This window comes from Mytilus californianus, unplaced genomic scaffold, assembly GCF_021869535.1.
Source record: "Mytilus californianus isolate M0D057914Y unplaced genomic scaffold, xbMytCali1.0.p SCAF_4, whole genome shotgun sequence".
NCBI classification, from domain to species: domain Eukaryota; kingdom Metazoa; phylum Mollusca; class Bivalvia; order Mytilida; family Mytilidae; genus Mytilus; species Mytilus californianus.
In genome coordinates, this window is record NW_026262690.1 from 49,428,951 (window position 1) to 49,500,468 (window position 71,518).

The 71,518-nt window shown below is 32.7% G+C and overlaps 1 protein-coding gene across 1 annotated transcript; it reads left to right on the plus strand.

The window, feature by feature from the left end:
* The first annotated feature begins 434 nt into the window (after positions 1-434).
* On the plus strand, positions 435-56,823 carry LOC127738198 (cytoglobin-1-like). The gene is made up of 3 exons (XM_052249353.1): positions 435-1,097; positions 44,513-44,744; positions 55,880-56,823. Exons 1-3 carry the CDS (start codon positions 901-903, stop codon positions 56,096-56,098), a joined length of 648 nt encoding a protein of 215 aa, XP_052105313.1. The 5' UTR covers positions 435-900; the 3' UTR covers positions 56,099-56,823.
* The last annotated feature ends 14,695 nt before the right edge of the window (positions 56,824-71,518 follow it).

Genomic DNA, 71,518 nt, shown 5'->3' on the forward strand with positions numbered 1-71,518 from the left:
GACTGTTTATTAACCCACATCTGTTACAACTGTGGTTCAATTTGATTACAAAACTAAGATAATAATAACAAAGTTCTTCTATCTTATTAGAATCTGGCAGTTTAATAATTTTGCGCTGTACAGTTCAACATTTGTAGAACATCAATTGGATGACCATGCTTTAACGGTTTCATCAGCTGAATTATATGTTATAAATGCAAATATTATTTAGCCTAATTTGATAACACATTATAATGTTATTAGAGCGATCGGTATACGAACTTTTTCTAAAGTTGAATTATTGTTCTGGACAATAAAATATTGATTGATTATATTGCTAATGTGACTTCAAAGATACAATTTATTGCAGAAACTAAACTTTGAATGCTAAAAATTCTTTGATTGTTTTACTGACAAACGAACAAAGTTTGTACGTTAATTGATCTGGTTATTTTATTAGTTAAATAAATATCTACTAACGCACTCGGCATAAAATAATTTGTTGATTTATCTGCCGAAATAGTTTAACTACGGGAACAAAAGCAATTTCCAGCCACCGAATCACACACACACACTTGGTTATCATTCATTTATATTGATCGGCAGATTACATTCACCAGCAAGGTTGTGGAGTTTAGTGTGACAAAAACGGTTTAGCTGTAAGAAGCATTTTCATAACGTTTATAGTGTTTATAGATTATTTCTGAAATTAATTGGACATTTCATTAAATGACACATATCGTCTCGAGGAATTTGTGTTAAATTATATTTACATAAAACTCTTTGAAAAAGGAAAGAAAAAAATTTAAAAATCCATAATAATATCAAATATTATATGCTGTGGAATATTGGGTTTTTTTCTGAAAAGTTTGTTGAGTTTGAAATGATTAGGAATATCTACATGTTTTAGTAAAAAATAAAATGGGTTGTCGTCAAACGAAACCGGACAGTAGTGAACAAGGATCGCCAGTTCATTTGGATTTGCTGAACGAAGGCAATGGGGTCCCTCATGTTGACCCCCGTTTACCCTTAAATGCAAGACAAGTGTTTAAATTAAAGCAGTCATGGAAAGGAATAAAGCGAAACATAGAAGAAACAGGGGTGGAAATGTTTATCAGGTAAGGTTCATGCTTTTATAAATAGTTCTATTATTTACTTGGTCTATTTGTTTCTTCTACTTGTTCAGTATATTGGTCTTGTAAAACAATAGAGTAAATGTCTTGGATGACAAACGGATCTAAATGGTACTGCTCGTAAGAGAGATGTTACCGAGTTTAAGTTTGTTGGTAATTCTATGTTTCAGTGTAATTTTAATCGATATAATGTTTTATACTACGTGATTTGAATAAAAAAACATGACCTTTACATTATCTCTATAAATAGAAAAGGGTAAATGAGATTGATGAAACATTTCCAAACGAAAACTATTAGGTATTCTTTTGAAGATTGCCCTGAAACCTTAAATGTTTTCACATTCCAGAAGAAAGCGTTATAGCATTATCAATATATTTAGCTTAATTGCTATATAATTAGCTTTACAACTATAATGATTATACCGCAAGATCCCTCGACCTCCTATCGATGGTGAAACAGAATTACATCTTGCAAAGTTTTGGGTCAACCTTGATAGAGGTTTATACGAAAGATTTCATTCATAAATAGAATTGCGTTAAAACCTGCATGTAGATGAATCGCATATTTACACAGATATTTACTCTCGCACTTGAGTCGATCATCAGCAAAAAAGTAGTAATTACTGCCATTCAATTGCACGTTTCGTTCATAATTACAATGTAGCAGGTATACAGGTTTTTTGCAATTGATGAAAATGGCCAATAGTTGCTATGTGGATGATTGCTTGATAACTATCCAAGGTCCTCCTATAGTCTTAAATAACCCCGATCAATACGATCTTGCTTTGCATCCCATAAACGTACCATTGTGACTATATTACACTTCAGTTTTGTTTGATTATGAAAATGAACAAGTGACAGCATATTGCTTTTATTAGTATTACGTCACATGTATACATTTGAATAAAACGGAATATGGAGCCTTTATTGTTCACATATTGGTCTGTTTTGTTTATGGGAAGTTGTTTGTTGACCACATCTCCTGATTTCACATGTTTGTCATTTTGTTTATGGGAAGTTGTTTGATGGACACCATCTCCTGATTTTTATACTAAGTACCATTTCTTTTACTGCCACTTTCTTAATATGAATAAAATGATATGTGACACAGCAACAAACAACAAAAGGCCATATTGAGGGCAACATACATGCAGTCTCCAACAATAGACAGTAATATATCAAGCTCTAAATCATTCAAAATCTATAATTTTTTGGAATACATTTAAAAGAAACAATCAAAGATCTGCCATTTAATTAATAATCTCAATTCTTCATACGACATAAGACAAATACTGACAAGGTACCTGATTTGGTACCTCCACGTGAAAATGATTCTGTTAATTTTGGTTATAGATTGACCAATATTAGGCCATTTATACATTGCATATAGATTTCAGAAGACGTTAGCATTGTTACGCGGGCAGCGTACAGTCACGAAAAGGACACACTTTGTGTTAGATGTCACATATTGAAGAGTTAAACCATTTAGGACTAAGCTGGTATACTAAGAATGAAACATGAAGAAGACTTATTCGACCTATAAAAAGCCTCCTTATACAGTGAAAACGATATTTTACATATAGTTTTATCTATGATATGAAATTAAAAAGATCTAGAATAAATGTCATTATACGATTGCACATGCTTGTCTGTTTATTTATTTTTTTGTTTATATCGTGTCATATTACAGTAAATACCATCGGTAGTCTTCGTATGTCATCTCAATGATTATTTAGATGGTGTAAAGACTAGTCTAAAATACGCATGTAATGCTGATACATTATAACGAGTCCAGACATAGCTGACTATTTCTTTGGACTTTTTGTAACTTGGATACGCGTTTTAGTATATTATAAATCAAATACTAGTATGGGACATTTAGTCAACTCGGTGAACTACATTTGACAGCTAATGCCCCTAATAGATAACTCTTAGACAAGGGAAATTTACCGTCGTGTTATATTGAAAATACGATGATAATTTAACATAATAGCAAAATTATCAATTTTGTTATCTGCAATTAAACGCAATTTAGACACCAATTACTTTATTATCTACCGAAAAAAAAAATGTACAGGACGTTTCATGTTAGCTAGTAAACTGTAACAGCAAACGTATGTGGTGCAGAAACTGTACAATCTACTCTTTTCTATATCATTTTCAAATTAAGTGATCGTGTAATTTTTTATTGATTGTGTTTTTCCCTTTACTTTCGTTTGTTTTGTTTTGTTTTGTTTTGCCCTGTTTATCCCTTTTCTCGATTAACGGCATGTCTCAATCTCTTCAATTTTTCTTATCAGTGTATTTTCATAAGGTTACTAAGTTAGCATTTATAAAGCTACTGAACTTGAAGTAATCAAAAATCGTGTAAGTGTAGTGAACTGATAACATAATTTGTTTATGATATTCCTCATCATTGCCTCATTAAAGTATAAAAAACGTAACTGTTCAATTCACGTATCTGTAGATAAAACACGAAATGTATCAATCGATAAGAAATCTTAAAGCAGAAAATGAATATTCGTTCACATGAAGAATCTGTGAATACATTTAAAATATTATTTTCTTTTCGATATAAAAGTCAAGAAATAATTTGCCTCATCTCTCTCTCTCTCTCTCTCTCTCTCTCTATATATATATATATATTAATAATTAATAGTTAAGATCCATTTTGTTACATCTGGTGATCCGTTTATTTGGCAATCGCTAATGGCAGTCAGCAGGGTTTAAGAACATCCGTTGTTCGACCTGCTAGTCAAATGCGTTTTGTTAAAATAAATATACTTTTTCACTTTTTTGGTCTTTTGGAAACTGTTGTTTGTTCTGTATTTAGACCCCTCTACCAAGAAATTTGTTTTTTGTATTTAGACCCCTCTACCAAGAAATTTGTTTTGCATGCACACGTATAAAAATTTCGGTTTTTATCCAACGCAATCATAGGTTTGAACGTTGTTTTCAATTTAGAATTGTATATATATAATATATATTTGATAAGTACTTCTAAACAAATGACAACTCTACGACAGATCCATGAAGGTGGTACACGGCTGATAACACATATTATATTCATAATTACTCTAAATATCAGCACAACAATGTTAAATCTGCAAATTTGCGGAAGCAAATTTTTGTATGTTGCTTTATTTTCCTATTTCATCTCCATTGACTTGAACACACAATTTATCGGAGAATGAAGGAAATTAACCGGTATCAACTCTGTAAACAATCTATACAAAAACAAAATTAGACAGCTGCAGGTGCCACAGCCACTAAACGATTTGACTTCTGCTACCTGTATGCAACAATGCAAAGAGGAGAGGGATAACATCCGCCACAAATTGAATATGCAAGGGGAAAAAAGCGATAATGATTTTAATCTATTTTATCTAATCATTTTAATTAGAAGCACAATATATATAATGGTAATTTGGAATTACACGAGGGATCACAATCAATTATTCAATCTCATAGTTTAAAGACATCTAAACATATTCATGGGATGTTTAGTACCTTCTGGTCATTAAACTAATTGAAAAAAATCGGATAACTGTACAGGGTAAAGAAATATGTTTTCAAAAGTGAAATTCAAAAAAATTGATATCAAAATTATTCACAAAGCCATTGATTGTTTTGAATTAAACTTGGCCAGCCGATTATTTTATCAGTAAACACACACATTATGTTTTTCTAATATCTCGATATCGATTGATATTCTTACATTTGTATCTCATATCCCTATGGTCTAAACAGTTGACCTGAAGTCACCAGTTTAAAAAATACAATGAGGGGCAAGAGTATATTCATTTTTAGCTCACCTGGCCCTTTTCTCATCACTTGGCGTCCGTCGTCCGTCGTCCGTCGTCGTCGTCCGTCGTCCGTCGTCGTCGTCCGTCGTCGTTAACTTTTACAAAAATCTTCTCCTCTGAAACTTGTGAGACAAATTTTACCAAACTTGGCCACAATCATCATTAGGGTATCCAGTTTAAAAAATGTGTCCGATGACCCCGCCTGCCTACCAACATGGCCGACATGGCTAAAAATAAAACATAGGGGTAAAATGCAGTTTTTGGCTTTTATCTCTGAAACTAAAGCATTTAAAGCAAACCTTACATGTGGTTGAAAATGTTCATCAGATTAAGTTCTATCTGCACTGAAATTTTCGACGAATCAGACAACCCGTTGTTGGGTTGCTGCCCCCCGAATTGGTAATTTTAAGGAAATTTTGCAGTTTTTGGTTATTATTTTGAATATTATTATAGATAGAGATAAACTGTAAACAGCAATAATGTTCAACAAAGTAAGATCTACAAATAAGTCAACATGACTAAAATTGTCAATTGACCCCTTAAGGAGTTATTGCCCTTTAAAGTCAATTTTTCGTAAAGTTTTGTATCTTTTACAAAAATATTCTCCTCTGAAACTACTGAGACAAATTTTACTTAACTTGGCCACAATCATAGGGTATCTAGTTTAAATAATGTGTCCGATGACCCCGCAACATGGCCGATATGGCTAAAAATAGAACATAGGGGTAAATACAGTTTTTTGCTTATATCTCTGAAACTAAAGCATTAAGAGCAATCTGACTTGGGGTTAAAATGTTCATCAAGGTTAGATCTATCTGCCAATTAAACTTTCAGACAAATCATACAATTCGTTGTTGGGTTGCTGTCCTGGTTATTTTAAGGAAATTTTGCAGTTTTTGGTTATTTTGAATATTATTTTAGATAGAGATAAACTGTAAACAGCAATAATGTTCAGCAAAGTAAGATCTACAAATAAGTCAACATGACCAAAATCGTCAATTGACATCTTATTGGAGTCATTTTCTGCAATTTTTTGGTAATTTTTGTAAACTTTTTTCAATAATCTTCTGCTTTAACTACTGGGTCAAATTAAATCAAACTTTGCCTCAATCATTATGAGGGTATCTAATACTAATTATTTTGATTTTAACCTTATCAAACATGATTTCTAAAACGACAGTAGATACAGGTGAGCGACACAGGCTCTTGAGAGCCTCTGGTTTTCCATTTTTATGAATATGAATATATGCATGTATGTGTTATTTTGTTTGTTTTAATTAGCTCAGCAGCTATTGCCATCACTTGGTGTCCGTCGTCGTCATACATTTTATTTGAAACTACTGCGCCAAATGTTACCAAACTTTCCCTGAATGTTTATTAGGGTATCTAGACTGAGTATAAAATTTGTATCCATCAACAAACATGGCAACTGTTGCTTTAAATAGAACATAGGGTTAAGCCTTCAGTTTTTGGCCTATATCTAAAAAAAAAAAAAAAAAAAAAAAAAAAAAACAGTTATATAGCAAAAGTGACAAGGGTTAAAATTCAAAGTCCATCTCCTATGGAATTGTCAGCAAAATCTAGTTTTAGAGTTATTCCCCCTGATATGTCCATTTTCAGCAAATTTTGCAGTGTTTTGTTTACTTACTATCTTAAAAACTGCTTGATAGAGAGCAACTTTTAAATGTAACCTTTCTTTCTGAAACTATAGCAGATAGAGAGAATCTTTTTAAAATGGTAAAGATGATCAACAAAATAAGATCTGCAAATAGGTTAAGATAGCCGAAATCGTCAACTCAGTAGTCGAGTATAGTATAATATTTCTCTGCATTCATGAATTTGTATTCGTTTTATATAAGAACTGGTGATTTAACGGCAAGTCTCATTGTCTTATTATTCGAATATACATATATTTATAATTATACGTGTATGCTATTATATTTATTAATATTGAGTTAAATTGGCAGCATCTTGCGCGTACGTAAAATATTGGGAAATATGAATTTGACTACAGTAAAAACAAATTGAAAAGAGAAAGTAGCATTCATAGATTTTAATCAAATGCATTTGTTATTCATTAAACGAAAAAACCTGGTGATAAATATTTAAGGTACAAATGACAAATCGCAATGTCGAAAGTGTTTTAGACTGTATACAATCATCTAAATTATTGATTCAAGGCTACAGAGTTTAATTATATCAATATTTACTTTAACATCAGATTGAAGATCCTCCTAGTATATTAAGCAATGAATTCGATTATATTGGTAATGGCTCACAAAAGTGGCATTATCTAAACGATTTCTTATATTAAATTGCAGAATGGTCAGTTAAGCACTGAAGGTCTTCCCAATAAAATTATTCAGTGACCGTTGTTTCATTCCTTTATATATAATATAAGAATGAAATCGATATCTAAATTGCGTGATTATCCGTTCATATCGCTAGACTGTTGCGTTCCAGTAACCAGCCAAAATACTGCAAGATTCAAGACAAAGTTTACTCCTGGATTAAATTCCTCTTGTACAGAATATCTTGGAGAATTTCCGTCTATTACAGTGCACATTATAAACGAATCCCAGTTCTAAATAATTGAATACAAGTGCTTAATTTTCGAAAGAAAAGAGCAATTTCTTTGTCAGCTTAACAGTGTATATTGTACGATGTAATAAGTTCATCCTAAATATTACATTTATCTTTAAATTAGAGAAGATAATCTTCACATCGGAAATTGATTTCGCGTTAATTAGAAAGTGAAACAATATTTGAGAATATAACCTTTTCCAGACATGATGTTATTTTGTAGTAAAATTGTTAGGAAATAGATCGGAAAGAGCTTTTATTTGATGTCTGTAAAAAATATTAATTGATCAGAGAATCAATATCAACAACCCAAAACGTCTTTACAAAAGCATTTTAAAAAGTGTTGGTAAAGAAATGAGACGTATGTAGATAAAACAAAACTTCAAGGAAGTACTAAAGCAAATTCAGTTAGCATATCAAAGAAACGCTTTTATTGTTGAACCTGATTTTGACAGTTATTTACTGAACCTTGTACAACGATGATTGTGAAATAAAGGACTACTTAAAACTCACAAAAATAAACATTGGGCTTTCGATGGGGAAAATATAGCCCCAAACTAAACCATATATGGTTTGCCTTCGTCGATCAAAAGAGAGAAAAGACTAACACCATACAAAAAAAAATGAAAAGAGACAAAAAGACAAACAGCCCACATAGAAAACACTTCCTACTGCATGGGAAACACGAACCCCTAAAACCCGGTTAGAACTAAAGAATCTTCTCTCTTCTATTTGTTTAATTAAATCTTCTTTACTGCAGTAAAAGATCTTGCTCTTACTCAAAATTTTGGATCAAAGACTACCATTTTACGATTTAAAAAAAAAATGTTTATGATTTATATTTACGGGTAAAGGGTGAGAATGCAAGGGTACAAATGTAACATGTAGTTCAATTTACAAACAATTTTGGAACGAACAACTGACAACCGTTGTAGAAACTGATTATAACCTTTTCATATTATAATGACGCCCTTCAGATGTCCATAAGACCTCAATTTTGTTATTTTTTCTTGCATATGTGCAGAAAAGCTTTAACTGCAAAAACTGCCAATATAGCTTTATTGGAAGACCATGCCATCAATATTTAGATATCGTCAAGGCTGTAACAAAAAGATATTTGGATAAAAATTGCTTTATTCAAAGATATTTTGTGCTAATGCGGCGTAAAGCAATCATAAATCAATCAATCAATCAATGAAAGATGCCAATGTGGGTAAAAATGTCTTTGTGTATGAACGGCGTATGTGCCTGTTGTCGTTTGTTGCTGTGTATCATATTTGTTTTTCGTTTGTTGTTTTGTTCATAAACCAGGCCGTTGGTTTACTCGTTTGATGTCATGTCGAGGCCTTTTATGGCTTGCTATGCAGTATGGGTTTTGATTATTGATGAAAGTTGTAGGGTGATCTATATATATAGTTGTTAACATCCCGTCATTTGATCTATCATGGTTGATAGTTGTCGCATTGCCAATCATACCACATCTTCTTATTTTATTTTATATCTAATTAGCCTTCATGTAGTACATTGTATATGTAAAATGGTAATTTTGTGTCAGATAAAGCACTTCGACATATTTATGACATCGCAATGGCATCAAAAGTGAACTTTCTGCACTAAAGTATATAGATTATACCATTCTTTTCATTTATCAAAAAATGTACAGAATTTTGATAAGCTCGAAGAATTACTATTTTTGCAATAACTGGGACCAACTAATGGCTTTAAATATACCTCTTCCTTCATTCGAAGATTGGTCAGAAATTTTTACAGTGCTTACATATATGACAAGGAAATCAAATTTGGTAAATTTATTTTTTTCATTTCCCAACAAAAAAAATATATGTTCTTCTAAAAGTTGAAAATTTTGAAAATTAAAGCTTACTGGAGGTCTTCAAGGAAAAGGAAAAAGAAAGAATGTTAAAAAAAATCCATAATGACTTGTTTCTTTCCTGAACCGTGACTTTAAAGAAAATGTTAATTTTTGACATTAGATTTTAGACTGTTTTTAGTGGAATTTCAAACCTCTGACTAAAAGACCAGTTATCTTCATTATGTTTAGATTACCTTTTAGAAAATCATTTTTAATATAAATAATTTGAAATGAACGGAAACTGGGCCTGCAAAGAGGTGGTGTTTCTTGTGTTACTATGTATATCAAAAAGCTAACTACTAAAGTTAAAAGGATAACCTTTACAAGAAAAACACAACATGATAATTTGTACAAACTGTTTATGTCGGGAAAAAAATTGCAGGGAAAAAGTTAATCAAAGAAAGATACATAGCAGGTGATACTACATCGTAGCACATCAGAAACGTTATTTAATTATTGTGTGAAGTGACAAGTCTATAAGTTTTAGATCCATTTACCAACCGAAACATATGTATGGCATTATACATAATCACCAAGTACGAAACAAGACGTCTTTAGATACGAAAGAAAAAGTTGAAATGTTCATCCATTTTCTTTGAATTCATCAAATAAACATTAGTGGAAGTGTATAATTCGAATGAATCCATCTCTACGTCGACACAAATATGTAATTTTAGTAATTTTTTCAGCAATATGTAAATCATAGTGCCATTCGATAGAATGTATCATTTCCATAACACACAGAAAATAATACTTGTAAGGTTGCCCTTTATTGTCATATATTTAAACCTTGAATTAATAAGTATGTAAGTTATATTTATTTAAGTCGGATAATAATACATGCATATATTAATATAGAATATGAGCTCTTTAGAGCTCTTAAAACCGACGAATAAAAGAACACAAAACGTAGTTTTACTACGGACGGAAAAAATGTATGTGTGGTTAGATTAAACCACCTCAATATAAAATTAAGGAAATGTGGTACTACAGGTGCCTTGCTTCGGACATGCAGATAAAGAGTGTGACATCATTCCTTCTAAACTGAACAATGGAAACTATAACACAAACTATACAATCAGTTGAAAAGATATAATCATATCGGTACTAAGGACAGACAAAACCAAAAGACACCAAGTATCGATCTTAGAGTACTCGCAGCTACTGTAAGCTAGTGTACATATCAAATAAGGAGATAAAATCCACTTTTAAATAATAAATAAACCATATGTGCTGTAAACAATTTTGGAAATCATTTGAATTAAGGAATATATCTCTATCTCATGCATAGCTCTGATTCCTTACCCAGTTTTAGGCTATACGTTTTGTCTTTATTTTATTTCAAAGCTCATCACATGTTTAATAAGTTTTTGATTTTCAATATATTTGGCATTGAGCATCACTGAAGATGCGCATCTGGTGCGGTAAAATTGGTTCCGTTAATGTTATTCTTCCATTCAAAAATATTAGTTTCATAATAAAAATAAACCATGTCCCCCAGTCTAAAACATCAGTGTAGTAATCACGTTTCTTGTGATTAGTACAAAATTACAAGAATCAAAAGTCTATATTTGTCAGATAAAATGTTAGCACCGTCAAATTTCTTTGGTTGTTACTATCGCCGATATCTGAAACCATAGAAGCATTGTCTAGATAATACTTCCATATTGAAAATAACTTGGACTGATATTTGATTCAAACTATGTCGACAATTTTCTCTGGTTTCACTGACAAAGCGGTAATGACATCAACAGTACCAATATTGAAACTGAAATCACGAAACTTCAATTCATTTGTATGGCATCTAATCTATTTTCTTCTAGTTATCACAAATGTAACTATTCAAATTGTTTTCTAAAAGTCCTGGTTAATTCGTTGAGCAACGTTTGAAATATGCTATAATATGTGTATCTTTTTAAATAATCTTTATAGAATCGACAAGACGTATATATTATTGTCCTTGGGATAGATATTTTACCATCTGTTTGCTATATATTTGATTGCTACGTAATTATTGACGAACATTTGAATAAGACAACAACGGGTTGATTATATTAACACAATCTGGTGGGATACTGTAGTCATATGTTCCGTCTGGTTTTATTTCGTCATAGCCAAGCATTATCAGATATTTGTTGTAGTTTTTTGTTAGATTATATCGTGCAAGATGGCGTTTAAATGTAACTACCACAGCAGCTCGCCTAATTTAAATATAACAGAATCAAAGGAAATGTGGATTAAAGCAATGAAACATCAACCAACTTCAAAATAAACCAAAATACATTAAATATGCATGGTGTACTCTATAAATGTCAAAAATGAGGAGATACAACTTTAAGACAACATCTGACGATGTCCTGACGAGAGATCGCCATATTGGTTGAAACAAGTTTTTGTGATTGTTAACTCCATCCCCTAAAATTTTGATCAGTCGAATAACAAAGGTTGTAGAGTTGAGCGTAGAATAAAATCAGTTCAGAAAAAAGTTGATAAACTCTATTTTATCGATAACCAAGACGACAAATACACAAGAGTAAAACAGTACTGAATAATGCCGCGTCATAGAACGCTTACAGTTACTTAAGGCAAACCGTGATTGTAGTGTGTTGCTATATATCATATTTGTTTTTGGTTTATTGTTTTGTACATAAATCAGTTAGTTTTCTCGTTTTGATTGTTTTACATTTGTCATTGCGGGGCCTTATATAACTTACTTTGCAGTATGGGGTTTGCTCATCATTGTACGGTGACATATAGTTGTTAAAATCTATGTCATTTGGTCTCTGGTAGAAAGTAACAGTGTTGTCCCATTGGCAATCATACCATGTCTTCTTATTTTTTTAGGAACTAGGTATACATCAATGAGGAAGCAAATAGCCAAAAAAATATGGAAAAAAACATACAGAGTCAACAACAGGGTTTTTTTCATTGTTGAAAGCCATACGGTTGCCTATAAGTGCCTACATCCACTTCATTTGAACATTGGTGGATAGTTGTCACATTGGCAATCATACCACATCTCCTTATTTTTATACTGTGTTAACATATTTCAAGCTCTAAATCATCAAGAGTTAAAACAAAATTTAAAGTAAATTTAAACGGAGACTTTCAAGGATTTGTCATTAACACCGAATTCCCTAAATTACAAAAACATTGAGACATACATAAAGACAATCACTGAAAAGGTTCCAGGCTTGATTCAGGCATGTGAATATTTGGAGGGGTGAAATAGAATTTTTATATCCAACTATTTTTTGTTTCTGTCGAATAACAAAATATACATAAAGAACATACAATAAAAGTCAGTAAAGAAATAAGCACTTTTACTGACAGACACTGCTTTGTCTCAATATTTAATGATATTTAATAGCAGGTTCCTGAACGATTGAAAGAGCACTTGTCAAAAAAAAAACAAATATTTTTACTTTAATATTTATTGGATGCAGAATATAAGATGCATATTCGAGAGTATTTTAATAGTTGTTCAAATTTTCCATATTGTTTCAGTAAACCGATTTTGCATAAAGTTACTATAAAATGTTTTATACAATAATTGGTGATCTTATTGGTTTGTGCTATAAGTTCAATGAACTGGGAATGTTCATAAAATGAAATTACGTAGAAAGCTTGACAGTGAATAATTTATCAATGCTCTAAATCTCATTTAATTCATTTTCCAATGTGAAATTCCGGTCCAGTAGAAGGTCAACTTTGTTTCCATTAATAAATAAGAATGTGATGCTGTGTCTAATATATCGTTTACTTCCTTGTTTTACAGATAGGACATAATATATACAATATTTGTACATTGTAGGAAAATAAAAAAAAATCATTTAACGAGCTTTAAAAACCGGAAAAAAACGATTGTGTTATCCTAAACTCTAAAATGTACGCTTAAATGTATAGTGTGTTTTTTTAATAGAATCGATATGGCTAAAACGCGGACCGCGAAGTGGTCCCAAAGATGAACAGTGATGTAAAGTGTTCTTTAACGTGTAGAAGGTGTGGCAACCTCCACACATACAAGACCTCGGATTTAACGTCACCATTTCACAAGGACGCTACTGCGTACTAGAATTTGTACATTTGAGTACAAAGAAAGAAATACAAAAAGCTATCGAGAAGCATCTACTAACGAAAACATGTAGACGAGAAATGAAAGCATTAGGTGCAAACACTATCATAAAATGTGTAGTATATAAAGCGCTCCAGGAAAGTATATTAATCAACTTCTAGTTTTAATTTGCTTTAATGGAATTAGTTGTAGTATATGGCAGATTTATACACATATCTCATCTCGTTAACCTCATAGCTCACTCACTTATAATAACTAGTACATGAAAATTATATTTTTCTTTATTCCAGTATCTGAATGTTCTTAACAATCAGTTAAGGCAAAATCGACTACTCTTTTTAAAAATGGAATTGAATAAAACTTGATTTCGCTTTATACCATGTTTATTTCATATTGGTTTACTTTAACTTCCCAATAACACACAAAATACATTTTTATTTCTCCATGTGAGAAGATTTAAATCGTGAAGTTTTATACTGTTCATATTGACTTGTAAACACAATCTGCCCGAATCCTTTTATACATGTGAATTCAACTTGGATATTTTATTACATGAATTTTTCATAATTTCCAATAACAAACAAGACTTAATTATTTATACATATGAGAACAGTTTGCCAACGCGAAATCTCCTTCAGCTTTCATTGTGATAGAATGAATACTTTCGAAATCGCTCCACACAATATTATTCTTTGTAGGTTTTTTTTCGTCTGTTATGAAAACGTGTTAACACAATATATACATGTATATTCTTCTGAGAAGAATTGTTTGCTTCATGTATGCAAACTTTTAAAGAGTGAAAGCGGGACACACCGGGCTGTGCTTGGTTCGTGACTCGTTTAAGGGCATGATACTATTCCCACCGAAAAACAATACTCAGAGGTACTTACGACTATCTTAGAGTTATTTTTTATTGTATTAAATAAAAAGACTTGTCCACATTATTTGCGTGTGTCAGTTTGATTGAAAAATACAGGAAATAACACTGATGTAAATGTTATACAGGTTGTATTTTCATTTCAATTCTTTTTCCTTTTTTTTTTTGCATTCAAACACAAATTATATGTAACATAAGGATAAATACAAATCATACAGAAAAGACAGGAAACTAATAACAATAGTATAAAGATTACAAAACTGTTCAGGTATCTATCCAGATGGGTATTGACAGTTTCTTGATAATTATAGATAAGTTATGTTACAACTGACAGTGAAATAATGGCAGCAGTTTTTCCATTTATAGTACAGATTGGTTTGTAATATAATATTTCGGAATGTATTTCTTTCTCGGTTAAGTAATACTTATGTTATAACAAATAATAAATATGAATTTATGATATTCATCATCAACACATTACACAATATACATGCATGATCAGTTCTAGGGATTATGTGCCATCGACACAAGTTTTTATAGAAATTTTATGTTTGCATGTTGTTCTCAGATTCGAAATCCAGAATCTTTGTCCTCTGAAAGACAAAGTTGATTATTCTCAAGGCCAAATAGAGCTTTACACAACTTATAATATTGCAAAAAAAAAGCGTTTTCAATATTACTAAACTGCTTTTGAGTAATTTTTCTAGTATTCAATTAATTCAATTTTGGGTTTTTCTTGATTTTTTTTCTTCCATTAAACCTGAAAAAAATAGGAATCTCCTTTATGAAGTCTAAATGAAACATTTGTGTCTTTAGTTTTTATGTTAGATGTTTTCATTGTGTTCCGTATACCGATCTGTAGAAGCTAAGACATTTAGAGGTGACTTTTACAGTTTTTTTCTAATGTTGTACTGGTACATGTACACCACTGACCCAGATTAAGGGAGGGTTGGGCGCTTTAAATCATGTTTAACCACGCCACATTCTTTATGTAACTGTCCCAAGATTGGAGCCTGTAATTTAGTGGTTGTTGTTCAACTTCGTTCATGTCTGTCATATTTGTTTTTCGTAAATTGTATTGTATAAATCAGGTCCGTACGTGACCTTTAATTGCTTATATCTTGGTCATTTGGACTCTGGTAGATTGCTGTCTCATTGTCAGTCATACCCCATCTCCTTACTTTTAGTTTGTATCTCTTTCTAGACTGATATGAATCAGTCTCTCTTCTGAATGCCTTAAATACAATGTTTTTTAAATATAATTCCTCACTAAATCTCACTTAATCTAACTTTGTTAATGCACAAAAAAAAACATGATCTAGAATAAAAACAAAACGTTGTAATTTAAAGTAAAAGAGAATAATACTCTAATGTTCCACTGGAACAAAATGTTTTGTGATCCCTCCCGTTTGTACACATAATTTGTAACTATTTTTGCCAGTTTAATTTGTTATTTAACTATTTTACCATAAAATAAACTGAGTGGTATCCCATATACGTAGATTTTTGCTAACCATACTGAATCCCTGTGAATCAATAACTAGTATGTAGAATACGCGTGCAGTTATTGTTCCTAAAGTAATTTTTCGAAGAGATGTTCAAATCCGCGCTAACGGCTTGCCGTTTTTTTTTTAAATTCTTCACTAAAATTCAGTTGAATGCTATCTCGATTAAATGTTGAATTTTTTAACGATAAAATTACTCTTCATAAGTATGAAAAATAATTAACTTTATATTTAAGACTGACAGAAATATTCAAATATTATTAAAATGTTTGCATTCAAAACAATATGAGCACTCAAAGAATAAACCTATTACGACACGAAGTAATTATAACTCAATAAGTTAAAGAAGAGGAATATATTTTACCATGGATGTGTTTAAAATCAATTCATTAGTCATTAGTGTTTGCAGCTGTTACGTAGATCTTTTTAAAGTCTGTTTGATTAAACACAATCAAAATTGATAGCTTCACGTGTCATTTTCACTTATATATACAGTTTTTATACTGTACGTATTTTTTTCTTTTTACGTAAAGGTGTAAAAACCCTGGTCGATCACTTAATGTCACTACATAAATGCGCAAAACTATTGTCCAAATTCAGTATATCTTAAAAGCGTGATTTTACAGAAATTATTCTATATTGAATTCCGTTACTACGGCGTCCTGAAACACGAATTTAAAGCACATTTAAGCATGTTAATTTGTATGACGCATTCCCCGTTTCCATTCTCAATCTTATTTGACATAGATAGCAAATAGATAATATAAACACAATTTATAAGATACATTTAATACAAGGAAAAGACACAGGAGATAGGAAACTAATTCCAATTGCAGCATTTCTAGTTTGTAATTGTATTTGTTTGTTTGATCATTACATCCTTTGTAGTACGGGAATGTGCACAAACTGTACGTCTTATTGAAGCTTAATCTAGATAAAAAAATGTTACTTAGAACTTCAAAGAAAGAAAAACATGCTAAAATGCATTAATAAGACACGATTAACTAAAATGTAAAAATATAAAGCTGAAAAAACATGAATTAGTCCCTTTCTTGGTAAATCGACAACAACCGTACCGATAAAAGTTCGCTCCTTAAAGTTTATACTTCCACAAATTTACTAACAACTGTAATGTAAAACAAATTTACAACAGAACTGCAAGATTTGAGAACATTACTTTTTTGGTATCTGTTGAGCTACAAAATATTGATTAAATCATTAGTGACGGTAAACTGACGTTTAGTTTGACTGCAGAGCAAGCTGTATAAATTTTACAAAGAACGGCACGATTGATAATTTGTGTACATTGTATGAAATAATTATTACTCATAGAGACTTCAAGATACGTTTATGATTTTATTTGCAAAAGTTTCGTTCTCAGTGCAAGAAGCAAATGAAGTTATAAATAATTTTCAAGTTTGATCCAATAAATAAATACGATTGTTTTAGTTGCACGAGGTACAGTCACTATACCCACTGTTGGAGTTGTCCGCCTTTCTGCACAGTAGAAATATTCTTTAAAGTACAAATTACCTCAAGCAAAATCAATTTACCAAATCACGCGTACTAATTTTCAATTTTTCATCAAAAGAATAGTTTCTTTGTGAAAATTACTAGAATTATTATTTACTTTTAGAAGCTAAACTGTTTTTAACCCGATTTAAATAACGCTAAAAATACATTTTATTATATTTCCTAATAGAATGTCACTTATGAATAAGAAAAAAAAAGAAAAAGAAAATGATAGAATATCAGAGATATCAAGTCAACATCAATTTCCCCAAAACTAATAGCAAAACAACAAAACGTAAGCATGTGACAACAGAAAACTTATGACAAAGTTTTATCCTGACTTTAGGACAGGCAAATACATGTAAATCACAGGCACTTGTCTCTGAAAAAAAACCTAATAATACCTTAATATAACACAAGATACTTAACTCGCATTTTAGAAATAAAAATATCACCCGGTCGCGAACTTCCGTTATATTTCGATTTCTCGGATGTCAACCCCACTAAAACTTGTTATGCCGTAAATCTAAATTGATCTATCCACACAATGGTGTATAACACGCTTACCTCTGTTGTCGGAATCATTCGTAGCAGGCCTCCCCAAGTATGTCAACCGTAATTATTTCGTCTACCCACAGCCGATTGGAAATATAAGACTCGTAGTAAATGATTAATTATATATGATGTAAACGCGTGGAGGTGTTAAACTTGTTTTTTTTTTCTATAATTCAAATTCTGACTGGGAAAAATGAAACAACACATTATAAATGTCGTTGGACCGAAGAATTTTTCTGAATTTACCTTCATCAGGAACGCTTAAAGCCGAATATTTGAAAGCCATTGATGTATAAGAACCGAAACAATTATACTATATAGATAAACAAATAGTGAAAAATTGAAATAAAAAAGTTTATCATACATTTTTTCGCGTCAGAGGCTCTTTTCTGATTTCCTTCATCAAGATCTCTCGTACTACAAAAAATTGAAGGCCATTAATGTATTAGAACCTTAACACGTGAAGAGCTACGTGACCAAAGGGGACATCAAGGAATGACCAAATCCATCTTACTAGTAGGTCAAATTTGCCTGATGGTTTTTAATAATTTATTAATTTATCAACGGTGAACTTTGACAACTGTATGCTTTAAAAAAAATGTCAGTACCGAAGCACTGAATCGATGATACCCTCGGAGACTCATAGTTTACCAGCAGCGTTATCGACAGTGCTAGAAAAATAGGAGAAAAAAAAATCTGTTTCGTTCGAAGAGCTTTTTTGGATTAACCTTCATCAGGAACTCTCATATCCAAAATATTGAAATCCAATGATGTATAAGTACCCAAACAGGTGCAAACATATATCACCAAAAGTAATCGTGTAATTTTATAAAAAAAACATTTTTTTATTTATCTTTTCATGGTGCATTTTTTATATGTATACACGTTCCTCATTTTTTTTTTCAAATTTGCATGATTGCTTCACAGAGAACGTGTCACTTTCATAACAGGAGACATTTGATATTTTGAGTTCCAAGTTGACGTGGCTGCGTATTTATACAGTCAAACGGACAACCCTTTTTAGTCGGTAACTTACTGCCAGATGGAAAAAGCTCAGTTATTACCCATTCAACCATTGAGATCAAATTACAAACAACTGATTTCGCTTTGATGATGACAGGAATCCACTTACCCCACTTTATATGATGTGTACCCTGTGTTAGTATATATAACAAAGATACGTATATATAGGCTTTGTCTAAATGAATTATTAATATTTCATTCAAAAAGGCTTCATATTGTTTCGAGCAGGTGATATTTTACAATTTAAATAGGCAGACTACCAGATAATCGATTTATCGGGTTGTATTTGCGTATTTTGCATGTTTTTCTTTGTTTCACCAGCAAACCGGAAGATGACTTGATAAGTTCGGGTCAAACTTATCAACGTCGATTCATTCATTATGACGTCGATGATATGTTTGGGTCAAATGATTTGAGACGTATTTGACGTCACAAAGCCGTGATATGCAATTTCATTAAAAGCTGAGCGTACTACATATCTATGATTATAAATAACAGGATATTATTCATGTTTATGTTGGAATGAATTATTGGTTCCTGTTTAATACAAATCTTAGCACATAAAGTAACATGTACATATTTGAACGAATAAGGAAACATAGTTGTAGCAAATTGTTGTACATTTGCATTTCTCGAGTTCTGATCTGCCGTTGTTAATCTAACAAATGCTCAATGTTTAAGAATGTTAGCAAAACTTATCGGTGTGCAGAAACCGCATTATTTCTTATATCGAGAGCATTTAAAATCGACCTTTAGTTTTATGCGTGTTTTAAAAGACTTACCAATGAGTAAGTATTTTGTGTAATGAAATATCAATTAATATACTTCTTTTTAATAAAAATAATTACGTTTTATAGGTTTGATAAGAGTGTTTTGAAAGGACCATACTTTGTATTTGAAATTATGCGTAGGTCAACACTGGGTGGTAACGGAAGGTTTTATCGTTTTTGTCCGACATTTAACACAAAACGGAGAAGCTGCTTCTCTTCAAGTGTGAACCAATTGAAAACTATAAGAAAGCTTCATTAATCTTCTCATTCTTATTTATTTATTATAGCAATAAAGTGGAGTGGACTTGAAACATCATAAAAATAATTTGTGTACGCACTTTCCCAGTAAAACAAATAAAATAAACTCCTGTTGAAAAGTGGACTTAAGTACATTGTTCCTTTTTAAATTTTCAATTTGTAAACATGAAATTATTATAGCATTTATTTGCATACGAACTATTTTAGAAGTGATATATATGTAGGGAAATGACAACGTATACATCAATAGAAAAAACGAACTTGAAAATTCAAATATAAACAAATTCAAACCCTGCTAAAGACTCCCCCCCCCCCCCCCCCCCCCCCCCCCCCCAAAAAAAAAATCCTTCTCACAAGTTTTTTTTTTATAAGAAATAGATTTATCATGCATTTATGTAAATATCTACACGTTTGCAATTCATAGCGAGGCCATGTTAGATTTTTTATATACCGAAAATACCGAACTCCAAGGAAAATTCAAAACGGAAAGTCCCTTATCAAATGGCAAAATCAAAAGCTCAAACACATCAAACGAATGGAAAACAACTGTTGCTTTCCTGAGTTGGTACAGACATTTCCTTATGCAGAAAATGGTGGATTAAACTACCGACTACTGTATGACGAAACAGAATCAGCCTATCCGGTATTGATTTGTATGTAAGTGTTAGTTTTTTTCCACATCACGTAGCATTGGGTAAATTAGTCCTTTTTTACAACAATTTAAAATCTTCAAATTGCTTTCAAATTGACAAAATATCTAAACATTACTTTTGACTATATTGATGCAGCATATAAAGAAATATATTCCGAATCATTATATAGTGCTTTTTTTTATTTGTTAATATACTGATATGAAAAAGCAATTGATAAGTACTCCATACAGTCAAATGTGAAAATACATGTATTTATCCTGCAATCTGACAACTATTGTACAAATATATTTTGTAACAGGTACACAGATAAATTTTGCTTTACTTGTACATATAAAGTCTTATGTTACTCCGCTTCCATGTTGAGCAAGCGATTAATTGAATATTTCTTTTTTCGTAACAGTTAATTTTGAGGTACTCTTCGCGGTCCAAGTTTAAAATACGTCGATTTCTTTCGGAGACGACTATTTGGATTTTAACAACTAAAGTTTCAATTGCCGGATATAGATCTAAATTGCAGGATAAAAACAATATATTATTTACATTGTCGGAAATATAAAATGAATGTGTACTCGCTACAAAAGAGGAGAAAAGCTCGGCGAGCCTCGCTTATCGTCCTGTTTCTAAAGCTCGTACAAATAAATTTCATATTTTCCGACATGTACATAATATATGGTATATTGAAATATCATGCATGTTGCTTTGTCAGTTAAAATCATATAGTTCAGCTGTTCCAACTTTTATATCCTACAAATCGTATTGCATAACTTACTTATAATTAGTTAATGGAATGTTATTAAGACTTAATGTTACCCAACTGTCTTGCAGAAAAAAGGAACATTTGCCACCTGTTTCGTAGCATTTTGTAATCTTCGAGTTTTCTTTGGTGTTCAAATTCTTCCCATTGCACTTCGAAAAATGTACATATGTACTATTGAATTTTATTTTGGAATAATTTTGTGGCTGGAAATGGACATTGAATGATGATGCCTTTTACATGGACACTCTCCTAGAATTACCGTTTTTATATGATTGACCCTTGAAGCTTGTACCTCTCCGTTTTTATATAAATTTCAAATGTGTAAATTTTGTCTGAAACTTACTGTTAAAAGGGATTATTCGAAATAATAAGCGAAGACATTTACTGACAACGTCATGGCAAAAACGAAAACCGACGAAAATACAAACAACGTTCTAAAAAACACAAGATATAAAAGTGAAGACTGAGCACCGCGAACCCATAAAAAACTTGGGGTGATTTCAGGTGACATTTGAAAAAAGCTTCAAGCTGTTAGTTCGTATTTTAAGGCAAATCAGATAATTCCGTAACAGTTGATCTTTGACATTTTGCTGGAACATGAAAAGCAGACGCATTTCGCGATAACTTTATCACTTACTTTGTGGTAATGTAATTAAAAAAAGTAATAAGATACCAATGAATCGATTAAACTCATAAGTTGAATAAAGACAGACAGCATTCATGACAAAACGAAAAAAAGACGAAAAGACAAACAACAATTCTTAAAACATTCCATAGAAAATTCAAGATAAAGCAACATTCATCTCATTTAAAGCCGGAGCTGAACTCGATTATGTGCTAACAGGGGTAAGCAGTTGCTGCTCAACTAGTCGTGGTGTTGCTCAGAGGGTTAGACAGTTGCTTCTCCGCTAGTCGTGGTGTTGCTCAGAGTGTTAGGCAGTTGCTGCTCCAATAGTCGAGGTGTTGCTCAGAGGGGTAGGCAGTTGCTGCTCAATTAGTCGTGGTGTTTCTCAGAGGGGTAGGCGGTTGCTGCTCCACTAGTCGTGGTGTTGCTCAGAGTGTTAGGCAGTTGCTGCTCCAATAGTCGTGGTGTTGCTCAGAGGGGTAGGCAGTTGCTGCTCAACTAGTCGTAGTGTTGCTCAGAGGGGTAGGCGGTTGCTGCTCCACTAGTCGTAGTGTTTCTCAGAGGGGTAGGCGGTTGCTGCTCCACTAGTCGTAGTGTTTCTCAGAGGGGTAGGCGGTTGCTGCTCCACTAGTCGTAGTGTTTCTCAGAGGGGTAGGCGGTTGCTGCTCCAATAGTCGTAGTGTTTCTCAGAGGGGTAGGCGGTTGCTGCTCCACTAGTCGTGGTGTTTCTCAGAGGGGTAGGCGGTTGCTGCTCCAATAGTCGTAGTGTTTCTCAGAGGGGTAGGCGGTTGCTGCTCCAATAGTTGAGGTGTTGCTCAGAGGGGTAGGCAGTTGCTACTCCACTAGTCGTGGTGTTGCTCAGAGGGGTAGGCGGTTGCTGCTCCAATAGTCGTAGTGTTTCTCAGAGGGGTAGGCGGTTGCTGCTCCACTAGTCGTGGTGTTTCTCAGAGGGGTAGGCGGTTGCTGCTCCAATAGTCGTAGTGTTTCTCAGAGGGGTAGGCGGTTGCTGCTCCAATAGTTGAGGTGTTGCTCAGAGGGGTAGGCAGTTGCTACTCCACTAGTCGTGGTGTTGCTCAGAGGGGTAGGCGGTTGCTGCTCCAATAGTCGTAGTGTTTCTCAGAGGGGTAGGCGGTTGCTGCTCCACTAGTCGTGGTGTTGCTCAGATGGGTAGGCAGTTGCTGCTTCACTGGTCGTGGTGTTGCTCAGAAGGGTAGGCGGTTGCTGCTCCAATAGTCGCGGTGTTGCTCAGAGGGGTAGGCAGTTGTTGCTCCAATAGTTGAGGTGTTGCTCAGAGGGGTAGGCGGTTGCTGCTCCACTAGTCGTGGTGTTGCTCAGAGGGGTAGGCGGTTGCTGCTCCAATAGTCGGGGTGTTGCTAAGAGAGGTAAGTAGTTGTTGCTCCACTAGTGATGTTGTTCAGAGGGGTAGACAGTTGCTGCTTCACTGGTCGTGGTGTTGCTCAGAGGGGTAGGCAGTTGCTGCTCTACTAGTCGTGGTGTTGCTAATGACGTCTAAATATCTGTAACAAGTCTCATCCGATAAAGTAAAAAACGAGATAATGAAGCCGTAATCGTGTCGACGACAAATTGAGCATATACGTTGTCTTGTTAAATAAAAAAGACAAAATTAGCAATTGTTGTAGGCCTCACTGTGACTCATAGTTGCTTAAATATGTAGGACTCTAAACCGCGATGGTACTCGGTACCGCGATGGTCAAGCTGATGTGCAATGGTTTGACGCATAGGTGAGTTTTTGATCACGCTGAAGTGCGATGGTGGCATTGTGGCGCTATCTTGTTGAGAGCTACGCCGAAGTGTGATGGTGGTAACGCTGAAGTGCGATGGACTACATGAACTATATTTTCAATGCTTTTCATGTCGATTTAGAAGTCAATTTGTTTGTTAGAAGCAGTTTTTCTGGTTTTCAAATTAATAAGGGGCTTATACACTTTAATACATAATACTACGAAAAACGGGGCGTGATTAATGGAGAGGGGAAACTTGCACCTTGTAGCGTTTTTTTTTTAAACTACAAACAGTTCTTTTTTACGTATACGATGGAGCGAGGCATTCTCTTGATACTACGGGTCCGCAGACATACTCTCCGTATTATTCCTCACTCATTAAAGAAACTAAGTAAACTTTTAATATAAAATGTTTACGCAGAATTATGTTCACATGCAGAAAATCAAAGAGGATGATCTCTCATTTAGTATCCAAATGTAACTAAGGGCATACATAGACAATAATGAATGCTTTATATAATAACTATAAAAACAAATACTTCTTCGTAATAAGTGCACAACTGTAGATTTTAAACAAGCCATCACGTGTCATATAGACCATTGCACATCAGCGAACGGACCATCGCACTTCGTCGCAAAACATCGCACTTCAGCGTGACCATCGCACTTCGACGTCCCCACCGCACATCCGAGTCCTACAGATATGCATCATTTTCTTATTGATTCGAGTGGATAGTTATTTCATTGGCAATCATATGATATATCTTACTATTTTAATAGCAGTAAAAATTTTTAAGAGATCATTTCAGTTTTTCTATTCAGAACCCTTGATTTGATAGCTTCCTTGCAAGCAGCAACCAGCTATAGAGAAAACAAAAGCATAATCTTATCGTATTAACTTGGAGATCATGCGCTACTGGGATGCTGCTATACATTCAAAAGAAAATTTACGGCGGGAATAACGTGTTCTTTTGTAGTAAGTTTATTAACTTTCAACTGAGACGCACTGGTAATTTCCGGTTGTCTTTCAAGTTATGAAATAAATATCCCTCAATCTACTGTATCTTTCGTTCTAAGATAATTCCAATGAGATATATGAAGATCAATGTAGTCACCAAACTTTTCAAATATTCAGTACGAAAACATCATCCATCCAGTTGACTGATAACTTAACAGGCTTCTTGTCACTATTCTTGATAAGACCCTATCCGCACCATATTAAAGAACAAGTCAACTGCAATAGGGACACAGTTGCTTCATACATAACTAATGTTTTGTCAGTATAAACCAAACGACTTGATCTTTTTTTTTACAAAATATGATTTGTCCTTTTCCTATAACAATATTTATATCCATGTTGGCCATTTTTATATGTAACAAATTTTGACTTATTCTGTCAATCTGTCTATATGTTACAAATGGTTCAGTTCTTCTGACAGCATTCCATGACAGATAAAGTCACGTATTTAATGAACACAAATTAAGAGTAATTGAGAGAATATATTGATTTGAAGTATAATAACGTGGTGATTGACAATTACAACCAGCAATCCCGCTGATCAGGACATAGACGATCACCAACAAAATGATCAGCCTCTTTCCCACATATGATACAAGGTATCTGAATACTGAGTTAAGTAAGAAAATAGAAGAAAAAAAATCTTAATTACGAAATTGAAATTTTCTTAAATTTTATAATCAACTGGGAAATTGTAATAATGAATCGGTCGATACATATATAAATGTCGGTAAAATACCTAAAAGCTTTATCCTTCGTGATAAGATTGGAAAACAACAATTTGATTATATGGCGCTAGGTTATCATGTTACTAGTTTAAGAAGTCGATATCTAACATCGAGATAACCTGTGAATCTGAGAAGAACCATTTTTACAGAATAAAAGAAATTAAAATTTTCGTCGAATTACGGAGTTTGCATTGACCAGAGGAACAAAGACACATTAGTTCCTTCATACCTTGATACAAACAAAATTCGCCTTTCTACAATATTGTTAATACTTGCGATTGATTTGCCATGTCGCGAAAGAAATTGGATTGTTCATTTATTGATTTTTCAATTGAATTACTTGGGATAGGCACAATCTATTTCTTAATAGTTTGATTTCTTTATATGTCATGTAGTTTTATAAGTTCTTCCATTATACATCTAAGTGTGTATACCATTTGGAGTAATTTGGACTATTATCAGATTATCCATTCATTCTGCATAAGCATTTTTCAGAAAGATAAGGTTTGCTAGCTACATTTTGTAATTTGTTGAAGTCATTGTGGGGTTCATAGTAATAACAAATTAAGGTCCGTCTTAGCTTCTGCTCATCCAGACAATTTCAATGAATCATTCTGTCAAAACGATTTCCAGGAAATAAGCTACACGAAAACAACGAAAAAAATATCGTAAATTGATAAAGGGAAAACACCATATAACCAAACGATTGAATCTTATGCATACTTAAGATTTCTGTAATTGCCACATATTTTCCAAATGGATTTTAGAGAATATAACTAGTTTGTTTATTTTTATTGTAAATTTTGATTCGTTTAAGAACAGTAAAAAATGCAACAACACTTCAGACTAGTTTTATAAGCTTCATTCATTTCACACAAAATATCGGTCAATGAAAGATAAATTTGAAAGTGATCCGCAATTATCTTGATAGTTGAACATACAGCTAGTTACAATATTTCCCGCGGCAAATAAGGACTCAGGTCTATGAACTTTTAATACAAAGGTATCATAATCAGACGTAGTGATCAACATTTTCAGTTTTTTTAAAAGACGTTCTTAAAAGAGAAATTGAAACCTTAAAAAGACTAAACTATTGTTAGCATGAAACTAAAAATAAATAACAGGAAACTAAAATTCAAATCCTTCAATGTGATCTATATTCGAGGGAGGCAAACTTCAGATTTAAGATAGATTAGTGAATAATGAACAAATTTGCTTTCTTATTAGACAATGGAAAAATGGGAAACTCGGAAAAAGTATAAGCACATGGAGCGTTCTGTCGAAAAATGTAACTTTAGTACTTAAATCATATTTGAATGTAAATTCATATGCGACATTTCCATCTTTGCATTTACAGTTGTATGAAGAAAATAGCATTTAAGCAAGCCGTTAGTGGTAATAACCAGTCTAGGGGTAGCTGGGGGTGCAAAACTACAGATACCTCCACTTTTCCGTTCAACAATTAAACGCTAGACTTATTAGGGACGGTTGATTAAGCGCTGATCAAAAGTATAAATTATATATAAGTAGTAAAAACAAGTACATTATATGTATGTCTTTAACAATCATTGGCAATCGTCCTGTATCGGTCATCCGTGATGATATCAAACCCCTTAGCTGTATTTACAGATACATATTGCTATCAATTGCATGTCAGTCTTTATATTGGAAATTCGGATAACCAATGGTATGATACTAAACCCCTAACGGGAGGGATTGTGCTTGATTTTCATATGATGAAGACATAATCTTTTAATCAGTTTAATTGAGGTCTGGAGCTGGCATGTCAGTAACTGCTAGTAGTCCTTTGTTAATTTATGTATCATTGTCATTTTGCTTAGTTTCTTTTGTTACCTATTCTGACATCGGACTCTGACTTCTTTTAAATTGAGTTTTACTGTGCGTATTGCTGTGTGTTTGTTTTTTCCTACATTGGCTAGAGGTAATGGGGAGGGTAGAGATCTCACAAAACATGTTTAGCCCCGCCGCATTTTTGTGCCTGTCCCAAGTCAGGAGCTTCTGGCCTTTGTTAGTCTTTAAAGATTTTTAATTTTAGTTCATTTGTATGTTTTGGAGTTTAGTATGACGTCCATTATCACTGAACTAGTACACATTTTTGTTTAGGGGCCAGCTGAAGCACGTCTCCGGGTGCCAGATTTTCTCGCTGTGTTGAAGACCCATTGGTAGCCTTCGGCTGTATTCTGCTCTTTGGTCGGGGTTGTTGTGTCTTTGACACATTTCCCATTTCCATTCTTAATTTTATTATAATTCCCAAATAGTTTTTTGAGTCTCAGAAACTATCTGTGTAAATATGGTCAAAAAGCAGTTCACAAAAAAGATATAATCAGCATGGGGACAGGGGGGAGGGTGTAGGTTATAAACTGTGAAGTACTAGATAGTTTGCAGATAACTTTATAGAAGATAATTAAATGTGAGTTGTTCGATTAGACATATAAGTAGTATCTTAAAAATCTTCAGGTACTGACCATTAAAAATGTTATTCCATTTTCTTTTCGTGTATGATGTGTGCATTTTTTTTTTATGGTTAAGACAATGTCGGGCCTATTTTTATCATCAAATTCGAGAGGTGGTTTATATTCGTCTTTTAAGCGTACATTCGTGTTCTGATTGATAACAATAGAATACGTTTGTTTTAAGTTTAGGGTAATACTCAGTTTAGAAACGTTTGTAATTTTCTGATAGATGTTTAACACGAACAAGTTAACTAAAACTCAACATATCCAGATTACACAGATGTCTTTGATATTGTTTCCATCATGGGAACATATTTGTTACGTTTTGAGACAATTGATCTGCATTCCTATTGGAGCCAAATGTGCTCCTTTTCTTGCCATTCCATCATTCATATCAGGAAACGTCATACAGGTTAGATGATATGGGTAATTTATTACAGCAACAGTCGGTATTCCAATGTGTACTCATTGTGCACCACTACTAGCCAACTTTTTTCTGTACTCATAAGAGTTTATACAGAACCTTCACAGAGACTAAAAGAAAAAGCATCTTCTTAAATTCACTTTCAAATTTATTGATGATGTTCATAACCCACATTTAAATAAGTGCTTACATCTCATATATTCTTGTGAACCTGAGATTAATGATGCTACCGAAAGTAGAAAGTCTGCTTCATATCTTGATCTTGTTCTCGATACTCTGATGAACGACTAAAAATATGATGATTTTTACTTTCCAATTGTCAACTTCCCATTTATCAGCAGTAACATACCCTCTGTTAATCTTATGGCATTTACATATCTCAGTTAATACGTTATACTCGTCAAATTCACACGATAAGGACTTAATTAACAGGGGTGTGCTCCACAAAAACTGCCAAACCAGAGTTATGAGAAAGAACAACTAAAATCGACACTACATAAGTTTTACGATTGATTGCCACAATTTTGACATCACCAAATCCAACTTTAGAATGGGTTATGTTACACATACCAAAGCGAAAAGTATCCGTAAACTTGACTCTACAAGTCACTGAAAAGTTTTTTTTACCGAAAGAGCTAGACCAAATGAAATTTCAACATTTTCAACATTGTTCTGATTGCATAAATAAATATAAAAATTGCTTGTTACCCTTATAAAAATGTAATAAACAATTATTGAAAAAATGGCTGTTGGACTGAAAAAGATAAATTTTGTAAATCGATTTTTAAAGTAAAGTCTACGAATTGTGGGCGATTGACAGATAAACCTTTTTCAAGCAAAGATATTCAAAAGGAGAGGTTTAGAGATTAATCGTTATGACTCAATATTGCAGTAAATTATGCACATTTGTCAATTGTTCAAGCATCAGTAGATAAGTGTTATGATGCATTTTATTGGATTTATTATAGATTCTATTTGAAAATAATGCCCCAAAAAATGAGAAAAGCAAACATATCAAATTACTGAATCAGTGTCTAGGTTTTTAAAGGTATATGGATTTTTAGACTAAATAATATATGAAGGAAACGATCTCTTCGAACAACTTCAGATTCATTATCCTGTTTTAAAAACTAGCGTAGATCAATTAATGATAAAAATATTTATCAGGACTTTGAATATTTCTTCCACATATATATACATAAAAAGGATACTGTTATTAATACATACATATGTTTTTTAATTGATGAAACGCACCGCGTCAAACTGTATGTCAAAGTCTAATTCATCTGGAAACTAAGTTGTAAATCAATTTAAAAGGGAATACCAAAGATATCCGACATCAATACCGAATTCCCAAATGAACAAAAATTCAAAGAAATAGCGACAACCGTGGTGATGCTCGACACGCAATTTAACATGTTGTTGGGCAATTTTGAGAGTATTCCAACTATTATTTTGATCAGCGAAAGATTGAATCTCGCTATCATTCATATTTCATTTTAGATATTTAATATTTAAATTATATCAATAAGATTGTCTCATATTGCGCAAGCTTTTACCTCAGTCGAAACTTCAATCATTAGCTACAACCAGTAATTAATCAACAAACTAGTATGCCGAAAAAGTTCATCGTGTTGGAAAGTGATTGTAAAATCCATGAATACGTGTCTACCAAGACGAAGACATCATAAAAAATAAAAAACGAAAGACATCAAATTGAATCACTGAATTTCTCTAAAGATGAGTTTTCAGTTATTCTTGATCATCTGAACACTGCTGTCTCTAGCTAAATTTAACAAGTATGAATAAAATAAGGTGTGTGGTAAAAGTCAATTACTGAACACTTTATTATAACCAATTATAGATAAATAGAATTCACCAATCTGCTTCCAAAGGATGACAACTATCAAAAACCATGATACATCAACACTCAATTACAGTAACAAACACCGTGGGTTTAATGACCAAACCATTTCATCACACCTCCATTCCCTCATCACCATTACCTCACCCCTCCCCAAGTTTATCGAAACATATTTCGAAAACGACATAATTTGAGCACTGCATTGTAGTTGTAACTTGTACATGCTCATAAAAACTGAATTTTCATTATTTTCAAGTTTTTATATGGAATATATCAATATACAATTTGTATTTTAGGAGTATTTTAAAATATATCAAAACGAATATCATTGAACTATCATCCCATATATAATAAATCCAACCAATTTGTTCGCATTAAACTTTATATTTAAATCAAGACAAATATTCCTCTCCCAATCTAAAACAAAAATAAAATATCAAAATCATAGAAATTTGTCTATTTTATTTTCAATAATTCACAAACGTGTATATACGCATTCAGATGATCGAGAATATATAAATAAAAAATTCGTGCGAATAAAACGGTATAAAAAAACTCATTATATACCAGGCTTGTAATTTTGTACGCCAGAAGGGTCTTTGATAAGTTTTTTTTTTTAAGGTACATGTATGTTAGATCCATTATTCATCGTGCGTGCGGATGGAGCTGAATTAATTCACGTCTATTACATCATCGATCTATCAAGTATCACTTAGGGTATTAAACATACATGTTACTGACTTGTAACGTTAAAGAGGTATTGATTGTCAAGTTCATGTACACCGATTTGACCCCAATTCTCATATTTGATTTATAACATACTAAAACGACATCCAAATTATAAAAAGTCTAAAATAAACAATTTACGATGCATGGACTCGATAATATGTATCATAATTTCGTGAGTACGTGTATTTTAGTCTAGATGCCATCTAATTAACCATCGAGGTGACCTCCGAAGACTGCCGACCGTCATAAAACCCTATATAAACATAAACATAGATATAAAAAGAAATCGAACACGTGCAATTGGATTTCATATTATAGGTTGGAAAATTTGTTAATCATCGTTTTTACCTGTATCAGATGACTTTTTGTGGATCGAATCAGTTAATCAAATGTTTACCCTTGTTTCACCTTCATTGTTGACATTCTTTTCCTTTTAATAGCTGAATACATGCGTAACCCATTTCCAGCTAAGGGGTTAAATTAAAGGTCACATGTATACGGATTCATTGAGTCGAATTATTCACTTGCAAGGGAATATTTCATTAGCGATGTTTTCTAGCTTATTTTGACCAATTTGAACCAAATTAGCTGTTAAAAGCGAATTATTATTTCACTATTTCACTTTCATAAATGATTGAACAAAACAAATCATATTTTAATTTTTGTTTATAGCCCCTTTGATATAATATTCGTTCATCTACATGGTGACAGCTATACCCTAATGATTGTACAAGATTAGTATCTATTTATAAGCGAATGATATTCTCAATGAAAAGCTTACATAGTATTCATTTTATCAAATAGAAGTGTTTGATGACAATAAAAAAAAAAGTTAATTTTAAGTAGACGCATATAACAGCAAATAGTTTGGCCCTTTTTTTTTGTGTAAAAAGCTTGTAAGGAAGTAGATAACCCGTACTTGTTTACTATGCATAGTATATACATTCATCCTTATATACATGTTCATGTCTTTATTGATGGTTTCAGGAAACCGATTCATTTTATCATTGAAGTGAAATTTTACGTCAAATTCAATACAAATCATTTTAAGATTGCTTATGGAAAATTTAATTGAGAGGCTAAATGAAAGAAGTAGAACCAATTTCCCCTGTATTAAATCCTACATTGATACTGAATATTAAAGAGAGTAAGCAGAGTCTTTATCATATATTTAGTCTAAAAATATTTTCAAACAATTTTACGTACATTTATTTCCATAAAACCAAAATGCAATTCAACTCTATATGTTGCAGCCGAAGACATTTTGATACAAAAGTGCAAAATTGCAATTCGGCTCTACATGTTGGTGTTGAAGGTATTTTAGTATAAAATTGCAAATACTTTTTTGTAGAATTCTGCATCGAAGGACGTCACCTACAAATATAAAATAATGTGTTTTAGAAATACAATGCATATCTTTACCTTAAACAGCTATTTGCTTTTGGTTTCTCTGAGAATGTCCTACTTATACATTTTGGGGTAAATATTTAAAAAAAAAAATCGAATTCTGTCACACTTGCGGTTTTGTGCTACTTCAGGCATTTATAATTTGGGTCTGGTGATCTATTTAGCAAAAGCCATATCATTAAAAATACCTAAAAGTACTCTCATGCTCTTATGGAGCTCTGATAATGTGTAAAGATTTAAAGATTTTTTTTAAATTGCCGCTGTTGTGAAATAAATTGATAAACTGTGAAATATGCTATCGTCCTAAATTTGATTCAAATATTTGATATTGGACGCAAGAGATTAACTGCAAGTTACGTCTACCAGTCTATAAGGAGGTTGAATTCTGTGTGATTTATTTGCAAGCTTTTAGATCTTAGTGTCTTCCAAATTAACAGTATATCAGTGCTTTGATTTGTATTGTAGTGTTCCATCCCTAGAAAAAAAGGTGCTTTATTTATTTAAGGTGCTTGTTCATTCTTAAACGCATTGAGCAAAAAATTTTCTTCAAGTCCACAAACTAGAGTCCTAAATAAATTTCTATATCTCAGTCAAATATTGCCCTTTAAACCTGACGAGTTACTCGTGAAAGAGAATTTATTATTTATTTATATAGATTATAATGTAGATAATAATTGACTGACCTCAATATAAATTAACATTTCTTAATCTATTTACACTGCTTTGAGTCAGTGAAATACTGTTAAGTTCCTTTGAAACAAAGATCAGTTCGTTTGAAAAAGTTTTTTTATTTTCAAATATTTTGGCTTCCAGCATCAGGAAGACATAGGAATTGTCGAAATGCACCTCTGGTGCAGTACAATTGTTACCGTTAATGATAATATAATGATAACGCAGGTAGAATTTGGGCATCATTTTATTTGAATACAAAAATTGATGTATCCGAACACTTTCGGTATTATAGGGATATAAAATAAAAGGCAAAATGTCAGAATTATTTTTCTCCTAAATATACAAGTATTTTGGTAAATCTATTTGAAATGAAGCGTAACTGCTGACGGTTTTTCCATAAAAAAGACAGTGTCATTGGCACTGAAATACTTATCGTGCGATTATTTTGCTCCTGGCAGACACTCATTAAAGATACCAGGCTTATTAATTGGTTCGCCAGACGCAAACGTTTCGTAAACAGGAGACCCGTGCTAAATTATTGTGTAGTTTTTTTATATTTAAAATATTCGGTAGTTATTTATATACATTATTTTCATTTTGAACACATAAAAGTTCATCGCTTTTATGGATAAATAACAAAATTTACATTGTAACAAAGTAAAGGAATAAAATATATATTTGTAACTGTAAAAATCAGTTGGAATGGGCTCACCTCATAAGATTGGCACGAAGCACAGCCAAAGAAAACAACTAGCATAAAGAAAAAAGAGTAACTGGAAGAGTTATACACCAATGAATAAATTATATTCTTTTATTAAACCGTTGATAAGTATCTTATGATCAAACGTCTGGTGTGCTTCTTCTCAGTTCTTTTTTTGGATGAATTTCAAAGATACACTTGTTGATGATTTTATCCTTGTGTTAGTTGTGTTCATCAAGCTGGCTGTGGTATTTTGTGCTTTCCATTGTTGATGATTTTGCCCTTGTGATATTTGTGTTCATCAAGCTGGCTGTGGTATTTTGTACTTTCCATTGTTGATGATTTTATCCTTGTGTTAGTTGTGTTCATCAAGCTGGCTGTGGTATTTTGTACTTTCCATTGTTGATGATTTTGCCCTTATGATATTTGTGTTCATCAAGATGGCTGTGGTATTTTGTACTTTCCATTGTTGATGATTTTGCCCTTGTGATATTTGTGTTCATCAAGCTGGCTGTGGTATTTTGTACTTTCCATTGTTGATGATTTTATCCCTGTGATAGTTGTTTTCATCAAGATGGCTGTGATATTTTGTACTTTCCATTGTTGATGATTTTATCCCTGTGATAGTTGTATTCATCAAGCTGGCTGTGGTATTTTGTACTTTCCATTGTTGATGATTTTGCCCTTGTGATATTTGTGTTCATCAAGCTGGCTGTGGTATTTTGTACTTTCCATTGTTGATGATTTTATACCTGTGATACTTGTATTCATCAAGCTGGCTGTGGTATTTTGTACTTTCCATTGTTGATGATTTTTATCCCTGTGATAGTTGTGTTCATCAAGTTGTATGTGGTATTTTGTACTTTCCATTGTTGATGATTTTGCCCTTGTGATATTTGTGTTCATCAAGCTGGCTGTGGTATTTTGTACTTTCCATTGTTGATGATTTTATACCTGTGATACTTGTATTCATCAAGCTGACTGTGATATTTTGTGCTTTCCATTGTTGATGTTTTTTATCCCTGTGATAGTTGTGTTCATCAAGTTGTCTGTGGTATTTTGTACTTTCCATTGTTGATGATTTTATCCTGTGATAGTTGTATTCATCAAGATGGCTGTTGTATTTTGTACTTTCCATTGTTGATGATTTTATCCCTGTGATAGTTGTATTCATCAAGATGGCTGTGGTATTTTTTACTTTCCATTGTTGATGATTTTATCCCTGTGATAGTTGTGTTCATCAAGCTGGCTGTGGTATTTGGTACTTTCCATTGTTGATGATTTTATCCATGTGATAGTTGTATTCATCAAAGAGGGACGAAAGATACCAGAGGGACAGTCAAACTCACAGATCGAAAACAAACTGACAACGCCATGGCCAAAAATACAAAGACAAACAGACAAATAATAGTACAGATGACACAACATAGAAAACATAAGACATCAAGCTGTCTGTGGTATTTTGTACTTTCCATTCTTTGTGATTTTACCCTTGTGTTAGTTGTGTTCATCAAGCTGGCTGGGGTATTTTGTACTCTCTATTGTTGATGATTTTATCCTTGTAGTAGTTGTATTCATCATGCCGGCTGTGGTATTTTGTACTTTACATTCTTTGCGATTTTGCCCTTGTGTTAGTTGTGTTCATCAAGCTGGCTGTCGTATTTTGTACTTTCTATTGTTGATGATTTTATCCCTGTGTTAGTTATGTTCATCAAGCTGGCTGTGGTATTTTGTGTTTTCCATTGTTGATGATTTTATCATTGTGATAGTTGTGTTCATCAAGCTGGGTTTGGTATTCTGAATCTCTATGTAATAACATAAGCAACACGACGGGTGCCACATGTGGAGCAGGATCTGCTTACCCTTCCGGAGCACCTGAGATCACCCCCAGTTTTTGGTGGGGTTCGTGTTGCTTAGTCTTTAGTTTTTTATGTTGTGTCATCTGTACTATTATTTGTCTGTTTGTCTTTTTATTTTTGGCCATGGCGTTGTCAGTTTGTTTTCGATCTATGAGTTTGACTGTCACTCTGGTATCTTTCGTCCCTCTTTGATGATTTTATCCTTGTGATAGTTGTATTCATCAAGCTGGATGTGGTATTTTGTACTTTCCATTGTTGATAATTTTATCCTTGTGATAGTTGTATTCATCAAGCTGGGTTTAGTATTTTGTACTTTCAAAAAATGCAAGAAAACCATGCAGGATGCAGGAGAAAAACTCAAAAAAAACTCAGGCCATGTGATGATGAATGAGATACTAGCATACTAACTGAAATTAATTTTCTACTTCCATTATCAACTCTAAATACACGTAAGGTAAGGTGTATTATTATTTAATTAGCAATTATACATGAATGTAGTAAATGTAGTAATTTTTTTCTATGACGATCATCTCATCATCATCTTTCAGCACTATCAAAAAGTGATTCAAAACGTTTCTTATTGTTTCCAATATCTTTATTTCAACTTTGCATTGTACATTTAAAACAATTATTCGCTTATGAATTAACAATGAAAGAAAACCTCCCCTTTCCCAACACAAATTAAATGAAATACCAATATTTTGTTTCGTGCATCACGAACAAGAAATAAATTCACGAAAAACGCATACCACACCCTTGATTTAATGGATGTACCTATAAAATATAGAGGTACTGATTAATGTTCTTTAAACCAAAGCCTCTTCAATTTTTTATGACGACTTTTATTGGTGAATTGTTTTACTGTTTTGTAGGCTACTGGTTGTCTTTTCGTCTTTTTTATTTTATTTTTTAGTCCTCTTAATCTTCAGAACCTACTTTGACAAAAAGTTGAAACTGACCGTTAACGTTATGTCGATAGACGTAATTGGGCGTGAAGTTCAATAGTGAGCATCATGTTTGTTACAATTCTTCAAAAACTTGTAGTGATCCACAAAACGAGCCTGTATTAACTTTTACATTAATCTATTTAAATCAAACACAACTTGATTTAGTCCGACCATTTGTCATTATTTGTGCATATTTTAGACTACACGCCATCTTATTGTCCATCCAGATGACCTCCGATGGCTGCCGATATTCATATAATCTGATATAAACATAAATAAACTGAACATAAATATATAGACAAGCACGTGCACGTTATTTTTCTAGGTTTGTATGATTTCATGTTAAAGATTAAAAATAATGTAAATCATCGTTTTACCTGTATAAGAATGATTTTTGTGGGCCGGATCGTGCAATTAAATGGTTATTCCTGTTGTCTCCCTTATGTCACTTTCAATGTTGAAATTGTTTTCCTTTTAATAACTTGCTGAACATATGCGCAACCCATCTCCACTAAAGGTAAAATTAAAGGTTGCATGAATACGGATTAGGTTGAATTATTGACTTGCAAGCCAATAATAGATCAGGGATGTTTTTGGCTTATTTTGACAAAATAGAACTAAACTGACTGCTAATAGCGAAATTTTATATCTATATTCAGCTTTTATAAATGTTTGAAACAACAAAAAACATATTAAATTTTTGGTCTAATTAGTATTTAATGTGGCGTTGATACATTCGTGTGACGCACAGTTCATAATTATATTGTGGTGTAAATGAGAAGTGTCCGTTGTTATTCTGTGGTTTACATGTTGTAATGTACTATTATATTATTTATTTATGTATGTCTTTGTCCTGAGTGTTCTTGCGTTTAGTTGCATGTATTCCTGTCACGTGATGTTGTCATTTTAGCGGTATTCTTAACATGGCCATATAAGCGGGAGGTTTGGGTAGCCATAAAACCAGGTTCAACCCACCACTTTTTCTTAAAATGTCCTGTGCCAAGTCAGGAATATGGCAGTTGTTATCAAATAGTCCGTTTCTATGTATGTTGGCGTTTGTTTTTGTAGCAGTTCAGTGTTTATGTTGTTCCGTTGTTTTCCTCTTATAGTTGATGTGTTTCCCTCGGTTTTGGTTTGTGACCCGGATTTGTTTCAGTTAAATCTATTTATGACTATTGAACTATGCCTCTTTAAGCTAATTAGACGTGCAATTGAGTATACTTCGCCTTATTTGTATATGTTTATACTGTGTATATTAATTTCTCAACATTATAAATTTTAAATAGCTTACTTGACAGTATGGTATTGCTCGTTGTTGAAGGTTTTAAGGTTACATGTTGTTGTTTACATACTCGTCATGTGGTTTCTGTTAGATAGTCGTTTCATTGGTATTTATACCACATCTCCTTTATTTTTATGTTATGATGTTTTTCTCTAAAATTATATACTATTAGATTCTAATTAAATAATCCGGCTTGCAGTTTCGGATTTTGTAGAAATAACATCGATCCAATGAGTACTAACATGGCCATTGTTGATAATGAATAATTGTTCCCTGTGACTACCATATGAACAACAAAAGCAACCTTATATATAAAATCACCAATTTCCCTGGAATTGATAATAATATAAGGATCTGTAATACAATATTTCATCATGAAAAAGCGGAACATCAGTCTCATAAGTTATAAAATCGCCTTCAGTGCCAGAAATCAAAGTAATCCTTAAATGCCTCTCTTTAATGCCACAGGGAACATTGTTTATGACATATCCGTATTAACGACATCTTATTTTGGATCATAAGAAATCAATCCATTCATAGAACTCATAGCGCATGTCGTATTCTAACCATAAAGCCGTAATTACTTCCTTCCGCCGCCGTTAAATCTGTTCAATAAATTGTCCCTACATGGTGCTTAGAAAAATGCAATAACAGAGATGAAAATAGATGTAACATATGTTTTCCTTATATGGAGTTTGCATTATGTTATGTTTTGATGCAATTTAATTTCCTTTGCAGTAGGCCGGATATTAAATGTAGATCAAAATTCAAACACTTGTAGCGTTCGAAGAATTTTCTGGTTTACCATTTTTTAGAAGTTATTAGGCCTACCTTTTATAAATACATAAAGAGGACCCATGGGATTTAAAATGACTAACCAAAATTGTCTTAGACTATAGGAATTTAATCAAGCTATCGGTAATTTTGTTAACGTAACATTATTTACTAGACGAGAATGTCTGATTAGAAGAACACGAAAAACCTGTGAATTTTAGAACAGCTTTGATTAATTACAAGACCTTAAATTGAGTCCTTAGAAACATTAAGTGATAAAAAGCATGGAATGGACAATTTTAGAGATATTATATGGTGGCATATATCTGCCTTACTTGTCACTTAGTTAAGTCGTCTTAATTGTCAGTTAATTTAGTCTACTTTTCACTTAGTTAAGTATACTTGTCAGATAATAAAATGAAACTGTTTTGTAGAAAATTAAAACATCTTTTAGTGTTTTCGTCCATTTCATGACGTGTAAAAAAAGACTTATATATATTACAAGTGCACTTAACTAAGTGGCAAGTAGACCTAATTAAGTGACAAGTAGACTTAATTAAGTGACAAGTAGACTTGTGTTATCTGACAAGTTTATTTGTGTATCTGACAAGTGTACTTGTGTATCTGACAAGTCGACATGTACATCTGAAAAGTCGACTTGTGTATCTGACAAGTCGACTTGTGTATTTGACAAGTGAACTTGTGTATCTGACATGTCAAATTGTGTATCTGACAAGTCGACTTGTGTATCTGACATGTCGACTTGTGCATCTGACAAATAGACCTAAATAATAATAAACAACCAGTTGTTGGCATGACACGGGTTATGTTCTTCTCATATATGTTATGATGGTATGATACTAAACCCCTAACGGGAAGGATTGTGCCTGATATTCATATGATGAAGACATAATCTTTCAATCAGTTTAATTGAAGTCTGGACCTGGCATGTCAGTTAACTGCTAGTAGTCTGTTGTTATTTATGTATTATTGTCATTTTGTTTATTTTCTTTGGTTACATCTTCTGACATCAGACTCGGACTTCTCTTGAACTGAATTTTAATGTGCGTATTGTTATGCGTTTACTTTTCTACATTGGCTAGAGGTATAGGGGGAGGGTTGAGATCTCATAAACATGTTTAACCCCGCCGCATTTTTGCGCCTGTCCCAAGTCAGGAGCCTCTAGCCTTTATCAGTCTTGTATTATTTTTAATTTTAGTTTCTTGTGTACAATTTGGAGTTTAGTATGGCGTTCATTATCACTGAACTAGTATATATATTTGTTTAGGGGCCAGCTGAAGGACGCCTCCGGGTGCGGGAATTTCTCGCTGCATTGAAGACTTGTTGGTGACCTTCTGCTGTTGTCTGTTCTATGGTCGGGTTGTTGTCTCTTTGACACATTCCCCATTTCCATTCTCAATTTTACTAAGTATGTGACAAGTCAACTTGTTCGTTATTTCAGCGCCATTTTTACAGGCCGTTACACGGATTATAAACAAGCCGACTTGCTAGATACACATGTCGACTTGTCAGATATATAAGTCGACTTGCAAGATACACATGTCAACTTGTTCGCTACACAAGTGCACTTGTCAGATGCACATGTCGACTTGTCAGATACAGTTTCCTTTTGTTGTTCATATGGTAGTGATCGGGGATATTTTGTTCATTATCTTACTTTGTATATGATCTGATGTTAATGGATATGTATATTGCATGTGTCCATATTCCTCACAACAGTACTTTTTTTTTTGAAAAATCCATATTGGCCTCTTTCGGTTCAGTTTTATTTGATTTGAAATTGACCCTGTACTGTTGTTTACACAAATGTTTGTGGAGTGTTTTTTCTTTGGTCATCGGGTTGCTGTTTCTTTGACATTCACAAGTCATCCTTTATCCATACATAAATCTTCAATGTAATTCAGCATAATTTGTTATTAAAGTATTCGATAAAAACTTAAAGTCATTCTCGTTTTTCTAAGGGTAAAACTAATATTGTTATTACTAAATAAGTAGCGATATTTTCGGTCATTTCACAATATGATATTATCCTTCAATTTCCGTTCAAGTTGGTGAGCCTTCAACTATTTCTCCTTCATGATGTCTGGCCGAAATTATTTATCAATACACACCGTCATACCGTGCATTTCTTTTGTGTTAGTTTCATTGAAATGCATCAAGGGTTAAGAAAGACTAGCATTTATTATGAACTTCAGAAAAAAAAAACATTGTCAATTTGAAACGAATGCTTAGTGCATAAACAGAAGAAAAGAGAGGGGATATGAAATCCTTTTGTTTTCTTTTTTGTTGAACTGCCATTGCCTTTTATGGTTGCCTCAGCAAACATTTGATTCTTTTCTCTGGTGGTACATGTACACTTAAAACAACATTTCATTTAATCGTTTATGACTTTAAACACAGGACGAGATTATTCTCAACGTGAAATCATTACATAATACTATCGTGTAATAACCGGAATTTTTAAATAAATAAATATAAACGTCATAATGTTTCTTGTGATAGCATCTTAAATGAAGAATTGAGTGACTGGAACATTTTTAACGGATATGGGATTGGTAGGCCATGCATTTTATTACAATTGAACTAATTTTCATTACGTTAGTTGCTCATGAATTAAATAACCTATTAGTATAGCTTTACTTATAATTGGATTTTGTATATATCAAATATATCAAATTTTCAGATAAGGAGATTGATCACTAAATTTAGACTAAGTGATCACTCCCTCTTAATTGAAAAGGGGAGATATTTTAAAATCCCAAGAGAGGAACGACTTTGTCATAAATGTAAAATACTAGAGGATGAGAAACATTTTTTACTCTATTGTGATTATAATAAAACACTAAGAAATGCCTTTTTTGAAAACATATGTACTGAAAATAATAACTTTAATAATTTAAATGAAGAAGAAAAAATTCATTATTTACTAAATCCATCAACGCCTTTACAAACAAATAAGTTAGGATCCTTCTTGAAAAAGTCATTAGAACTGAGGGCAGGGGACTCTTAACAACTTGTTTGTTTTTATAAATTTTGATGCTGTTTTTATTGTGTTTGTTTGATATGTATGTATATATGTTTATTGTGTTAATACATGTTGGTCACAAACTGTAAAGTTTATAAGACAATAAAATATTTGATTTGATTTGATTTGTAATATAAGACACCAATAAACAAAGAACAGGAATGAAATTTAATATATGATATGGGTATTATACTTGAATAGTCCGATGCAGTTCCTTTCAATTAAATGATGCAATACGCTATTTTAAAACATTAATAACAACTAAGCGCAAATGTATAGATTTTGAAAAGAACTTCATTCTATACATTTAATTGCATAATAGGCGTAATCAATGAAAAATTCGAAACGGATAAAAAACTCTATATCAATGAAAACACAATTAAAACAAAATCAATACATGTGTTTGTTAAGCGCTGTTGTCACTATCAAAGTTTACTTCAAGTTCTTGAAGAGTGTTGAATTTACTTCACTGTTTTCTCCTTGGCAACCAGTTTCTTGTCCACCTTCTTCTCGCTCTTGTTTTACTAGTATTTTTCAGTTTCCTTCTCGAAATAATAATATACTATTTTCCTCTTCACAATAGTATTACACAAAATACACAGTGAAGGTACAATGCAGTCATTCTCTGAGAAATATATTATAATTGAAATATGTGTAAACATTTTATCTCCACCCTTCCTTTGACCGATCTCCTGAAAACTTTGATATTGACAACCGTTGACTTTGACCGATTTTTCTTGATCAAAGTTTTCTGCGACCAATTTTTTTTATGGGAAACTTTGATAGTCAGTGACAACAGGCTGGAAATACATATGCTGTACTCTAGTAAATTAAAAAAATCTAATTGTATTTTAAATTACATTACTCTTATGAATATTAGTAGTACATGTATTTCAATTTTCGACTCTCGTTAATAAAACTCTTTTCTCTCTTAGTCAGGCTATAGCAATTACATAATGCAGCTTTTAGGTAAATTTCATATAGCACTAATAAAACAGTTGATGTGTTCTTCGAAGCGGTATATTGGCATTACTTAAATCGTTTTCTAATAATCTAAAGTGTCCAGGTTTCTGTTATATAATAATGTGCAATAAAGTTCACATTAAAAATCCTCAATTGACATTATATTCGCATATAAAGTGTTATTCATGAATAACTTTGAAGTTTAAGATTTTCAGGTTTTTTTCTTATTATACAACATATTGTTATTATGCACAAAATAAAATATAATAATTAAGATTCTATTAGTTGTCTCAGATTTCCAAGCTAACAGTTTTCACCTTTAAAACCACAGAATTAACCAAACGCTACGTCTTGACTTTGTGATATTGAAAACATGTTTAAGTCCAATAGTGAAGACGTCCGGCACTGCCCTTGTAGTTGTGTGATTGTACTTGTTTGCGTTTTATGCAAAAACCATCTTCGCTAGCCATGGGTTACGATGTGACCCGCTTCTGTTATGAGGAATGGTAACGATCCATAACCCTCGTCTAGCGAAGACGATGAGGGTAATAACTGTGTATATTTGCCTAAACGTAAAGGCAGTACACCAGTACACAGATTGTATCGATATTCTTTGTAACTCATTTAGTTCGATATTTTTTCTTTCTCTGCATTTGTGTTTTATAATATTTTTCAACAACATATATCGCACTCAATTAGTTGTATTTATATTACAAGGTTTGAATGAGAAACACTTCTGACACTTCTATATATATCAAAGAACAGATTTGTACAGTTATACCAAAGTTTGTTTTTTTTTATAGAAGAACATTTTTACGAACAGTTATTTTGACAGATTTTTATAAACAGTTCTAAAGAGAGGTTCGAACTGATCCCAACTGTGCCTCTTCCAGAGCTTGAATTTCCTATCATGATTTCCTTGATAGAGGATTGGTGCTTACAAGGGAAGCTATTAAACCAAGAGTTCGAAGTTGTGAATTAAGTTGAAATTATCCTTCCGAAAATTTTACGGACTTCATCACTTGTTGGTTGACCGTTATGGAATAGCTGTTTCACAGATGACGACGGATATGTTCCAATCGTCGTTACAACAAACCCGTCCTCTTTTCATCGAATGTGAATCTGCTCACCCTTCCGGAACACATGAGATGAGCCCCGGTGTTTGGTGGGGTTCGTGTTGCTCAGTCTTTACTTTTCTATGTTGTGTTTTGTGTATACTGTTTGTCTTTTGATCGCTTTTTCGTTTTTTGCCATTGCATTGTCAGTTATATTTAAGAAAGTATTTGTTACAGCTGTTATTATTAACCATATGTTGCATGCAGCCAATATGCTATGATGATTAGAGATTTTGATATTTTAGCAGATGTCACTTACATATATATAGTGTAATATAAAGCTTCGTGGCTAACATGCTGCTTAAATTATCATTTTCGTACATTTATATAGACTATATCTTCTTGTCTGGCTAGAATGCCTACATGAGCAACTGTCTTTACACTGTCTATAAAGTTATGTTACTTTTTACAAACTTTTAATCGAATTCAATGAATAACGGAGCAGTTTGGACAAAATTTCAGAGCGCTTTTACGTAGGTCCCTCGAGTTGTAAAAACATCCTCCATTCTCCCATGTTTGCTGAAAGCAAATTAATGTTCTTTTAAAGCTCCGTACCAATTCTAACCAGCTTTGATAACGCATAAATCACAATAGAGTGCTACAATTTGGGATCAACCAAAGATCCTCCTTCCCGTAAAATGGGCAGATTTCTGTTCAATGTTTCAGTTTATAAGTTTGAAATTATGTTATGGCGTGTATGCTTTATTTATAAAACGAACTTACATGCTAATAAGTTTAAAATTTCTGACTGTATGTCATCTATATTTTATTCTTTTGTTCATTTCAGATTGTTCAAAAACAATAGCTATTTAATCAAAATTTTCAAAGATTTCAAGCAGCTAGAAACTGAGGATGAGATGAGAGAAAATGAAGAATTAGAAAAACACGCTACATTTGTTATGTCCACTTTAGACGAAACGATTACAAACATTGATAATTTTGATTATATAAAGGATCTGGCTCATAGGACAGGGAATTCACATCAACGATTTTCAGATTTTCAAAAAGAGAATTTTAAGGTAAGTACATGCAATTTTTCCAAAATATATTAATCAAAGTTAAAACTTTCCTTTCAGTAATGGCCATTTATATAGTGTAATATAATTATGTGGTTTAATCTAAGAAAAAGTCGTAATCATTCACAAAGGAGTAGGATTGAGAGGAAAAGGGTTCAATGCCCCCACTCTTAAAAGTGGGGACACAATCATGATTTGGCCCCGTCTCACGTTTTCACCTAATATATTGAAATAGTCTTTGAAATAGCTAAAATACTGAGTACTTGCCTGTCAAACTCACCGTGATAATTTATTATTATAGTTGTAGGACAGTTGTAAGAGCTTGTTAGTTTTTGAGGATTATGGAAACGTTCTTGCAAACTTCAAACTCAACAGAATCTATCACCTCCATTGACGGAGAATGAAGCACAACTTTTCATCATTAGTTTTCTTACAACATAAAAAATGTTTTACTTGTTCACATGAAATTCCTGTGTTCACATAAAGCTCGTGTTTCTAATTTGTTTGTCCATAAGAAAACAGTTGTTTTTTTTCAACTTCAGAAAATATTATATATTATTAGTTAGAGGAATTTTAGCGATAAAACACGTTTTAGGGGTTCAAGTATTTCTTAAAGAAGAATCAGTTTTACAATATCGCTTTTGAAATCGTAGAGGTTCGTCTATCCACATATAGAAAGTCTATATGAGATCAGCTTTCTCTCCGAAATCAATCTGATGTAAGAGCAATCTGTGTTCAAAACCTAATGTTGTGAAAATTAGAACATTTAAATGTTGTGGAGCCAAAATAACACCAAAAAATGACTCCAAAAACCTGTTGAGGAAAACCCTTGTACCGGGAAAAAACAATGAACTTTAACTTTAACTAAGGGGAACATTTCTAAGGTTCTGTATTTGCTCTAAAATTCCATGCATTTTTTAAATGCATCAAAATCCTAAACAATTGATGAACTAATATGTAATAACATTAACGATACCAATTGTAATGCACCAGATGTGCATTTCGACAATTAATGTCTCTTCAGTGATGCCCAAGTCCAAAATATTTGAAAGTCCAAAGCCTAATACAAACGTTGATGAGCTGACAAAACCAAAAAGGATCAAAAGTAAGGTCAAAGCCGTACAAAAAATCAGAGTTATGTATGATGGAGATATATTTCTTAATTTAAATGATTTCGAAATTTAATAACAACAAATTTAAATAGAACAATATCCGTATGTTTACCAAAGTACTACTGGCTGGTGATATTCTCGGGGACTAACAGTCCACAAGCAAAGGTATCAAACCAGTGGTAGTAATAGCATTAACGGTACCTATTTAATTGCGCATTTCATATAAATACTGATATCATTTTGGCGTTATAATTAAGCACTGTGATGATGAAAAAAAAATATTTTGACTAATATTTGTTTAAATCTTCACACTGACCACATGCACGGATAAACATATTTTTGTAAGGACACAGAAAACAAACAGTTTACAGAAAAAAAAATTGCATATGATTAAGTTGTAAATATGATTTTAGATCTGATACGACAAAGTGTAAACATTAAGTCCAAATTTGAAACGTCCTTTACATCTAGAAAAAAATATATATATAGTACACACCGCTTAGCAGCAATACGATTTGGCAATACGATTTGACCATGAACCCAGCATTGCGCTGTAATGTGCAAATGATTTAACCAATCACGATTTTATCAAAAGAATTAATTTCTGTTCTTTGGAGCTGGTTTATATAGAAATCATTTTAAGATAATAAGTTATTATTGATGAACAGATTGAATAATATTATCTGATCTTGTCAGACGGAACAAGACGGACATATGCAACGTCTGATCACATCAACGCATCTTGATATTTTCTTAATGTATCTTTGTGAATATAGAACTAAGCTAAAATACAAACAATTACTGTTTTCTGGCATCGAAATATTAACCTTTGTTTTCAACGATGTAGATATATATTGATTATTTTGTCAACTTATTGAAGGGTTATTAAACATGTATCAATATATATCTTTGCCATTTCTATTGCTTCGATATTTTTATATACAGTTATATGCTTCATAGTCCTAAAGGTAGAAAATTTAAAGGTTTCAAACCATATTTTTTCATAAAAAGCTCCAATCATAATAGATATAAGAAGATGTGGTATGAGTAAGACTATTTCCGACAATTACAATTAGGTTAACTCTTGGTATTATAAATTGCAAACAAATTGACGAATGCCTCATGATAGGATTTTAGACTACTTGATTCCATTCGCAGTTTTTATGGGAGTTCATATTATCCTGGCTTAATTACTTTTCGGTATACGAGTGTTTTGCCAGTTATTTACATTCCGCAGCATTCTCGATGGCGGTTGCATTTTTTTTATGACTTTTTCTGTCCAAAGTTATCATCAGCTCAGTAGTCAGTGCATCGGAACTGACATGATTTACAAACATACCTATCTTAAATTCTCTGTTGATGAATTGAAAAAAAATATTAAGATACCTAGGGTCAAAGTCAAACAGGCTTTGTTGGTTTGGCCATTCGTTTTTAGTTTCTTTTGACCATATATCTTGGCAGTATTCAAGTACTTATACATTCATCTTCACAGTATTCAAGTACTTATACATTCTTGGCTTTCAATTTCGGGGTTTGAACGTTCCTGACTAAAGTTAAATAATAAAAGGCGGACGCATCAAATTTATAAAATATCAATTTCATTTGCTTTCAATATCACCCTTTCCCTATAATGCAAATAGAAATCAGTAGATACATGTATAAGCACTTTTTTGTGATAAGATAAAAAAAACCCGACAGTTCTTAATCATTATATAAGTTTTCTAAAACTACACGGGTAGGTATTATGAGAGTGTGTTGTAAATGGAACGTAGAGATCGAATTTGAAAGTGAGGCTACGTTGTGCTTGAAAAGAATAACCGCTTTGATAAGTACTTTTAAACAAGGGAAAACTAAAACAGACAGAGCTGACTTTTTCATTCAAATAAAGGAGAAAACGAGGATGTGAAAATTGAACAAACCTCTAACACTAAATAATGTCTTCTGTTTTAAACAGTCTCTACACTCAGCTAACATATGTTCAATCAATAAGTCATATTTACACGTCTTATAAATATCAGATTTAGATGAAAATAAATCATGGATAAATTTTGACACGTCGTTACAGTACTAGTACATTAATTAGTAGTGCATTAAATAACAGTTACTACAAGTACATTATGTAATAATAATACGCTCGCTCATATTCACCATATAGAAATCTCGGGCACTCTTTTCCTTGATTCAATACGAAAGGTTTGGAACAAAATTCAATTAGGACTAATGAGAACACGATAAATGACAAATATGATTATTTGACATTTGGGATTACGTGACCTAGAATTTAGTGAGATCAGGTGCATTGGCAGGATAGATATCTCCAGACGAAGTCATTTTTTATGAAGATCTTCTGGTTTGTAACTATCAATTAATTAACATATGATAAGTTACCAGTCATCTTTGTGATAGCCTTCTTTATTTGCAGTCCAACGATTTCCAATTTGTTCTAGAGAACAGAAAATTAGAAAGTCAAACGATTACATTTTATAGAACACTTCGTAACATCTTGTATATGTATAGACAGTTCTTAAAAAATATTTGAAATACTGCAATGTCTTGCCTATTTTTTTATTAAATGAATTTGTAAATAATTTCAATATACAGGCCTCTAAAACTCATATTCAAATACTTTTAAATGTTGTTTTACAGGTTTTTAATAGTTAAAAGAAACGAGAGAGAAAAAATAAACAGCTTAATGTATTGACATTCATAAAATGTTTTACTAAAAAACCTCAAAATCACACAGTACTCATATACATGCAGTGACTAGAAAAACTGCGAAATTGAAATGTATATATATGAAGATATCTATTTCAATAGTTCTTTGGGAGGAGAGCAGTACGCACTTGGTCACACATGTTTGAAGTTCGATGACGTAATTATGATTGTTTCACTCCCTAACTAATCATGAATATTCACTACGAGAACTTGAACTATTCAATTTAAGTATGTACTGCAGGAAACATATCATGTTCGTAAAGGGACGTAAATTTTGGCTTGCTGCAAAATTGTTATTGCAAGAATTATATTACGCGCAGAGAAAGTTGCACGCTTCCAACATGCAGTGGTATCGGATTAATGTTTCCATTCCGAGCTGAAGTGGATTGCCCATTTTTCCCGAACCCAAAAGGGTTTGTTGCTGTATAGAAATATATCAAACTGATTACAAAAGAAATCATGACTGATATATATCGATTACATGACGTAATACAGATTAGGGGTTTAATAAGTCCTTTGCAACCGTGACTGATATCGATTACATGAAATTATACAGATTATGGGTTTGATAAATCCTTTGCAACCGTGACTGACATCGATTACATGACGTCATACAGATAAAGGGTTTGATAAAGCCTTTGCAACCGTGACTGATATTGATTACAAGACGTAATACTGATGAGGTGTTAAATAAAGCCTTTGTAACCGTTACTGATATCGATATCGTCACGGATAGCTGATAAAGCACGATTGTCATAATTGATTGTATTTCACAAACAATGTACATTTATTTATAAACTGAAATAAGCAGTAACATTATATCGGTAACATTTATTAGGATCAATGTTTTTCATCATAAACTTGATAAGTCGATAAGTAACACCATATTTCATAAATCAATATGTACCTATAATCTTTATTTTGGCAATAAATAAATTGTATTTTTAACCATACAAAACTATCAGCAGGTGTGGCAAGTGCCGAGGGTCTGAACATACATGGTTTGGCAAATCGCCGGCAAACTGGCAGTTAATTTAACTGCAGCAAATACGTTAATTAATTAGTTGAGGGCTGGACAAAACGATTGTTATACAAAGTACATTTGAAACTAATATCATCTGAGATTGGGTTGCTATGTGAGACCTCTCACTCAATTTGTAATTGAAAAAGAACTAGAAAGATTTTGACAGTGGAATAAAAAAGTCATAATTTATAATGAGTCAGAAACATTGCTGTGTGAGACAATGTTGAAAAAATGTTGCAAATTCTAAGGGTTTTCGTAAATTTTGCATTGAGGCAAATTAAGAACGCGATTGAAAATTAAATTTGTGTGCAAAGACAATGTACGGATATATCTTAAATGTAGTTTTGATTTTGTTTGGAAAAGTCGTCAAAAACTTTTTATTTCAAAATGATCCTGTTTGGGAACTAACAACAAGGGTACGTTCCATTATTTCTGATCATACCCAACAAGCCCATATCCGTCACCGTGGTAACTACTACATCTATTCTCTCTGTCCAACACATTTATTTTTGCATCCCGGGTAGTTGAGTCTCATGATGGAAACTAAGACCATTCATTGTATTTTGACAAAAGCCGTGAATACCTGAAATATCATGAAAATGGGTTGTCTTTCCATTCAATTTAACCCCACATTCTAACTCTAATTATAAATCGTTCGTTCTCAAATCAGAAAAGCCGATTTGTAATAGATTTTAGTTTGTTACTCAGTAATTGCAGTAAAACCAAGTGTCGGAATTTTTTTTTTAAATCTACGAATTAAGGCAAACACCCCAGCATATAAAATCTTGTTGTTTAATAGCAAATGACATGTACATGTAGTTCAGCAGTAAAATGTTGTTATTTCCCCCATTTTTTGTTATAAAAATCGATGATTGCCATAAAGAAAATTACGTTTATGTAGAAAATATGAGACCATTCGTAGTTTCACTGTCTGAAAAGAAATGTGTGCGTGCACTGAGGTACAGCACGTGTTGTAGTGCACTGAGGTACAGCACGTGTTGTAGTGCACTGAGGTACAGCACGTGTTGTAGTGCACTGAGGTACAGCACGTGTTGTAGCATCCACTTAATACAGGAAAACCTCCAAAACATATTACTGTATGGTGTGATTTTGAAAAACCTTCATCTCGTGTTTTTCTTTTGTTGATTTTTATATGAGAAAAGCTATGTTTCCTTTTCATACGGAAATCTGTTTTGCATAAATGTCATAAACGCACTTGTAGTCTAAACAAAAATATGCAAACTTAACTACCTGGGTGTTTACTAAATGTCTTGATTTGATAATATAAGATCCGGCCTTCTTTTTGTCAGATGTTTATTTTGAGTATATTCCGTAATATTCAATTTGTAATCTTTATGTGGTTTTCGTGTAGACAGAGTGGTAGAAAGGACTTAACGATGCTTTTGTTTTAGTTTAAAGGAATTGATTTTACTATTGAATTCAGCACAGTTAATATAAACTTGTCTTAGAATCCTCTCTAAAATCTTATATCGCGACGTGTTGTCTGTTTTACACGTTTGAAAAATATCCCGTGATAAATTGATGTTATAGATGTTGTTAAAATCAATATTCATTTATTCCAGTAACACTAGTTGTTTTGTAGCGCCGATATTGTTATGTAATATCTCAGCAGAGCTGACAGAACTAAACCATAAGGAATTACTCGTGTAATAAGTCGTATATTATCATCAAACACTTGTCAAAAACATTGCTAAATGTTTCATTCATTTCATTTCTTTTTTACCTGAGTAATATAATCGTAGTGTATATTAGACAACAACTCTATCCAACTTGTCACATGTATTAGACGTAAGATTCTCATATCTGAGGGGCGTTAGCCCCGAAGATATAAGACGATTACATCTGATTTACATAGAAGTTGTAAATAAATATTTTATCTTTTCTTTTGTTCTTTTGAGCAAATTAGTTTTGAACAGGAAAGTGTCATTATCTCAAATTTTTCCAAATGCAGTAACACTTTCATGTTTTGTATTTATGGATTTGGAATGAAATGTTAATTGCGTCTATTTTTCTGTCATCAAATTGATACCTTATCACTGCTTTTGTTTGGCAACATGAATTGCTGTACTATCTTGTCTTTTACTGGTTTAATTGCCAAAATCTGAACTTTTTACTGATACACGATAACACTTCTATGCAAATCAAGAAGTGTTAAATAGTTATTCAGGACATCATCTTGGTGTTCATGGTCAATATTAGAAATAAGTAGTTCTTGTCGTACTGTTTGTTGTATATGTAACAGTACAAACTGGAATTCAGTAGCATCCAAAATCCTCCTAGTACGAATTGAAATTCCAATTTCTACTGGATTTTAATTAGTATAAATTAGAATTCCAATTTTTACCAGTAGGTATTGGAATTCCAATTTAAACTTGGAAGATTCTGGATCCTACTGAATTCTATTTTGGTACGTATAATATATACATATCATATTATTTTAGTAGAGGCCCATCACTCCCTTGTCATAAATTCCGCTTCAATATCTCCTGATTACAACTACAGCGGGTATCACTGACCCAATTACACATGTTACTTGTAATTTGGAATTGGCAATTACTGTCTGTAAAAAAAATGTTTACATGTGACACTGATTTAGATGTTTTTAGGTCATGACCACCTCGATAGCGATACTTGCAATGTAGGCTGTATACTTATCTCTGAAATCCATGGACGCATCATTCTAGAGTAAACCCTTCAAATGTTTTAGTCATCTTTACTTTTTTGTCTTCATTTTGTCCACTTGAGGAACCTTGAAATAGTTACTTGACAAATTTTTATAAATTTAAAATAAAGATCTGTCAGGAATATTGCGTTCCTGTATGTATGATAGCTTTTCGTCCAATTTTGATCAATTCTCTCTCTTTTTTTATTTTTGCCTCCCTGGCCTCATGGCCATTGAACTGTTGTTTATCGTCTGACATTTAACAATTTCACCTTCCCCGCTGTAACTATTTTATTACCACCCTTTGGCAGATCCATAGTCTAAGGCAAGCAAACTACAAACTGTACATATCATTCCTTCCAGACAATTCTTGGTTATAATCGGTTATTTTTATTTCATATCGATTATTTACACTGAAGCTAATATTTTCAAATTCTGCAATAAAACAGTGATTACGAACATATTCTTTCAGTTTTGATTGCATGGTGACAATAAGTACAATATACAAGTATAAAACAGAGTCACATTAATTTTTTTTAAATTTCAATTTCATTTTTCGATTTAAACTGTTTGTCCGATTTGACCGAACATTTAAAACAACATGATTTTTTTATTTCGTTCATATCAAGGAAAAAATTCTAGCTGCTAGCTAAGTTTTTCCTATTATGACTACACGAAACTACAGAGGGGGAACTGTATATTATGATAATAATAGAGGGTAGTTGTGCTGCCACGTAAGCTATTATTCAACACAAATGGAAATATACATGTATGAATGACAGGGAAATTCTTTATTTGGTTTATTTCCCAGTATAAGAGAAGGGATTTCTATATCACAGGGCATAATTCGGATTATCGTGGACTCAATCCATTGAGGGTAATTTGTAATATTTGCCTTATATTTCGCAAAGTTTTTGAATTTCCTCGTATTCATATTGTTTCTGCATATAGTATTGAGTACTAGTATCTAGAAAAATGGTCCAGCGTTTCAAAAAGAACAACGATAAATTCAAAACTAAATGTGTGTTAACACCCTAGAACACTGAGGGGTGATAAGAGACTCAATGGCTTATTCACATCTTCAATACTGTTCGTGAAAATTAAAGGGCGGAAATTAATGGTATGATTTATTAATCATTTCCTAGAGAAAGAATTCCAAATACGATATCGATATCTTTTCATTAAATTACAGATTACTGTCTGTATGTCGATGAGTAATATACCCTTAACTCAGTCCGTTGACAATTTGTAACCATCAAACTTTCGTGAATTTATTTTTTCCCCTCGTGTTTTTTTGAGTGATTAAATTAATCAATTATGTTTCTATTGTTTGTCGTCTTTGTGTTTAATTTGTTTTATAATTCATAAGAATTACTGAAGACTCCTATCCTGTCTTCTTTCTCAACGTTTAAACCTTTCAGAAATGATGAAAGTTTTATGTAATGTGTATCTGCACCTAATGCGCAAGATTTAAAAACAAAGATAAATTCGACAAAGACGACCAAAAATAAATGTAGCACCAACAACAACTCTCTATTAATTGAAATCCTGAACATGAGAGTAACCGAGACAATCATCAGCTAAGTAGTGCTTTTGATTCCAATAAAAACAGGTGCCTCTGTTTACATTTGATTGTTATAAAATCCAGGATTGTGTAACAGGCCTTAATTGATTTTAAATTGCAAAATTTAATTGAAATTCGAACGTTTTTCGATAAAACAGATCGCAATTATTCAGATATTCTCTTATGTAATTGTATATAAATGACTGTTTGTCAAGATGTTCTTTATGTTTTTTAATGGATTTTGCTTATAAATGTATTAATGGCAATCTTGCAAGTTCAAAACAATAAATCTAAATTTTGAATAGGTCAATGGTATTTAAAGAAATTTTGCAAATAAATCAAATTTTAATAATTTAACATTATTAGTCCGTAAAAATAGCAGACACACGACTTGATTAGATTTTTAATTGAATAGGCAAATTTAGAGTCCGGGATGCAATCCATTTGTAAGACTTTTCCTCTCAATAGAGAAAATACAATAAATTTGTATCTATCATTTTGTCTGTTTTTACAAATATAGCATATTTTATTGATCCAAACACAAATAAGCCACTAAGGGAAAATAACTCGGATAATTTAATTTCATAAAGGAATGAACAGTAATATTTTTTTCTATTTTGTATTATTGCAAGAAAAAGTTACCCTAATTTTTTTGTTCTATAAGCATTTTATCAGAGCCATCTTCTAATATCAAATGTCAAAATTCTGTCGTTCTCTTTTTATTTTCATATAACAATATACTAATAAATAATCCATGCAAAATGTGTCAATTTTTCACGACCTGTATCTTGAAAACAAATTCTGTGACCTCCCATCAATCATATAAATGGTAAGTATTCTTATACAAACAACTTTAAGTTCGTGAGTCTGCCAATTGCTCCACACGAAACCTGTTTTAATTAACAATTACATGTATTTTTATCTGCAATCAAAACCAGGCTTCAGAGTATTTTGAAACTGCCTTGTCTATGGGCGGTGTGACTCAGACGAGGATGCTAAAACATTTCAAAGATCTTTTAGAGTATTTATAATCTAAATCCCTCTCCTCGTGCTATAGAATAATACACTTGTCTTCTATATCCTTTACACTAGTCCTCTTTCTAAAGTTAGTGATAGATGGGTAGAATTAGTCACACTTTAATTATTTTTAAAATGTCTGATTTTTACTTGCAAATAGCAACAAGGCGGGTGTCACTCATAGAGGAAGAGCTGCTTATCCTTCTGCAGCACCTGAGTGTATTCGCGGTTTTTGTTTTTGTTTTGTTTCGTGTTGGTCATTCTTATTTGTCTGTATTGCGTTTTGTTTGTTTTGCTATCAAAGTCAATTTTGATATGCCGAAATTTAAATTAAAATACCTTGAAATAGAAGTCACGAAGGTGTATTTTCTTTGCATAGTTGAAGATTGACTCTGCGTCAAAAGTTCAAGCAAAAATTAGTGGCATATCTTTTCCGTATATTCGTATTACCTCAAGGCAAAACTTATAAACATGCTGGTTTTGAATATTTGATAGTAAACAACGAAGGATAACTCTGACTAAACTACGGTATTTTGTCTGTTTTATCCCGTAATTGAAACTTTGTTATTTGGTCGTGACTATTCTGTTTAAGAGTTATTGAACTTTAACTGCTACGAAAACTACAATGCGTTAACTCAATTTTCGCTCAATTTGATCTTCATGTAATATCTATTTTATGATTTAGGATGCATACGCTTTATAATTAGAATTCAATAAAATTTACTTGTATACATATATATGTTTTATTTACCTCAATTTGAGAGATTTTGATTATGATATATATATTTTTTCTTTGTATATTTGAAGATTAACTTAGCGTCAAAAGATCAAGCAAAAATTAGTGGCAGATCTTTTCTGTATGATCGCATGACCTTAAGCCAAACTTATTAAACGACAAAAAATATGATACTAGTATTGAATATTTTATAGTAAACAACGAAGGATAACTATATATATATATATAGTAGCTGTTGTATATTCTGCTAAAAAAATGAAGAACTGATCAAATAACTTTTTTTACAGAAAATAAAACAGCCATTCCTTGAGGCAGTAAAGATAACGTTGGGAGATAGATATACAGACTACATGGCAACTGTATATACTATTACCATCGATTTTGTTCTAGACAGCCTTGTAGAAGGATACACGGATGACACGTCTCTGCAAATTAAACTAGACAATGGTCAGGAAATAGAAGTGAAAGAAAACGATAGGTCTTTGGTAAAAGCAGCAGAAAGCTAATGGTTCTAATCTGCTCAAGGTTTTTTTTTCAGGAAAAAAGCCTCAGATTATGCATAAAGGAGATGTAAAAGAAATGCCTTATTTAAATTGTGTAAATAATTGAGGTAAATGTACAGATAATTTATATCCGTTGGATGTGATTTAAGCAATAAATTATAAACACATTATATATAGTGCTGTAAGATATTTGTCATTATTTATGTATTTCACCGCATACAATTGTACGGTCTACTATATCACTTTTAAAAATTGTATTAGAAAAGCTCTTTACTCTAAAAAGTACGGGAACATAATAGATGAATTATACAGGATTTAAAATATTGTGTTGTATCTGTAAATACACGGGAAATATCATAACAAAATTTGCCTTTTCCCTGTAATATGATAAGCTGTATTTCAATTTGTTATCCACGATTCAGTTTTGACTCCGCTGGAAAACATTTCACGAAGAGGAGTTCTACGAATGTTTAAAAGATTTTCTAAGATTTGTTTAAGCTAGATTGTGATGTCTTTCACTCATTTCAATATGATAGATAGATTGTCATAACACATATATGTTTAATTAACTTTTCATTGTGTAGTTTTTATTGAATAACACTTTCATCATTATTTTGCATGACTGCATCATGATAAAATCTTTTTGAGGTACAAAATGTATATGATATCAAATGTAATAATGCTCACCTAATTTATCGCATACTTAAATAATAATATCGATTGATGAATTGTTGTTTTCTGAATGTCTTTTGCAAATATTTCATGCACATTTAGGACGAGAACAAATCAACAATAAATCCGATATATAAGCTTTGTAAAGATCGGATGAAGACTGGGATTTTTACTGTCACGATATATATAAGAGTGTATGCTGTATATGGATACTAGATTCCGTCCCCATTCCTACTTGGTGTATCTATGAATTACCCACACATCAAAATGAAGTCTCTACTTTAGGATTGATTTAATTGCCTAGTAGGAAAAGTCTGGGAGACTATATTTTTATACCAAATTTAACCCTGATGCTACAGTTAAAATAAATAAGCTAAACACAATTAGAGATGTATCCCTCACCTAGTCTCTATAAATGCATATAGTTCAGTCTTGACCTCAGTGACGTTTATGCAGTTTTGCTTTTTCTGTCGTAGCCACGATCCAGTCCTCCTTTCCTTGCTTTCTACATCCCAGAATGCAACATATTTTTATCATGAGCAACACAACGGGGACCACTAGTGAACCACGAACTGCTTACCCTCCTTATTTTTGATCGGTATACGTGTTCCTTTTCCCCAAATGCTATGTATTTATACAAAGAACTGTAAACAAAGTGCAACGATACAAATGAGGCAATAAAAAGGCATAAGTCGAACAAAAGTAGACAACAACAACAGGACCAAAATGACAAAAACACAAACAAGCACATATGACACTACAAATATTACTAAATATTGGGCAACTTGAATCCCACTAAAAACCTGGGTGAACTCAGGAAGGGTATACATCTTATGCTGCACTAGTGGCATCCGTCTCGTTGCTCATAACAGGAGGGCATATCATTAACGTAACTTAAAGTTATACCGTTCTTCATTGACGCCCACAACAACCTTATTCATGCCAGTAACTTAAAATAGATGTTGCTGTTAATCGTATTTGTTTTTCGTTTATTGTTATGTAAATTAATCAGGCCGTAAGTTTTTTCGTTTGAATTGTTTTATATTTGTCATTTCGGGGCCTTTTATGGCTTACTATGCCTATTGCTTTAATCTTTGTTGAAGGCCGTGTTGTGACCTATAATGGTTGTTAACTTCTATGCCATTTGGTCTCTGGTGGAGAGTTGTCTCCAGACATCGGGTAATGCTAATTTGTAATTGTAATGCCCTGTAATGCATTACATTTTACCAAGTAATTAGTTATAAGAAGATGTGGTATGAGTGCCAATGAGACAACTCTCCATCCAAGTCAAAATTTATAAAAGTAAACCATTATAGGTCACAGTACGGTCTTCAACACGGAGCCTTGGCTCACACCGAACAGTAAGCTATAAAGGGCCCCAAAAAATTACTAGTGTAAAACCATTCAAACGGGAAAACCAACGGTCTAATCTATATAAAAAACGAGAAACGAGAAACACTTATGAACCACATCAACAAACGACAACTACTGAACATCTGATTCAGATTCCTGACTTAGGACAGGTGCAAACAAATGCAGCGGGTTTAAACGTTTTAATGGTACCAAACCTTCACCCTTTTTCTGAAACAATAGTGTAACATCACAACATAGAAAGACACACTATAAAATATCAACTGAAATAGCTTAACTCAATCAAAGGACATAATAACACCATTAAACATACACTGAACAAATAAATTTGACCTATGACACAATGTAAATACAAAATAAATAAACAAAGGGAAGAATAATAAAAGTAACATGTTATATCGGTAAGAAATGTTAAACAATTAAAGAAAAACAATATGCTCGAACAAAAATATCAGCCTTTTGCAATAACTTTAAACACAGGTAAATGAAAATAATTGTGTTGTTAGGTGTACGTGTACAGTACCAATAGAGAAAGGAAATATTTTTACAAAATAAATAATTTTGATGTTCATAGTACGAAGTGAAAATTTATAGTTATACCAAACACTTATCAAAGCTGGTATATAGACCAGATATAATGCATGTAATGTGTAATGCCCAAATTTGTTGCATTACATGTAATTGTAATGTAATGCATTACATTGGCAAAAATGCATGTAATTTATGCATTACATGGCATTACATAGCATTACTTCTTGTCTGATAGTGCTATATGTTTCTACAAATTTCAGGGATAATAAGTATTACTGTTTTATTCTTTCCTTTAAGAAAATAGGAAAATGAAACACAAATCAATGTCTAGTGTAAATTTGACCTGTTGTAAAACTAATGATTTTCTTCATCTTACCTTAATAATAGAACATTTATACTAATAATTAAAATAGATATATTTATAAACATACAAAAATAATATTATTTTTTTTGGCAGTCATTTTCATATACTATTATAGTCATTGAGAAAACCTATACATAGGTATTTAAAGATGAAAGAAATAAGTTGAATGATTGATAATTGACACTTGACAAAAAACACTAATTAGTTTGTATAGCTATCAATTCCTTGCTTTTGACAAGCGAATTTGTGATTTTAAAGTAATTAATTTACATTGAGATTAAGTTAACAATATAATCAAAAAACATAATGGTAGAATAAATTCCTTACAACATTTCTGTTATTTCTTTTTTAGAGAAAACACAGAGATATATACTTCGAAATATAAAGCCTGACCCAGAATAACAATCAACCTTGGCAAACTTTGTAATCCATCTGGTATTCAGAAATATTAACTAAATGACCAAAAGCAAAACAAAGCTATAGATTAACTTTTCGAGTATATTGCTAGAAGTGATTTACTCCCATTTTCAACAATTGAAAGTCGAAAGTTTAAGAACTTTATAGAAAATCTTAACCCAAAATTTCAAATTCCAACATCTCTCATCTAAATTGATACAGACTAAGGCCAAGGATGTATGTCAAAAATTGTATGATAACCTTCAGGAAGCTAATCACATTTGTTTGACTGTTGAAATTTGGTCTAATAGGGCAATGAAAGGATTTTTATAATACCTATTTAATAGTTACCAAGATTGCAGTATAAAATGTAGTATATATGTTTCTTTTGATAATAAAATTTATTAAATGTAATGTGTAATGTAATGCATTACTGAGGTAAAGTAATTGTAATTTAATGCATTACTTTCCAAAATACATGTAATTGTAATTGTAATATAATGCTGGTTTTGTCCAAGTAATTGTAATGTAATGCATTACATTGCAATGTAAATCGCCCAATGCCTGGTTGTCTCATTGGCAATCATACCACATCTTCTTCTTTAGTGTAACCATTAGAATAACAGTGTATATGCGAGTGTCGACCCCCTTTCAATAGTGAATTTACTAATGATACAACAAGCTATATTTTTATTTTATATTGTTCGTCTCCATTTTTACACTATAAGTAGAAGAAAGCCATAGAGAAGTTGGAAGTTTCTTTATTTCCTGCTATATGAGACCTCTCAATTTACAACCTTTGATGTTCTAATCATTCAGTACTGAAATTGCGATGTGATGGATGAACGTAATTGAATTATTTGTATGGTCTTTTTACTAGTGAGGCATGATCTGATTTAGGTCTATATAGGACTATAGCTAGATTCTGTATACGTTATTGGGTAAAACGTAATTACTTTACTGATATAAAACAAGATTTCCACTGCTTTGTCAGCAAGGGACTTCCTTCATTCTAAAGTATATGCGCGTTCCTATACAGCCGTTACTAAATATTGTTAGTTGTTTATTTCATTAAGATTGACCATTTTTTTGTGAAATACTTTTTTGATATAAAAAATCTGACACACCGAGAAATCTTTCTGAGAGTTTTTGTATCATTGAAGTTAATGGAAGTAAATCACCGAGGCCGGGACTGGACTATGTATAAACCAAAGTAAATCACCGAGGCCGGGACTGGACTATGTATAAACCAAAGTAAATCACCGAGGCCGGGACTGGACTATGTATAAACCAAAGTAAATCACCGAGGCCGGGACAGGACTATGTATAAACCAAAGTAAATCACCGAGGCCGGGACTGGACTATGTATAAACCAAAGTAAATCACCGAGGCCGGGACTGGACTATGTATAAACCAAAGTAAATCACCGAGGCCGGGACTGGACTATGTATAAACCAAAGTAAATCACCGAGGCCGGGACTGGACTATGTATAAACCAAAGTAAATCACCGAGGCCGGGACTGGACTATGTATAAACCAAAGTAAATCACCGAGGCCGGGACTGGACTATGTATAAACCAAAGTAAATCACCGAGGCCGGGACTGGACTATGTATAAACCAAAGTAAATCACCGAGGCCGGGACTGGACTATGTATAAACCAAAGTAAATCACCGAGGCCGGGACTGGACTATGTATAAACCAAAGTAAATCACCAAGACCGTGACTGGACTATGTATAAACCAAAGTAAATCACCGAGGCCGGGACTGGACTATGTATAAACCAAAGTAAATCACCGAGGCCGGGACTGGACTATGTATAAACCAAAGTAAATCACCGAGGCCGGGACTGGACTATGTATAAACCAAAGTAAATCACCGAGGCCGGGACTGGACTATGTATAAACCAAAGTAAATCACCGAGGCCGGGACTGGACTATGTATAAACCAAAGTAAATCACCGAGGCCGGGACTGGAATATGTATAAACCAAAGTAAATCACCGAGGCCGGGACTGGACTATGTATAAACCAAAGTAAATCACCAAGACCGCGACTGGAATATGTATAAACCAAACTGATTAAAGGACTCCGAAAACAATTCACAGGAATAATAACGGAATACTATAATTCCGGAAAAGAAATCAATTCAAAGTCAGAGCTGCTTTAGAAAGACTTGTTTTTTTTGTCAAAGCGCAGTTTATTATTCTATCTTAACAAATTTATTGTTACCATATAACAATAAGAAAATGTGGTATGATTGCCAATGAGAAAACTCCACAAGACACCAAATGACAATAAAAAATTAACAAATATAGGTCACCGTACGGCCTTCAACAATTAGTAAATCCCATACCACATAGTCAGCTATAAAAGGCCCCGAAATGACAAATGTAAAACAATTCAAACGAGAAAACTAACGGAATGATTTATGTACAAAATAATGAACGAAAAACAAATATGATATACAGCAACAAACGACAACCACTGAATTACAGGCTCCTGACTTCGGACAGGCACTTACAGAATGTGGCGGGGTTAAACCTATAGGTTATCAAAATTAAAGTTTTAAAATAAAGGAGGAGGTACAAATGCATGGAAAGGCCATTTTTTTCCTCATGAATTCGAAATTCAAAAAAGGAATTCTAGATCTATCAAATAACATCATTCAGACATTTACACAGCGTTAGTTTTTACTAAAAACTATGTTTAATTCAAATGGTCGTTTCAAGTTTAATACGTCAATTTCAACATGTTTATGACGTCATAGTGAAAGAACAACTGACATTTCTGAACTGAAGTGTCCATATCATATCATCCTTTCATTTATCAATGTAATTTTTTCATACTCATGGGCCAAATAATGTCACTTATCACATCTATAATCTTTTACGTATTTATTTCATGCATGGACACTTTTTGTTTTCAGGCACCGCAGCAGCAATATCTTGTAAAATCGAATCATTTGAATGTGTTCCGTTGTTTATCTGTTGGTCATTTTCTTTTTTAGCCATGGCGTTGTCAGTTTATTTTCGACTTATGAGTTTGATAGTCCTTTTGGTATCTTTCGCCTCTCTTTTCCGAAAAACATCAAACTTTAAAATCGTCGATAACAAGCTATTTACCTATTTCATCATAAGAATAATTGTTACATGTATGTATGGAAACAATGTGCTCAAATAATATAGAGTCGGTCCGGGTAATTCCGTACACTTTTGGTCCTAAATGAATGTCATTTGGTTCCCTGTTTGATACTACAATGTTCTAGATGGAAACCGGTAACTAGATCATTCGTAGATAGTATTAATGTTTGACTTTTTCCATGCCATTTAACATAAAGTACCGAGAATGAGCATACCGAACAGAAAAGTCACTGTTGCTAATATCGTACGGATGTCGTGTATTTCCGTACACCTTGATGTGTAATTCCGTACATTGATTAAATTCAAAATAAGATTGCTAATTAGAAATGACTTGGACTAGTTAATTCAATACCAGGATCATCTTCAAGTCTTTCAATCTTTACTTAAATTCACAGTATCACAGCTCCATGTCGTGATGTAGATCCTCGCAGTATTTTTTGATAACAGAATACAACATTATAAACAGTCAAAGATAACTCGATCAATTAACTACACTTTTGATTATATATTGGCAAATTTGAGTATATATGTAAGAATTGCAAAAGAAGGACCAAAAAGCAAGTGTCCTAAGATTTTTGTTTGTATTAAAGCTTCAATAAATTATTAGTGTAAATTTAGATATGACTATGCGGACTTGTGACAGTAACGTTACACACACACAGTAACGTTTAGTTGCGAATAATACATGGACATCAGGGCGAGAACATGACGGTTTATGTGATATGCATGACTTAAGTTTGACAAGTGATATGAATATAGACCCTGTCTATAATACACTCATCTGGTTTTTAACGTTCTAGTTCAGTCCGAAGAAAGATATGTCAACCTATTCAGAAAAGAATTTTAACTCTGAGCCAACCGGTCTTTACAATCAAGTCCGGCATTGTAAGCTGAGAGGCTGCAGCAGATTTTACTAATTTTAAGTCCTGAATTAAAGCATCATCTTCTATTGTCCCAGCAGCATTTCATGGAACATTTTCTTAATAACGTATATATTTAACATCTTTCATAGCTGTTTGCCCACTTTTTGTGGTATAGTTTTTTTATGTTTTATTGTTCGGGAGGAAAACTGACAATCCTAGTCAACTAATATTCGAACACACCTGCATGCATGTGCGAGGTTTGAAGTCACAACCTTAGTGTTGACTGGCTTAGTAGCGATATATGAAATGAACTACTTAGACCACTGGGGCACAGAGGACCCTCGCAATTAAGGAGGAATAGTTTGAAAACACACCAACGTCTGTCTCTATTAATCAATAGGCAGCGGACTGGTGGTTCATAGAATCAAAAATAATATATTTTGACCTCTTTCTTCCCATATCGAATTGATGTTGTTTTATGTATTTTTTTTCTGTTTGTTTTATTTTGCAATTTATTTGATTATGTAACAAAATCATTAATATAAGCAAAGCTAAGTCAACATTGAAAGTCTCTTTATCACTTAATGAATATTAACATATTTAAAAGCTGGCGTGTACGATATTAGACCCATTACATTTGCATGTAAAATATCATGTAGGGTAATCCCGTGCACCCACTCTCAGTCCGTTTTATTGGAAATGAATGCACTTATACTACATGGAAAAGAATCTGTCAATTGCAAACTATTTCTGGCTTTCAGTTTCCATCAGTTTTCTAAATTTCGATTAAAATAGAAAGATCTTACATTAAATTAACCAAACTTAGAATTTACACAAATCTGGTGACTTTTTTGGACGAGATCATCTTTTCAAAAAGCCCGCGAACAAAACGTTCCGACAAATAGCAAATGTGTACATATTCTATGATAGAAAATCATAAAAACATTTAAATACAACATGTACAAGATTGTTCATATCTTATTATCAGTAGACACACTTTATTTCTCAATTTTATCAGAAAACAAGCGAAATGTAATATGTACGGTAATTACCCGCCTGTACGAAATTACCCGGATCGACTCTATTCTTGTTTAGATATTAAAATGGGGGTAGAACTTACATTGTAACTAGAATGCATAATAAAACAGACATTTTAACCCTGGCTCATGTATTGCAATGACCGTTTTTAGCTCATCTGGTCCTATGGGGAATATGAGCTATTGCGCTATTGACATCACTTGGCATCTGTCGTTGTAAACTTTTTAAAAAATCTTCTCTGGACACTTCGACAAGGAGAAAGTATGATAAGGTCCCTTGAATTCGAAAATCTAAAAATATACCAAATAAAACCTCTTCAGATGTTCATAAAAAAACCAACAAAAAATACCAAACTCCAAGGAAAATTCAAAACGGAAAGTCCCTTAACAATTGGCAAAACCAAATGCTCAAACACATCAAAAGAATGGAAAACAACTTTTATATTCTTGGCTTGGTACAGGCATTTTCTTATGTAGAAAATGGTGGATTAAACCCGGTTTTAAAGCTAGCTAAATCTCTCACTTGTATGACAGTCGCATAAAATTCCATTATATTGACAACAAAGTGTGAACATCAGTAATTAGTATGTCAGACATCAGTTTTTATATTTTTGAATTTGGTCTTTTAATTTGGCATTAAGGCTTCAAACTTCTTACATTGAATGTATTTTTTTTTTGTTATTTTTTTTTTTTTTTTTTTGTCATTAGTATTAAGATATGAGCAACAGCTTTATTCAAAAAGTTATTTTGCTACAAAATCTATTTTACAAAGATTCTCATGTGTGTAAAATATCTTTTTGTGAAATGTTGTTGCTGATATTTAATTTTACCAAACACATTGCGTAAATTGGCCATTGTATGTCCAATCCATGAATTTTGACATGATTATGACGTCACTTTAGTGAAATCACAAGTAACCTTTTTGAACTAAAATGTCCAGATTATATTAACCTGTGTTCAATATCATAGCTGCTACGTAGGGCTATGCAGATTTCGACTACTGAACGTAAAGCTAGCCTAGCTGCTAAATAGATCTAGATGGCCTAACAAATTCATGCTATCTAGAGAATCCAAAATGGCGTCCGATAGGTTATTATTAAGTTACTAGTTAGCATATATCGTTCAATATAGATAGATATCTAGGACATAGCTGCTATGATATTGAACGCAACCCTTTTCATTTATCAATGAAATAAACATGATTTTGAAAGGATTGAATAGGTTTACTATTCTTGCAATTGCAGTAGCCAAATAATGGCTCTCATCATTCCTCCCCGTTGAACTAAGCGGTTAAAATTAATGATTCTTAGTGTATTTAGTATAAAGTTTTTTTCCTGCCATTTAACATGCATGGTCTTATTGTCTAACATATTGAATATAATAACGGTATAGGAAAATGTGATAAGGCAAAAATGCTCAGAATGTCAAGATCTACCTTCTTTCTATATTCCCCAAAATTATTAGACGACTCCTTGTAGGAGTTATTGTCCATGAAGGAGGTAGAAACAATGAAAATTATCAGAAATACAAGATCTACAAAAATTCCCACTGACCCCGAAACCAATGAATGACTCATTATTTGAAAAATGAAAACCATCAAAAGATAGGTAGAAACTATAAACAACAAAAATTATCTGATCTGCAATACTAAAAGAGAGCCGAAAGATACCAAAGGGACATTCAAATTCATTAGTCGAAAAGAAACTGACAATGCCATGGAAAACCACAGTATACAAAACCCAATATACAAAAATGTCAACATGCCCTTAAATGTCGATTTTTTGTTTACTAATTTTTTAGTTTTGTCCCCATTATCTTCTAAACTATAATAGATCGATGGAAACTGTTAACACCAAAATGATTGGAAATACAAGATCTACAAAAATGTCATATGATTGAAACAATTGAATAATTCCCTATATGAGCTATTGCCTTTAAATGACTAATTTTGGCATATTTTCGAGTTATAATTGTCTGTTATTTTGGAAAATATTATAATAGATAGGTAGAACATTTTAACAGCAAATATGATCAGAAATTAAGATCTAATATGAAATTGTGAGCGGTTCCGGCTTAGAAGCGTCTTGTACATTCTAGTTCTTTTTTCCTCGTTTATGACATTGCAAAATTCGAATGATCTCTTACCTTTTCGGAGCAACCTGAGTTTACTCACGGTTTCGGTGCGGATACTGTTGCTCATTGTTTTGAAATAGTTTTCTGTGTAGTGTTTTGCGAATTGTTTATTGCCAGTTCATCGTTTTATTTTGGTTTTGGCGTTGTTTGTCATTTTTCAACTTAAAATTTTCGATTTCACCGTTCGGGTTTTCTCAACCCTTTTTTTTTTTATTATCAAACATATTATTTTTTTTGAAATTGTGCATTCATATATACAATATACGTTAGATAAATGAATCATATTTGACGGTAGATTGTATAAACAGTTTTTATTATGCAGTTAAATTTTCAGTCCCTTACCCCTGCCTTTTTTCTTTTTTGTTTTAGTATCGACGTAATAGAAGCTGATATTTTTTATGTAAACAATACGTACTTTTAAATGAAATTAAATAATGGGATAACAGAATTAAAATATAATCAACATTCAAGTTATCAAACAATAGTACGCACAAATATTCGTAGTTGACAGTTTTCGGTCGCCGGCCAAGTTGTACACAGTGAAATACAAGTATCAGATATTTCAATATAATTTTCTTGATATAAGACAACGATACCTAGTAAGTTCAATATTTAAATATTAATATTTAAAACAAATGAGTATTTTGAAGATAATTTTTATCACAAGAATGTAATTGAATCATTGTGATCTATCAATGACATGGCAATAGAATTTTAGCGCTGTAGTCATGAAAGATATATGTATGTTACTGATTGGGCGGCAACAAATCTTATCATTTTATTTTCATTTCAACTTCAAGATCAGATGGAAAAAGGAAAAAGGTTTAATTTCATTTGATTTTAATTATTGTGTTTCTCTCTCATCGAAATTTACCCAAAATCTTCTTTAAACGATTTTGTTTTTCTCGGTGTTCCAAGCAGGTCAGTGTTAGTTAAAAAAAGTATTAACAAAAATACCGAACTCCTACGTAAATTTTAAGAACTGGACAAAACCAAAATGCCCGACCATATCAACCAACGCAACGAATTGGGAAACAATTGTCATATTCCGGACTTAGTACAGGCATTTTTTGAAGAAAATAGGAAGTTAATCCTGGTTTTATAGATTGCTAAACCTCCTATGTTTATGAAAATTGTTAACAGTTTGACATATTGACAAAATTGTATGAGCAACAGTAAGATTAAGATTTATGAAGATGTAATAAAAAAAGATGCAATGTAGAAAGATGATATGATTTTGTGTAAAATGTAACCATGGTAACATAGTTTGCTGATTTCATTTAACCAAATTCATATGAAAATGGCTATGTCTAGTCAAATATGTAATAATGATAGTCACTATGACTCTTGAAGGGTACGTAGATCCTGCTCAACATAACCAAGGCAGTATCCGATCAATGTTATTAACTTTTATATTACCAAAATCTTCAGTGAATACGAGTTGTAGTAATGGAAACAACCAAATACAATTTTTTTTCGACGACCTGAGTATTCCCGTTCACTTATAAGTCACTTTATAACGAATTCATCTCGCTGGTGACTTCTTTTTGACCATGACAAGTTGCAAGCTTTTACACCACTACTTTTCATATAGACGTGAACGTTGGCAAAGTTTAGGTTGTTTGTTAACGTAACTTCCCATCTAGCGTGTCTTTAAATTGTTTAAACCATAGGATCCTGTTTGTTTTATTTCACATTTCCTTATGACGCACATGGCATTGCTAAATGTCATATATATTGTAGTTTTTATAACTAGAAAAAGCGAAGTTTTTGTGGAATGTGAGATAATGGTTACCATTTAAGGGGCTACGAAACCAACATGTGTATGTTGAAAACTCATAAACGGAAGACAAATAAAATATTAAACAAAATTCTCTTAGTTATACAAATTCACAATCGAACATGTGAAAAATCAGGATGTAAACTTTTAATAAAAAACATATTTGTAATTGTTGTATATAGAATAAGATACATAGAGGAACGTGACAAGTTTCAGGAGCTAGAAATTAAGCAGAAATGTAATTGCAGCTACTGGCAGAAGAGACGCCTCCAATCGAGCTCTAGAAACTGCTTAAAACACATGAAAGAATAATATAGTAATATACTACGCAATATAAGTATTCAAAATTTTTGAAGGGAACCAGAACCATGACCAGTCTAAAGAACATGGACATTGACATAAACAGAGGTTCGTCTGACCAAAGCGAACATGGTCATAACAATGTTTCATTCAGGTCCGGACACGGGTTAAGTCCACTAGAACCAAGCACGAAGGAAGAATGCAAAAGCAGAAACTGTTTGAGCAAATATTGCTTTCGCCGAAAAAAAACCAAGCAGTGACCCTTTAGCTGGAAGATATACTGGAAGAACAAACCCTGTATAGAAAGCTAAGGAATATGGCTGTGCAGTTCAAGAAAAGGCCAAGCTAAAGGCCGCTTTTAATCTTCTCGAATCACAAAAAGAAGCAGCAGAGGCCGGAGGCCGTATACTAGAGTATAACGACAGCCAATGGCTGATCGATTTCTTGTAAATTCATTACTGTTCAGACATTTTGGCTTGCACCCAATCCAGTTCAGTAGCTTTGAGACAATTCAGTATGTTGTTGTAAAATAAGGTAAATAACAACTAATGAACGGTATGAGCCAAATCAAAAGATCAATTCAAAGGACTGTTAAAAAAACAACGTTTGATATACTATAATAAGAACGGCGAGTCCATTACACACAAAAGTCGTGATTGCAACGCACGCACCAGCTGTAAGGACTGTGGGAGTAAACAGCACACCTTAGCGAACAAGAGTGAAATCACCTTCAAGTTTCCTGTCCAACTCTCGCGGGACAGCTAACGGCGGAGGGCTGACGTACCTTAATTAATCCAAATAGCATAGATATCTACAAGGATCTTTGTAGCTGGAAATCTTGTACAGAAATACTACCTGTGAATGTCTATCACCAGAACAGTCGGAACAAAGCTATCCGAATGTACACCATCATTGACGACCTGTGCAACCGATCTCTTTTCTCACCTATATTAATCAGTCTATTTGACAATCATGTGAACACAGTAATCACTTCCGGAAAAAGAGAAAGAAGTTTCATCGCCCATGAATCAGTAGATGACAGCATTAAATTTAATTTCCTTGTATTGGTAGACTGTCATATCATTCCCCATAATCAGGATACAATTCTTATAGCTAAAGTTACATTGCATTATCCTCATCTAAATAAAAGAGAAAGCATTCTGCCAATTGAGGAACATGGCCAAATGTTACTCTTAATTAGGAGAGACCTTATGAAGAAACACCACGTCCTTGTAAAATGACTAGGACCACCCAGAGATCAATATTGAAAATGGGTTGGGTAGTTATAAGACAGACGTACACCAGTAAGGAAAATGTTCCTTTCAAAGTTAGCGTAACAATAACAAACATCTTGCTTACCGAACCGAAACAAATGTATACCTCAAAATATATAGAAACTAGCGAGAACCAAAAATCAACACGTTGATCCAGTTGACGACCGAGCAATCCATTAAAATGTCAATGTTGCGAAAACATGTCGTATACCCGAGTGTAGCGTTATCGGAAATGATGGATCTCAGTGATCATGACCGCCTTTCTGCGAGCGATTGTCTTGTTGGGACATTTCTTGGGTTCATACGGATCAAGAAAGGCAAAATCAGTTACTTCTGAAGAGAGTTTTTCGAACATCAACAATATCTTTCTAAAGTCTGCAATACCCAAAGAATACGAATGAGAAATAGTTACATTTGACGACAGGAGCCAACTCCAAAGCGATGGCCGATAGTTATTCTACATCCGTTTTTGACCAACGAGGACTACTACGGGAATTAGACGGTATCGTCAAATCTGACTTGAGTCATTAAGAACTAAAAGACAAATTGAAAGAGTTGGTATTACTTTGTTTCATTAAACGAATGGCGAACGTAGATACAAGTATCTTGTCTTGGGGAGGGATAAATCCTACTTTGTAAAGAATCACTCTGATTCAAACAAAAAATTCTCTGAAACTGACATTATCAAGATGCTTGATTTCTTGATTGACAACATGTTTGTTACGTTTGGAGGACGTGTTTTTAACAAACTGTCGGTATTCCAATGGGAACCAATTGTGCCCTCTTCTTGCCGACTTGTTTCTTTATTATTATGAGGCTGACTTCATACAGGAACTTCTTAGGAAGAAAGATAAGAAGTTAGCAATATCCTTTAACTTTACGTTCCGCTGTATAGATGATGTTCTCTCACTAAATAATACAAAATTTGGTGACTATGTTGAACGAATCTATCCCATCGAACTAGAGATAAAGGATACAACAGATACAGTTAAGTCTGCCTCATATCTTGACTTACATCAAAAATTGACAATGAGGGTCGGTTGAAAACAAAACTTTACGACAAAAGAGATGATTTCATCTTCCCAATTGTGAATTTTCCGCCTGCATACAGAGTATATATCTCCCAATTGATACGATATTCCCGGGCTTGTATTTCCTATCATGATTTCCTTGATAGAGGATTGCTGCTCACAAGGAAGCTATTAAACCAAGAGTTCAAAATGGTGAAGTTGAAATCATCCCTTCGTAAATTTTACGGACGCCATCACGAGTTGGTTGACCGTTATGGAATAACCGTTTAACAGATGATATCGGATATGTTCCTTATGTCGTAACTACAATACCCTTCCCTTTTCACGAATGTGACCTACCGAATTAAGACTATTTACCGGATTTGTAATAACATAAGCAACACGACGGGTGCCACATGTGGAGCAGGATCTGCTTACCCTTCCGGAGCACCTGAGATCACCCCCAGTTTTTGGTGGGGTTCGTGTTGCTTAGTCTTTAGTTTTCTATGTTGTGTCATCTGTACTATTATTTGTCTGTTTGTCTTTTTTTTT

Excerpts from the sequence above, each read along its gene's own strand:
- LOC127738198 (XM_052249353.1), top strand. The coding sequence starts at position 901 with ATGGGTTGTCGTCAAACGAAACCGGACAGTAGTGAACAAGGATCGCCA. Across the intron at positions 1,098-44,512 it reads GGGGTGGAAATGTTTATCAG|ATTGTTCAAAAACAATAGCT; the intron begins GTAAGGTTCATG and ends TGTTCATTTCAG. Across the intron at positions 44,745-55,879 it reads TTCAAAAAGAGAATTTTAAG|AAAATAAAACAGCCATTCCT; the intron begins GTAAGTACATGC and ends CTTTTTTTACAG.